At 39.1% G+C, this 72,089-nt stretch overlaps 2 protein-coding genes across 4 annotated transcripts; both read right to left on the bottom strand.

The window, feature by feature from the left end:
- Window positions 1–3,753: 3,753 nt before the first annotated feature.
- Window positions 3,754–10,228, bottom strand: LOC125329414 (bone morphogenetic protein 2-like). The gene is made up of 5 exons (XM_048311354.1): window positions 9,727–10,228; window positions 9,494–9,633; window positions 8,668–8,784; window positions 7,322–7,523; window positions 3,754–5,699 (listed from the first exon to the last, which is right to left on the bottom strand). The coding sequence occupies exons 1-5, from the start codon at window positions 10,226–10,228 to the stop codon at window positions 5,251–5,253; spliced, it is 1,410 nt and encodes a 469-aa protein (XP_048167311.1). The 3' UTR covers window positions 3,754–5,250.
- A 4,774-nt stretch (window positions 10,229–15,002) lies between these two features.
- Window positions 15,003–60,948, bottom strand: ERCC6 (ERCC excision repair 6, chromatin remodeling factor). 3 transcript variants are annotated; one of them, XM_048311396.1, is made up of 21 exons: window positions 60,814–60,948; window positions 59,597–60,030; window positions 57,029–57,149; window positions 54,622–54,730; window positions 52,233–52,959; window positions 44,752–44,877; window positions 40,856–41,014; window positions 36,807–36,942; window positions 29,528–29,698; window positions 28,913–29,089; window positions 27,460–27,576; window positions 25,980–26,075; window positions 25,006–25,224; window positions 24,173–24,283; window positions 23,608–23,727; window positions 22,504–22,598; window positions 20,577–20,722; window positions 19,800–20,492; window positions 19,017–19,218; window positions 18,611–18,689; window positions 15,003–18,186 (listed from the first exon to the last, which is right to left on the bottom strand). In XM_048311396.1, exons 2-21 carry the CDS (start codon window positions 60,025–60,027, stop codon window positions 17,758–17,760), a joined length of 4,464 nt encoding a protein of 1,487 aa, XP_048167353.1. In that variant the 5' UTR covers window positions 60,028–60,030; window positions 60,814–60,948; the 3' UTR covers window positions 15,003–17,757. The 3 variants fall into 3 exon arrangements, with proteins under 3 accessions (XP_048167353.1, XP_048167354.1, XP_048167352.1); XM_048311397.1 differs by lacking the exon at window positions 60,814–60,948 and adding an exon at window positions 60,583–60,753; XM_048311395.1 differs by lacking the exon at window positions 60,814–60,948 and having other exon boundaries at window positions 59,597–60,066.
- Window positions 60,949–72,089: the final 11,141 nt, after the last annotated feature.

The raw sequence follows: 72,089 nt of genomic DNA, 5'->3' as shown, positions 1-72,089 counted from the left end.
CTCGCTCTCTCTATCTCTCTCTCTCTATCTCTCTCCCCCCTCCACCTTTAATGGGGACTTCATATACTGGTATGCATATACTGGTATGCATATACTGGTATATATTTTCTGCTCATTTGAGAGCTGTTATTGACTGAAACTACATTACCCTTAGATAAAGGAACACGTAACATCAGAGAGGAAAATCTCTGACCAGAGCCTGGACAAGGGCTAAGCAACCAGTGGAATTGGATAGAAATTTCATAACATGGCAAAGGAAGTGCATGAGATGGAAAGAGATATTACATACCACTGAGAAGTCATTCAGTGTGCCAGGCCTGATCCCATGATCTTGTCTTGTTTATGTCTCTCCAAGTGTTATACTCATTCAATCCAGATGGCAAAAAGCTTCATGTAGGCACACACAGACCTTCACTGCTGTGCTCCATATAGTTCTCTAAGACACAGCACTGTATGTTTCCTTTCAGAGCTGGCCAGGACCCTATGAGCAGCCCATCAGTCATTCTTGCCTTCCCTCTCAATGGAAAGCAAGAAGCTACCTTGTGGCACCTCTAGTGGCACAGAAGATTAGTCTGCCAGGAGCCCTCCTCAGTATCCACCGTTCTCTGCCTGGAGCTGTACCTTCACCAAGCCGATGCCTACCATTTGAAGTGACTCAGAGCACAGGCTGGGATTATGGCAGGATGAGGCAAAACGACTCTGGTTTTTCAGGGGATTGTCTGGGGTTTTAGTGAAGATATCACATAAAGGTGTTTCTTCCCAGACAAAACAAGTCTTCTAACCAAGAGTTTTGAGTGAGGACTTCCAAGGGAAGGTCTTTCTGTTTATGGCTTTTGAGGACACATTTGCTTGGCCATGAACACTGGCTCAGCACATTCAGCAGAAAATTTGACACAGACGAAGAGTTGATTACAATATGGATAACGGTAGAAAGTCTATACAGATTTTTAAATACACACACCAGTTTTGTGCTGCTTGACAATACCATTTAACCTGATGGTTAACCAATCAAGGTTTCTGTGAGCAGATCTGAAGCAGCTACTGGGGTTTATGCCATAATGCTGATTTGTGTCACAAGGCCTGAATTTACAGCATCACCAAATTATCGTTTCAGTTAATGGTCAGTCACTTCTCAGTATCAGGTCATTTTCTCAGGCAAAACCTGCAGCTTTTGTTTTCCAGAATAAGGCAGGCCATGAATTAGGGCAGTTAGTATATGCATGAATCTAAAGCTGCACACATCCTGTGACAACAGAATATGTTAGCAGTCCCCCTTATTCTGTGAATGGCTTCTAGCCATAAACCCAATAGGAAGAAATAAAACATTAGCTGCTTTAATGCGCAATTGTCTCATTCACCAAAGGTAAGGCAAATTCACACCTACTAACTACTCTCCTTGGCAGGCGAGCTGCACTCCAGGCCACAAGGAGAGAAGTGGCCTGGGTGTGACATACTTTTGCTCAAAGCCATTGAAATGCACTCTCTCGATGTGGCAATGTTCTCAAATTAGCCCGAGCACTCCACCTCAGTTACTGGTAAGTTGCACCACCCTTTGGGATGAACCAGGAGTGAAGCTGCCTCTGAACATGAATGCATGTGCCCATGGGTGTACATAAGAGAGAAGCCACATGTATACTCGCATTTGCATGCGCAATATGAAAGGGACTGGTGATAGTTTGCAGGGTTATCTGTGGGAAAACCCTGCAACTTACCATCGGTACCCAGCCACTCCTCTTTCCCGGAGACAAGCTCCAGGACTATGAATAAATACTATCCTGCATGAGTCTTTCAAATAATTGCCCCATTTGCTACACGAAGAACAGGAACCACAATAATTACCCTTGACAGTCTGGAAACAACACCGAGCATTCCTAGCAGATTGCCTCATACCAAACTGCATTTTCAAGCCTGCAGAGTGGATAGAAGAGAGCTTTACAGCACTGCTGTGCTCCAGCTTCCTCAGGGCAGGCACATTTTAAGTTTTCTTTCCCCCCACCCCCGCACCCCCTAAAAAAAAAGAAAAAAAAAAAAAAAGAAGGAAAACCCTCTCAGATCAATTTCTGCAAGCCCATCCCTTTTGCCTTACTCGCTCCAGGACATCCCCAGCATACTCCTTCTCCTGCTTCAGTGCCAAGAAGCACCTTCATGTTCTCTATACCTTGTGAAAGGAGCACCACAGAAATCCCTTAAAACAAACATTTCTACTAACCGGAGGCCACTCTTGTTCATTTGTGCTCTTTACCGTTGGCTCTCTCCCACAACATACTCAGACCCTGCGGCCGTGTTGTCAGGACAAGGCTTAGTGCTCTCCTCACCTTGAGGAGCAGAGTGTGACTGCACATACCTCACATGCCTGGACCACTTTAGTTCCAAACTTAGACCAAACGCTTTGTTATGGGGCTGAGCATAACCCTACCGCTTCACCATGAGGTTGGATTCTCTTCTTATTTTGGAATTCTTACATATTTCAGTTAATGAATAAGAAGACAATTCACCTTTATTCTAAAGCAAAACAAAAAAAAGGCAACAACAAAAAAAAAGAGCCTACTTGTGCCTAATTGTTATTCTAATTACAAGTTGTGGTGTAGTGTAAATTTTTTCCCTTGGCATTATTATGAACCTCATTTCCTTACAAAGTCCAGGATAAACAATTCCAATATATTTTGTTTTAATTATCAGGGTTTAATGGGGCATAATGAGACTAAGTTGAGTGGTGCAGAAAAAAAATAATTTAATGTGTGCAAAACTACTGAGTGCTCCTAGCTTGCCTGTGCATATTTCACCTATTGTAGGGCAGCACTATGTTAGCTAATATTGTGTGCCCATCATTTACTTATTAATCATACTTGATTTTCTGTAGAAAATTTTCCTTTTTTTTTTTTCCTGGCATCTGAAACAAGAAGAAAGACATTAAGATATCCTAGGAAAAACATAGGGCAGCTCTCTGGGTTGAGCAGTGAAGGATGAAGCTGATATACAGCTGATGATGCTGGAAGCATTTGTCACACGTGGACAGAAGATGTGATGTTGGACACAGAACCTGCTTCTGCCAATCCACTCCAAATGCTGCTAGCAAAAACTTCCGGCTTCAGTTCTTAGGGACTCTCCCAAAAGAAGCAGATAAAACATCAGCTGAAGTCACCACTCAGAAACAACCTCGTCCAGACTCTCACTGTAGATACATCTTGCCACGCCCAAGGTATGGTTCCTACAGACTTAAGACACCACAGGTACTTCTGCAGTGAAAAGAGAAAAGTGCAAAAGAGCAGCTCGGGAAATAAACCAGTAAAAGGAGATCCTTTATGGCCCTCTATGCTTCCCAAGGTCCCTTTGCCAATGGCACTGAATCCCAGGCTGGGTGTGGCTGATGCAGCAGTGAGAACGACCCTGCTACTAGATTTACATTCCACTTTACCAGGGCGACCAAGATCAAAATGCTTTCACTTGAGGAATAACTACAGGATCCTCCCTGAAGGGAAACATGTCTATTCTGCTTATCTGTTATACTCCTTGACACAGAGTCAGAGGACTTGACACAGTACCCACTGAAGCCACTGGGAATGTCCTCTCCTCTGGAAAATTATTTGATTCATGACTCTAGGAAAGAGGTTCAAATACAACATACAAACCATACCAATGTTACCTTAAATTTATTCTAAAATTACCATTTCATATTACAGATTAATATACCTCAAGTATTTGGGTTTTAAATAAAATAAATTTATTATAGACATCAGTATTTACAGAAAGAAAAACATTACATATTTTTTTCTAAGTTTCATTGGAGTAAAAATATTCTCCATGAAGACTCTGCCCATGGGAGATGTCACATTCTGTGAGAGGTCAGCCTCCTTCAAGATTAATGGAGACAAGAAGCCTAACCAGAGTTAAGATATAACTCAATGAATTGATTGGGGAACTGCAATGGGCTGGTCACCTGCATGAAATCGTAGCGAGACTGAAAGACCTCTAGGGGCCCATTCCAAGCCTGTGTCCTGTTCTTCAAGTAAGGGAAGGGAATCAGCAAGTACGTTCCACCAAACTCGCCTCATACGCGGGACCAGGCCAGCATCTAGCACTGTGGCATAGGAATGCGAGACTCATAAGCTGAGAGCAAAATGAATCTGTTTATTGCAGAGTTAAGACAGTACTTACACACTTAGTGTGAGAATCTCTGTTCAGTCCTTTGCTCACAACCCAGTTGCAGGCCTGTAATAAATCCGTCAGCCTGACGGTTTTTTAGTTTCCTCAAGGTTTGCAGGCTTCGAAGAAAACAGGATGCCTTTCCTGTTCTCAGATAATGTGTAATTTACTTTCTTCTGTGCTTCGCAGGAATTTTCTGCAGTGTCAGGCTTGTTTCTTTCTCACATAGCATGCTCTCATGGACCTCCAAAGCTTCAGTTTTCTTCCTTCTTGCTAAACCATGAGCATTCTGACCCAACCTTAGGATCCCATTGTACAGCAAATACACAAAGGTTTCTAAATCTCTGGTGCCACACACCCCGACAGCCACAGCAGACTGCAGTGGAGGGGAATAGTATTATGGAGAGAGGCACTGGCCTCACCATACAGAGTTGCAGCCCTGAGTCAGAAGCCAAGTATGCTGGTTCCCAGACAAATACTGACCTATGTGCTCCTTCAGACTGGCTAGCAAGTCCCATGGGGACTTATGAGCAGGTCTCTGCAGTTGGTAGAGCTGCATAAAGCTCAGGGGAAGAAGTCCATTTCCTGGTAACACATGATCTGCAGGTGGTAGAGGCCTCTGAGATTAGCTCTGGGCAAACAACTACCCTGAAAGCTCAAAGTAGGACTGCACATCCCCACTGGATCATGCAGCCAAAATTCAGTAAGGTTCTGTTACTTAGATACTTGCATCCCTTCCTGGATTGAGGTAGGATGCCATGCCTGTTAAATCACTGGAAACTCTGAGCCTTGGTATACAGAAGATCTTAATTTGAACAGTCAACTTAATGTGTTTCAACTCCTTCATATAGCAAGTTCCTGATTTTAATAATTTCCTTGGTGTACAGGCACTCAAAGAGCTCTCCATGGAGGTCTTGAAGTCCACAGCTCTTCACAAGCCAGCCACCTTTCCACACAGCCATGGTGAGAGGAGAAGGATTTGCAGCACAGACGAGTTTCTGTCTCTCCTGTCCTGTAAACTGAAATGCCATCTCCTTTGGTATCTTCAGCGGCAAATGGGGAACTGAATCCAGGTGCACACCAAATGCAGAGAAAAAAAATGTCTCGCTAGTGACAGCCACACTTTGTTGCCACCATGTCTTTATAATTTTTAAGGACGACATTCTGTTTGTCATCAAAGTAGAGAAGATTGAGGGACTTCAATTCATCTGGCACACAGCAGGGTGTGCTGACATCTTGAGACAGTTTCAGTGTATAAACAATGGACTGAACTGTAGCATGGTTTGTTGCATTTAGGCTTCCCCCCAAAGGGAAGAGACAGGATCCTCTGCAATAAAATGCATTGTATCCACTTGGGTGAATAATCCATCCTGACCAGCCAATAGCATGGAAGTCTACATAGAGTTCCCTTCGGTGACACGCTGTTATTGGGCTTCTGGCAGCAGCGGCTGCGGCAGCTCGAGGTTGCCTGCTCATGCTGGCACTGCTGCTTTTGATGACACCAGCGTCATGAGAAACACGTGAAGCATCAGATTTGGCAGGGTGCATTTCTGATTCTGAAAGGAAGTTGTATGTTAATATTTCACAAACTAAGTTAATTTACTAAGTACAGTATTCTGCATGAAAGTCTAATTAATAAGTCTACATCAAGTCTTCAGAGTAGATTTTGAATGAAAGTATCAGAAGGGGTGTATGTTCAATTGCCATTTCAGCCATACTTCCGAATCTGTCAAATCTTGTGTTCTTGTGTTTCACTTTGTGTCCTGAAAAAGCCCCAGTTCAGCAGAAATAGAAGGGAAAAACACAATGATCTACCAAATATTGTGTGAATTCCACAGTCCCTCTTCAGGGATGAATCTGGTCAGAATGCTATTAACTGTCTTCATGTGGCCACTCCTACAACACACATTATTCTGGGCAGTGCTAACAGCAGGTGGAGATCACAGCCTTTTTCTCTCCAGTATTCTCCCAGGAACTCTACCCATACACTTGTAAAGCAGAGTGTGTAGTAACCTGGAAATGTGTAAAGTAACTTAAAAAAAAAAAAAAAAAAAAAAAAAAAATCAAATTTTTGATCCAAAAAAACCATCACCAGGTTTACAGAACACTGCTGAAGATTGAAGCGTACTGACAATAGGATGCTTTTTAAAATATCTTCTGAGAAGCCCTGAGGTCCATGGAGATCCATGTACACAAGCTGAAACTCACTGATATGGAGCACAGTCTGTGTAGTCACTGACCACTAAAGGTCTAGACAGTTTCTTCGTTGAGAAATTTCTCAGTCCTGACACAGTATCCCGTGCAGAGCTTGATGCTCATTAAACTGGCATCTAGGATTTCACTATTAATTTTTATTTGGGAAACAAAAATGAACAGACTGGCCTCATTTTTAATTTCCATCAATTTCACAATCTATTTCTTAATACTGATCCAAGTCCTACCTAGCTTCTTTCTTATGCAATACAACCGTTTACCAGAAAAGCCGGCAAAGCCAGAATATCGTGATTTTTGCCCCTCCTCCAAGCTTTTGCTCTTTGCATTTATCAGGCCCTAATATCCAGCCTTAGTTGATTTTACAGGAAGGCCAGTGGGAGAGTTAAGACACTGTTTTGTATTTTAAGGCACGAGGGCGTTGTCTTTGATGAAGGCAGCCTTTAGTGACAATGCTAATTAGTCGTTGAAGTTAAATAGGTGCTTAAAAACCAAGCCAAGGACAGAGAAGTTTAAATTGCTTAGTTAACAACCTCTTTCACTCTTAAAATCACACTTAATGACTCTACTTACAGATACTTTACCAGAATTTTCACGAAGTATTCCAAGTCACTGAGTTTCTTCAGCCTAAACTTAACATACAATTTTCATGCAAATTTCACCACCACAAAAATAATATGAGCCGTACTTAAAAAATAGAACTCCCACCCCCTTACAAATTAAATAAACCAGACTCCCCTTAGGATTAATGAATATTTCTGGCAAACACAGTTTTTGTGAGGGGAGGGGCAATTTAGGATGCTGGTGACCTACTAACAAGAACTATCAAATAAAAACTCGATCACTGACAAAGCTGAACTTCAAACCTGTTCAACACTGCAAGTAAATAACTGAGGTTAGGTCTACATGAGGTAGCAGGTGGTAACAGAAGATGAACAGGCAATTCATGTTCTAAAAGTGCACTTACTTGTAGCAGAGGGTACAAAGCTGTGAGACCTCTGTCTGTTACTGTTCGTGAAGAGGACAAGGAGAGCATTTCTACTCTCCTGCAAAGCACCCTGGCTCTTGGCAAATGTAACCAGGTTGTGTTCCATTCCATTGTTGGATACATGTGTCGTAGTTATCCAAAAGCCGTGGTTGGAGCTGCTGTTTCCAACCCACTTGGAAACCTGGTGAAGACAGGGAAAAGAAAAAAATATTGTTTCAATAATCTAATTACGATTAATCAACGTTTATATTAGGAGAAGGGAATAGGCAACAAGCTATGAGAGCATAAGGACATATATTATAACAGAAGTGAGATAACTGTATAGCTGAGACTCCATTGAGTTTAATATTTAAACCAGTAATTCAACACTTAAAAACACAAAATAGCATATGCATTCCCCAAAGCTACATTTACAGAAAGACAATTAATTTCAGAGAACTTACCAGTGAACACTTGAGTGTAGGAGTTAATATGAAAATAAACTCTCTCTGACTTTCAGCAGAAATTTATTTTTCATAGCTATCTTAACAGAGTAATATGAACTCTCCAGACTTTTCATACCATTAAGACTCATTTAAAAATCTAAAAAGCATGGCATTTGAAGAAACTCACAATCAAGCAAATTTACTTACCTAATTGTTATAATTGCAAACCGATAGATAAGGCCAGGCCATTCTCAAGCAGGAATATCATGACTTAAGATGGAATTCAAGCAATCATCCAAGCATGCTGTTCAGTCTGATCATAAAGCTTAGACAATGAAAAACACTGTCCCAGAGTACAGTTGTAAGCCATGTGTGGGTTCTTTTGCTATGGAAAGGCATTCACCTACTGTTACAATTTATGGGTATCTACAAAACAAATCTTGAAGCTCACAATTACAGAAGTCTATGGAGGACGTTAAATGACAGGCAATCCAACCATGATAAACTCCAGAAACAAAACGCTGAAGCATGCTGCTCTACAGAAATGTTGCCAGAATAAAAAGGAGAAACGAAACCCTACTCTTAGTACACAACCAATGCCAAATGCTTTGGCAGTCTAAGGACTGACACAAGTTGTAATCATGACATACTGATGTCTCTCCATCGACTAGGTTTGCGTTACTCAATTGTCACCATGCTTGTGCTCCTAGCAGCTCATAAACACTTCTTTAATTCAGGTAGCACCAGGTGTACTTTTAAGGGCAGAGAGAAAGCTTCTCCCTCTGTTGCTGTTCTTCAGTTTAAATTGACCACAAAATCCAGCACAATGACAATGCTGGAGTTATGAGGTGTCACCTTAAAAGATCTACAAATAAAATTAAGTCAGACTTCTCTGCTTACTGTCTGCGTGACATTGAAGACTTCCCAGCCTTCTGCGTACAGGGACAATAATCTTGATGTAATGAGACGTTTTTTCTGTGGCTTATTTTCACTCGCCAAGAGCTCATACACTTCCACCTAGATAACAGCAATACAACAAAAACAATAAGAAATTAATTCAATTGTTCTTACAGCAAAATAGGAGGATGAAGATTATGCAGGTTTCTGCTACATCAGAGCTGTAAAACTGTATCGTCATTCTAAAAGACGCAAAAAGTAGATTTTGGACTTAACAGAAAAACAGTTATTGCTACATACATCTACTTCTGTACGTTTTCAGAGACAGGATACCAGACTATAGATACTACAGAAAAATATCTTGACCATCCCTATCCTGTTTTGAACACCTGATACCATCAAAGTCTTCTGTTCCTCCACTATTTGTCTTCGGGTTTGCAAAAACCTTTGCCAGAGGACAGATACACCCAATTTCCTTACCTGCCCTGTTTTCCCATGAATCCCTGGCTGCTATTACTATTTTTCGGAGCAGCTCCAGCAGATAAATTTCAATTCGAATTTCGAAACATCTCAAGTCGCAGAAAAGTACAGTCTGATTTGGGATAGGTCTGACATTGGTATCTTTAGGGAAAGCTCACTGCCATACAACAAAGGACAGCCAAAGTGAAAACTTTGCATTACTTCTTTGCACGCTGGAGGCAAAGGAAAAGTGAGGACGACAAAACAAAAATAACAATAAAGCAGGTGGTAGGTAGTTACACTCCTCATTTTCAGTATTAGTAACAAAGATAGCACAATTAAGTGTTTAACTAATAATTTCCCCACTTACTTTGCAGAAGTGTTGCACGTCGGACCTTCTGGACACATGTGTCCTCTTGAGCTTGAAGACTCTGAACTCGGCTTTCAGCATCTGCTCTCCCTTCTCCATCGCGCTGATGTCGAAGTAGAAGTGGTGGTGGTCCACGTGAACTGGAAAAGACCCTTCCTTAGGACCACCGCCCGACCCCGCCGGGCCTGCGCCCGCATGCACCGCGCGGCTCGGCCCCGCCGCCCCGGGCCCACCTCGGTTCTCGAAGCTGCGCACCACGTCGCCCTTCAGCAGCCCCGGGGCGCGGGTGATGCCGTTGGCGTCGGCCACCTTGTAGAAGAGATCCACCATGAACTGTGGCGGCTTCTTGCGGGGCAGCACGTCGGGCGGCAGCTCCTCGATGTCGAAGACCTCCCGCAGGCGCTGCAAGGCCGCCGCCAGCACCTGGTCCCGCGGGCCGGGGCGCAGGGGCAGGGCGTTCGCCGCCCGCAGGCTCAGCAGCCCGGCCAGGCACAGCCACAGGCACGGCGGGCGGGCCGCCATGGACGGCGGCCGGGACCGCGCGGCGTGAGGGGCAGCGGCCCTTCCGCGGGCCCGGCCCGGCCCGGCTGAGCGCGGCCAGGCGAGTGCGCGGAGCGCCGGGCAGGGCGCGCAGCCCTGAGGGCCAAAGGCCCCGGGCAGGGGCGGCCGCGCCGCGCCCGGGCCATCAGCGGCGCTTAAGGGCTCAATGGGGCATCGCCGAGCGCTCGTTGGCATCGGAGCGGCCGCCGGGCCGGCTCGGGGGCTCGGGCTGCCTGGGGAAGGGCCAGGTGTCAGCGAAGAACACCGCACTTGCGAAAACCCTATTCTTTAAATCTACCGTCTTTTTTTTTTTTTTTTTCACCCGAGAAAAGCTTTGATTTGGAGATTGCTGAGCCCAGGTGCTGTTTCCTGTCGTTGCTGCAGCAGTAAAAAGTATACTGGGACCTGGGCGTGAGCTTCTGTACTTCCCTGCCTCCGGAATGCCCGGGATCCCCGGTACCCTCCCGTCTGACAGCCTGGGGAATGCTCGGGATCCCCGGTACCCTCCCGTCTGACAGCCTGGGGAATGCTCGGGATCCCCGGTACCCTCCCGTCTGACAGCCTGGGGAATGCTCGGGATCCCCGGTACCCTCCCGTCTGACAGCACGCGGAATGCCAGGCTTCAAAGTGCTCAGGGATAGAGGCAGGAATACACATTCTGAAGAGCTATTTTAAGGCTTAACTATTTCCCAGAGTCAACCAGCTTTCAATAATTTGCCTTTTTTTCTCACCCACTGGTTGATGAAGGGGATTCCACACCCCCCACCCCCCAAAAATACTAGAACAGAAAACCAACCCAAACGAACCCACCCCAGCCCTAAGGATCCTGCGTAGTAGTCCTTTTTCACAGTAGTCTTTTTTAAGGCAGTGTGGCAAGTTACAGAGGAGCAAACAGACCTTCCTGATGGTTCATGCAGCAGTGCCTGTTCTGCTTGTGCCACACTGCGCTGTGTTCTCTTTCCAGGCAGGAAAGCAATGGGAGGTAGTTCGTGGGGCAAATAAAAATGTCTACTGGTTCCTCTGCTTAGCCACACGATGTTAGACAGGAGTACTTGCACTGAGCAAGCAGGTGGACCTATAGAAGAGTAAGGGGGAGGCAAAGAGACCACAGTTCCACACGGTCCCAAATGAGCCGTTTGAAAAATAAAAAGTTTAATCTGAATTGTTCAAATAGCTCTGACACAGGAAGCACCCACCTTTTGCTGCTCTAAGGCTGAAGTTCCTTGGCACTTGGCCATGCATCTCTTCAGTCTCTGACTCCTTCCCACCGTCACTCATTCCAGCCCTCAGCTATTGTAGCCACGTTTGAAAGGAAAAAGGAGTTATTAATGCTGTATTTTGGTTCATTTTTTCGCCATGAGACAAATGTGCTGATCTAGTTTGCAGCATGAAGTGCAGGAGACTAGTGGAGGAAAAATGAGAAGCAGTGATGGGTTATCAGACCAGTGTAAAGAGCACTGTTGCTGCACATAAACCTTCAGCCAACTTTGATCCTCAACACTCTCGAGTTGTCTTCTAAGTGCTGCAGGTATCTCAGCTCATGCCTATTAACAGTGCTGGATAAAATAATACCCATTCAGCTACCTGCCTGAGAGCTTGGAAAGAGACCAGTAAGGTACAAGAAATCATCACCAGACTGTTTCTCAGTTAACCTAAAAAGCTTTGCTTCCACTCCACTGCTTCTTCACATGCTTATCCTCACAAACCCTATCCTGCCCTTGGGTCTCTTCATTTACTCCCAGTATCCTCCCTAGACATATACCTTCATTTTACTCTCATGGTGCTGCTTCCAGACATTAATGTCTGGGAACACATAGCTAGGGTTCCCAAAGAACCTTAACTCTGCCCCAGAGGCAAAGATTTATGAAAAAAATCCTCTCTGTTTAATATAAGCTGGGACCACAAACAACGAAATGCCTCTATCGTAGTGCAACTGCAGAAATTCCAGCCTACAGTTAGCCAAACGTAACCCACTGAGTGCTGTGTTCTTTTATTTTCATATTTCTGATTAGGCAAACAACATAATGAAAGCCTCTCTCCCCATTCTTTTGTAAGACTGCATGACTCACCACTTATGTAAGCCTTATGCAGGAGTTGGTCATGGTTCCTCTGATGATTCTAAGTCCTGGTTTGCAATTAGTGCAAGGCTTCAACCTCCCTGTTCTGTACAATAAAAATAGGTTCTCTCAACTTACATGTTGTGAGCAGTGTGGCTTTGGGAGCCCAGGAAAAGCTGGGAATCTGTAGGGAGCTATGATAGATAAAGTTAACTTAAAATTTTACGTGGATTCTCTAGAGCTCAGCATTGGCATTGCTTTCCCTTCTCTCTCAAAAGACTGGATAAACAGCTTGTTGGGTCTGAAGAGTTCACAATCATCTGGCTTTCAGGTATAGCTTATGGGTAAGAATGGTGGTATTTATTATATGGCCTGCCACATCATCTTTGATGCCATTGTGGTGAATATAGGATAGAGAGATTGAAAAAGCAGGGTTCTTGCATGGTATCATTAGTGGGCAGAGCAAACTTGGAGCCTTCACTGTGCATTTCAGAACTTTATCAAGTTTGGACTGAAGGGCACGTCCAGCCCTGCCGTTGCAAAAGGAAGAGCTCAGCTCAGAACACACTCTCCCTTCTCTCATTTGTGTCATATTAGCATGGACAGTAAGAGCCAGGGGATAGAGCAGGCTGGAAGTTGCTTCTTTCTCAACACAGCTGCCTGACACTTCCTATGTTTTCTGTGCTGGTTCTGTAGTTCCTGATTTAGTGACTCACAACAGATCTATTCTTTCTGGGGAAAAGATCACTTTTCTGCTCTGTGAATGAAACAACGATGCTCTGCAGTCTTCTCTGGGTTTTTCAGGCAGGGAACAAGAACATGAAGTGTTTCACTCACTTCCATAGCAGCTTAGGCGCATTTAAGAAGGAAAAGAGGAATGGCCCTTGCATGAAAGATGTCAGACTCCTCTTTACTTTTAGTAGTAGCAGAGGCAGAAAAACCACAGCCACCAGAGTAAGTTAAGAATTACTAAGGAAAGCTTCATCTTCTAAGTCTCTGCTGAAGGCGCAGGACTGTACCACATCAGCAATACTGTGTCAAGTAGGAGTGGTGACATCACCCCAGAGCCTAGAATAGCAATCCCGTGAGGGCTGGGTAGATGGAAAGAGCCACTGAGTTAGTAAGCATTTAGTATATTCAGCATTTAGCCTGAATGTTGGAACATGGACATTATAAATGGCCCTAAGTAGCAGAGAGTGTTTTTACCATGTATCTAATATATAAATACCTTTCCCAGAGGACATAAACTCCCTAGTGCAGACTTGCCAGCACATCCTGACTCCTAGACATGTGCCCTATGCAAGCCCTTCAAAAACTGGACTCTCAGCAATATTCTATGATAGTTTTGTGTAAATTAGAGTTGCTGAATTAAAGATCTAGACAATAAAATGCCATATTACCTGTTTTTCCAACCAGGAGTTCTTTGTACTATACTATCATTTCCTGAAGCATTTTTGAAGGACCAGAAAGATCTATTGCTTCCCTCTTAAGACTGTATCCATCAGATGGAGAAACCAATGCAGGAATTAGAGTGCTGCATCCAAATTACCCAGAGATGTATAGCAGGATATTCCAGACACCCCTGCTCCTAAAAGAGCAAGCAGGTAGATTACTCCACATTTTAAATCATCTCAGTGACTGTGTTACCGAACATAAAATATGAGGAAAAATCAGGAAGAAATTCAGTACTTTCTTAGCCCATACACTGGAAATAAGCCAAATTTGGATAAAGTTGCTATAGGGTCTCTTCATATTTACATTTTGCACCATCTTTATGTATCATTTGAGAAAGCACAGCCACCGGCAGCACAAGAGACATTGAATCATTCTTCCTTGCTGAATCACTGCAATACAGCTGTTCCACTGTTCCTTAACACCTCCTCCCTTCAAGAGAGAAAACTGCTTGAACTGTAATTACTGAATTTTACGTATGAATCACAGCAGTATGCAAAAATAATCCAAGTTAGATATTATCCCACCAGTTTAATTATTCATCTACCCAGTTCTTTATTTTAAGGATAAAATCATTGTAGAATGGGAGAAAAAGAAAATAAAATATCAAGTTTGTCCCTACTATTATAGCTTCTTGAAAGGCAGAGAATTCTACTAGAGGCACTAGTAGAAGACAGTAAAATTGGCCAAGTTTAGTAATCTTGGAATCAAAAGCAAAGTTGGCCTTATGACTTGAGTACCACAAGTGACTGTCATCCGAAGCTAAAACTTGCAGATGTAAAAACCCACTTCTTTACAGCTTTATTTGAGAGGATGACATTTATTATCTGCAACAGACTCAATTCTCTACATGGTGCAGCCCTTTGCGAAGAGCCTGAGCCACAGAGAGAAGTTAGGCATTTAAAAATCCCATTTTTAATCACCATTTCTAATCAATCTATCAATTCAGCATCTTACATTTCCTTTGTGGTGGGTCATTATAGTCCAGAAAAGTCAAAGGCCTACAGCCTTCAGCTGAGCCTTTTTTCTCTATTTAGTTCTATACCAGAGATATGTTGGTTGGCTACACATCTTCAGCAAAAGGGTGAACACAGGAGAGTAAGCACCTGGAATACTGTAAAAGGAGGATTGGATGGGGGGAAAAGGGAAAACATCCTAATAAACAAGAGGGGTTTTTTTACCTCCCCCTTTACAAACACGGTTTGAAACCAGAAGGAACAATTAATGATGTTTTAACTTCTGCTGTTAAAGTATCAATGCAACACGTTTTACCCAAATAGGGTACACAGTTCACACAACTGCTTACAGAGCAATCAAAATTTCTGCTATTTAGCTTTCTAAATTTTTATTCAACTGCATTTGCCTGCTCAGCTGTGTGGATGGTAGCCACATCCCACAGTTGCATGGTGCTCAGCTTTTAGCATCTTTACAGGAAAGAAATTTTCAGTAGTTCCCTGTAGTATGCTTGTTTTAATTTAAACTTTATAATCACTGTTCCAGGCTGACATGTCTTTCCTTAGTAAGATTTAATGTTTTTTCCCAGCTTGATTCCTAAATTAACATCTGTATTTTGATTTTTCTTTATCTCCTTTTTACTGAGGTAAGAAAACAAAATATAAGAACATTAGCACTCCACATGAGTGATTTTTGGAATCATGCACAAATAAAGTAGCAACTACCAACTACAGCATTAACTACTTGGAAATTGAGACAGCTAAAATACAGGATTTGTTTGACTATGCAATATTGTTAGTCAGGAATTGCTTCAGATATTCTGTGAAGATATCAAAGGAATTCACTTTACATAGAGAAAGCTAAACAAACAAAAATCAGATAATGCTTTATGGGACAAAAGTAGAAGTATTCTGAAATAGCTCTTCTACATTAAAATGTATAGTAGCTATATTATATTCTAGAAAAACGTACGTATAAATCAGCCTGTAAATCTTTAATCACATATGGTTTTGTGATTAACTACTTACAAATACTTTTTGAGTATTACATTAATACTAGTTCAGTCCTTAAACATTTTCAACAAACACAGGTACTGGAAAAAAGCTAGCTGTTAGGATGCATGGTTTGAAATTGTATGAAAAATAGAAATACAATTAAAGATAATATGAATCATTTGGTCAGTGCACAGATAATGGAGAAGGTGCTCCCTGCCCACTCTCCCCAGTGCCCAATGACTTCTAGAACACACTTTCGTTTTTCCTTTTTTAATAAGTCCATAAAAGCCAAGGATTTATAAAAAGTACATGCAAATCTATTTACATTAACAGATTGAGAAGCTGCAAACTCTCCTTAGTATACAGGAATTATGTCTTTAAAACTGGGAGTAGAAACAAAACAAGACACCAAAACTAACAGATAAGGTGACAACAGCAGCTTTGCCGACTGCTGAATTCCTGGTTTGTTGCTGGGATAAGTAGAGATGCATGAGGACATGACACCCAAACCAATTCAAATTCCCTATAGCTTTGAAGAAGACAGCAAAACTGGTTTGTTTTTACTCTTTTTCTGATCCATTTCAAGTCATATCAACAGCAATTGCAGCCCAAGTTCCTTGTTTCATCTTTCTCTTGAAAAAGGGAATGTAAGTGAATATAAATGGGATCAGAGAAAGAGATGTCAGGAGAAGTCCCATCTTCAAATGCTGTTAGGAAAACAAACATTCTTGGATTGCCTGCCCTGTCCAATTCCAGTCCCTGAAAAGCCAATTGACCAGTTACTGAAACAGTGAAGCACCACTCCTTGCAAATCTCTACAGATCCTTTATCACTGAGTAAAAACAAGGGTAAAAGCCATAAGGGTCTTGAAGTTGCCTTTTTTTTTTACAAAAAGAAAGTAATTTTATATTCTTGCTTTACCATTCATCTTTGAATATTTGTACTTCCCCTTAAAGTAAACAAGATAATTTCAGAGTGAACAAAAAAAGCTAAAAGTAGCTCAGCTTTCCATAGCTTGGGGCTAGGAAGGACATTAGGCACATTTAACTATTCCTAGTTTAAGCCATACAGTAATTTAATTGCAGTTGCTGCAACCATATGGTTTTCTCAAAATCTGTCCACATTTTCCACCTTAAAATTTCCTTGTGTAGCACACGAATACCTTGAAGACAGACTCAGTGTTGTACTTGGATTTGCTTAGAACTTCCCAACCGTCACGAAGCTTTAAGTTTTCCCTACCTATAAAGATGAATGAGGTGTAACTTCCATATATGCTCCAACTATGCCCAAAGGTGATTATGGTGAGTAAAATACACTGACACCCTTCCCCCTCTGACCAGCTAACACCCCAGTCTATGTTAAGGTATAAAATTTTAAGTGCTAGGAGGTAACTGGAAAGTTTTGGACATAAATCACAGTGAAACACATAAACATTTAATGAGATTTCAGTTGTAAGTCCAAACCTGTGACAAACATAACAGTTACTGTCACCTCAGTGTTAAGAAATACTGTAGCAAGCACTTGCCAGTGGTGTATAGGACTGTAACTGGATTGCTCATTATGGTGTTAATGGGTGTTCTGGAATTTAGTAAGTTTTCCATAACTATCAATTGTCAGTTAACTCAATATCCTGCCACACTTTCCATTTTTTGAGATTAAACCTCCATGGCAGTAGAATTATTTCCCAAGTTAGTTAAAGACGAAAACAAAATTCTCACTACTGATGAAAGTTACATAAAATTATTCTGATGCACTTGTCAGTACAAGTGAATCTCTCATGTTGACTACTATCATCTCCCCCCCTGGCCCACCCTTTTTTTTTTTTTTTTTTTTTTTTTTTTTTTTTTTTGATGGCACACTGTGTGCCCTATGACCATTCAAGTAACAAACAGGAAATCAAGGAAGCAGTTTCCTGGAATTTCACAGAAATCAAGTCTTACAACCCATGGCAACATGCATGGTTCTTATTATAATACAAGGTCAGTATATGTTCTTCATCCCATTTATATTAAGATTTCTTTTAAAGAAAAGGTGCTGATATTTTGTATTGTTTCATCTATGAGGTAGATGGCACTTTCATATAAATAGTGTAAATCAGAAAATAAGTTAGCTTTAAGCTTGCAACAAGTCCTGCACCACTGACTGTTCAAGGCATTAATTAATTCAGAAATACAAAATACTTAAAAATTTAAAAAGTCAAACAATGTTCCTCCTTTGAGTGGAGAATGGTGGTCAAGTGGACAGAGGTGCCTTTGCTGGTCAAGGGTCATCGGAATTCCGGCTTTAGCCTCCAGACCCCTTCCCCATTTGGGCTCCTATGGAAGGTGCAGATATTGCGGAGCAGTTCTCTGAAGACACAGGAGTGCTCTGCAGGCAGTTTGGACTCAAATTCCTGCAGCAGCTCCCGAGTGCTGGCCTCGCCGTCCACACGGCCCTGGAACGCCAGGAAGTTCCGTAGATCTACGAGCAGCTCATCGTATTCTGTTGAACCCTGGACTGGGGCTGGTGCTGGGTGATGATTCTCATCACCCTCATTCCTCGTCTGCTGTGGTAAAACAAGGTGGTTTCTTGCCCTCATACGAGCTAATAAAGATGAAGAGTCCAGAGCACTTGATGACGATTCTCCAGATTTTCCATTAAAGTGCTCACTGGAACTACACTTCTTTATAGTTTGCTTCTTTATTGTATCTGCATCCTGCAAATAAACATACAGACTATGAGGAAAGTTGGATTTTGAGACCCACAGAATCCATTTAACAAAATCTGTCTGTTGTTTAGACTTAAATAACAAACATGATCATGTAGAACTTGGTCATCTGAAATATACAATAAAGAGGTGATGTATTCCGGTCTTAACTTTAGAACTTGGGAAATAAAAGAAAAGCATTGCTGGTCTTGAGACAGATACCCAAACCATGGTGAAATTTGTGACTGCTGTATCTAATTAGACTTCATCAAAACAAAAAATCAAATTCACAGGTAACAAAAAATTCTAGAATAATAATCATACAACAAATGTATATGAGACATCTATAATATAAGTCAAATTTATTGCATAAATCATAACACTTCACATATACCAGCTATTTAAAACAGAAACATTATCTTGTGTTTCTTACCTTGTGCTTCTTTGCAGGTGATGCACAAGTGGAAAGTGAAGAAAGCAGCATGGAGTTTCTTTTTTGACCGAACCGACTCCTAAAAACCCATGAAAAAATTAACTCCATAAAACATCCTTCTCAAAATCACTAGGATAGTTTTTTCAAAGGCAGACTGGGTTTGTGTTTTAGGGTTCTCAAGAGCCCTCTGCTGTGCTCTCTCTTCTACTGTGCAACAATAATGCTTTCTTTGTACTTCAGAACGGACTACCTACGCTTGTAATATGCTTTCATGTCTATATTAAATATAAAACATGAACATGACTTTGATGCATGTTACTGCAAACACCAAGGCAAAAAATGTAAATCTTTAATATTCTAAGTAATTCCTCTGTTTTTGGGAAAGCAGAGTGAGAACTGAACTCACTTTACTCCTGATGGTGCACCTGAGAGACCACTTGTTCCTGTCCAGGTTGGCACACCAGAAGCAGCTCCTAAACATTGCTGACGAGAGAGTCTTAAGGCTCTCAAGGCATCCTGGGCCACTCTGCTTGCTTCTGCTTCCTCCAGCACATGATCTGCACTGGAAGCATCCATAATGGCATCATGCTTCATAACACTGTGTACCCCTAAAACCAGAAGATACAAAAGGTGAAGGAGGACATCTCTTAAGCTATGTGAAAATCACTCACTTCTTAAGTGAATGCCAAAATTGCATTTTTCCTTCTTCAGAGTGATTATATCAAGCACATCAGTACAGTAATTTCTAATGAGAGAACCCCCTTCTTTATCAGTTAAGTAATCAATCTGACAGCAAATCACTTCTGGTGTGCTGATGAGGTCATTATTCACAACAGACCTGGCAATTATGTGGGTAAATTGATAATTTCCATTGTTATGGACAGGACTGACAGAAGTGAAACACTTGTGTAAATGAAGGTTGATTACATCCTGGAAATAGCCAGGAGAACACAGCATATACTTCTATATCCAGAAGTGCAGGTCTCTCTGAACAGTTTGTGCTAAGGTAATTAGCAAATTCCTAACTGGAGCATTTGAATAATCAACATTTTAAGGTTTCACTACAGTAACAGAACAAACGTGTTTTGTATTTTAGCTCTAACCATCAGAGTAACAGATCTGCGCTTTCCCTCATTTGCATAGGTTCTAACTACCTCTGTTTAGTCAGCAGCCAAACAACAGCTGTTACCTGATTTTTTGAAAAGTTTCTGCAAGACATAGTCATCATTTTTCTTTGAGTCTTGCTCTTCTTCACTGTTCTCCCTTCTATACTGCTTTTGTTTCACTAGATGAGGAATGCGCTTTCCTTCAAATTTGGCATCTTTGTGATGCTTCTTCTTAGACTTATCTTTGTGGCTCTCATGTGACAGCATATCCACCCTGTGCTTTGTTTTTGAGATACACTTAGAATGATTATTATCAAATTGCCCATCTTCCGTTTTAGCCTCCTGCTTTTCCCAAGAGCCAGCTGCACCACAAGAAAGGGTAAGATCTGCCCTGGCATCTGCTCCATGTCCTTCACCAGCCACCACAGCAGTCACACACTTGGCATTCTCTGAAGACCCTGCATTGCATGGCATCGAGTGGGACGTGCATTTGTCATCACCTTCCAAGCATTCCTCCTGGCTTTTATTGAACGAATTTACATCAGTACCAGCTTGTGCATTATCTTTTGTGTAGCTATTTTGGTCAGAGGCTTCCAAATTTCCCTTGGTTTCCTCACTTGTGTCTATTGCTTTAGAAGAAGAATCTTTCATGTGTGTGGTGGAATAGGAATTGGAGGACTTTATCTTCTTGTGCGAGCTGCTTTCTGCAAGATGGAGATCATGTTTAGAAGTGCCATTATCAGGTGGCTTTGGGACTTGAACATCTGAACCAGTACCTGAGGGATGAATGAAATAAGTATCCATTTAGCAAAAACTTAAGACATTTTTTCTTCCAAACAAATAGAAAAAAAGACATGTACCTGCAAAAATTGCACTTGTTTCTGTCCCCTGAGATACATCTGGGCTGTTCAGAGTAAATAGTTCATAAAGGTCATTGGATTTGAAGAAGCGATTCTGCTTAGGGTCTTTCAGCACTCTGTTTGTTAAAAACTGTTTGAAGATTTGTCTAAAAAAGAAAAAAACAAGTACTTTGTACATGAAACAATGTCTAGCTATGTTTAAGTACTGAGTACAGTACTTAAACAGAAAACTATAAGCACAAACATTACCCTGCAGGACAATTAAGCAGTGGGAAGATGATGTTAGTTTCCAAAAGACCATCTAGAGTTAGTAACTTTCAAACAAGCAAGTAAATTGTTAAACACAGGGATTTATTATTTTGCAACAACCCCATAACACAACAGGTAACCACCATCCTGAGATGTCCTATGAGGCATCTCTTAACTGAGCAATAAATAACTTCACAGCTAGAACTTTCTTGTCCATTAAAATTGAAAAGCTTACATATGTTACAATAAAACAATCAGAAAGCTCCTGAAAGAAAAACAAAAGCTTGTAAAAATGACAACATTTTATGGGTTCAGTTGATTGGAGGAGTTAAAAGCAGCAGAGTAGCTCAGTCTGATGGCAATGACTGGATGACAGCCACTGAAAAGGGAAATCAGACTTGTGGCTGAGAAGAAAAGAGCCCACCTGCAGAGGACCAAAAGGAAAAATCTGTAGGAGAACAAAGTTGCAACAAGTCTTCTAGGATTGGTAAAACTGCTTCTGTGCCATGTTTGTACTACATAGTGCCTAGAGCAAAAGCTGTTTTACTCTGTACAGAAAATACATCCCTAAACAAAACTGGAAATCAGTTCTCTCAAATAGTTTTTATCATGCTGTTGGCTCTGCTGACATTAAGCAGGGAAACTATTTTTAAATCCAGTGGTCAAAAACGAAGTTTTTATTTGCAGGCAAGAAAACACAGGAAAAGAGAAAAGACAACTGCTTAAAGTTCAAGGTCCATTGCACTGTTCTGGAAAGGAATTAATTTCTGATGGCTGTCCTGACTGTTAAGAGTCCAATTTCTTGATGCAGTCAGTGTTCTTCAAATAGAAGTATGCCAGAGAGATGCAAGCCAAAAAACAGCAGATACTTTGTGTCCACGTGGCAAAACGGACTAAAAAAAGGCATTCAGTAAGTGTGGGCATTTCATTATTTAGAGCTTTTTGTTCATCTGAATTTTCCAAGAGGGCATTTCAGTTCTGAAGAGTAAAGTCTAGACAGAGGATTCCCATGTACATTCATTTGGAATTCATGTGAGTGAAGCTAACTACTGAGAAAGCTGAATGGGAAAGCAAACCGAAAAGATTTCATTGATTTTGAAATACAAAAAATTAAAAGGCTTTAGCTACATTTTGGAATAAATAACATGAATATGACCGGTAGTTATTGGGATTTAATTCTTTCACTTTGAAATGAATTGGGAATAAAATTAAATTGGGTTTGCACCGTAGTAAATAGATGTATGTACCACATACATCTTGATCTATCCCAAGGAGACTATAAAGAACTCGATGATTTCAATTTGCATTTCAGACTTGTTGAGTCTCATGTTCTGAATAAGGTGCTCACTGTTTTCTGTCCATACCTCGTACTCTCTTTTACAGTGAATTCTGTGTGCTGGACACAGCTGCTGGAACAGACTTGTAAAGTAGCCATTTAGCACATGGGTCTTGCAGCTAGAGATGGAGCAGCACAGCTGGGAGTCTAGTACGAGAAAAAGGTTCTCCATTTCTCAGAAGAAACTTTTAAAAGTTTTCCATGATGTGCCCATCATGGCCAAGGTTGGGGATTACAAGCAATGTAAAGTGTGCACAGGTATGTCACTGTTACACCACCTTGGATTTGTTACAAACATTTTCCTGAGCATGCAGCTGTACCCAAGAAATCATTCTGACTGACCTGTGGTATATCTTCTCCTCAATAGTACCTGCAGTGAGAAGCCTGTACACAGTCACCTCTTTCTTTTGGCCTATTCTCCAAGCACGTTCTCGAGCCTGCAACACAAAAGGTTTGGTCACCACACATGAGCCTCTCAAACGTGTCTGACAGAGAGCTAATGATAACACTGTTTCAAACTTAGTTTGGACATTTGACACATACTTCAAGAAGTGTTATTTCCAGACCATAGGATAACTCAGCAGGAGAGGAAAAAGATTTAGAAAGTCTCCAATTGTACCAAGAAATCTATGCAAAAATTATGAATAAATAGATTATGTTAAAATTGGAACCTTTACCTAGAATATGTACTTTATATAGACTTATTCCAGAAGGAAATTTCACACTAGAGCTTTAATACACACCTTTCCTTTGAACTTTTCTTCTTTAACTTAACTGAAATCTTTCCTACAAACATCTTGAACCAACTGCTAATATAGAGCACTCTATGTCAGACACTTGCAGATTTCAGAGCTACACAGGATTTCTACAAAAAAGTTTTTTCCTCTCAAACTTGTAAGCACCATGTAACTGCTACGTGATTTGATAAATCAGTCTTATCACACCATGAGATAGTGAACAACTTCTAAAAGCTTAGAGCAGCTCTGTAAGGTCACAGCTACATATCATTATCTAGAGAGAAAGCCAATTTGAGCAGCATCTGTTCTCTTCTCACCCTGCATTGTCACCACCAACAGTCCTCTCCTGTCTGGTCAAGAGCTTGCACAGCTGTACTTTCCCTTCAGAGACATCTGATTTATTTATTTTAGAAACACAGGCCATTTGAACTGTTTTTTTGACTGCACTGTAACTGACTACATGAATCAACAATACTGAACAGTGGTAAGGTATAACAGCATAAAGGGGATGTGGTGGGAATCACTTAAATTGGCTTTGCCACAGGAGTAATCATAATGTGGAGCTGCACCCTAAGTGACCATTGCTGGGAACAGCAACTTAGGAAAGAGCAACACAGTGCTTTAACACTATCTGAGGAGATAAATGTCATTTCATCTTCAGTTTTATTTCAACTTAGCTGGTAAATGGAATGTAATAAACCAAACTCACCTGTGTGTCTACACTGGGATTCCAGTCAGGATCATAGATAATAACGCGGTCAGCACCAACCAAGTTAACTCCAATGCCACCAACACGAGTTGTTAGAAGAAAGAGAAATATGGATTTGTCCTGTAACCCAAGTGAGAATTTACTAAAACAAGAATTACCAAAATGTGACATTAAAAAAAAAAAATTATTTCCTGGATTATTTCATCAGCATTATTTGCAAAGATGCAAAGGGAGCCAAGAGAAGGAATATATTTCCTTGCTCATCTAGTATTTCTTTTGGCAAATAAAAGTAGTCTGATCTAAATTTCATTTACTGTTATCCAATAAAATTGCTTTCCCCCCTTCTCAGATGTGGGTTTTTTTAGCAGAAAACCCAATTTAAGTGTGAAAGAAGTGATGACTTTTTTTTTCCTCTCTCTCACAAATACAGGGGTTTCATTTCACTGAACTCCCTAGTTTTGTGTCTCCAGTCTAAAGTAGTATACCTAAAATCAGAAGAAAACAGAATGGAAGAACTCAATCATACTCATTAATATGTATTCATGTGTGGCATGCAACATCTCACCTCATTGTATCTTGTTACAAGAGGCTGCCTGGAAGCTACTGCTGTGGTGCCATCCATCCTGAGGTAGGAATAGTTTCTATATCTCACAAAGACTTCAAGTATCTGCATCATCTGTGGTGATGGAAAACATTTAATGAAATCCAGATGTGAAGACTGTGCAACTGTGTGATCAACGTATAAGAATTTCTGGTACTAACTGCAGTGTCAAACAAGCGATGACAACCAAAAACTTAAAAAACCTTCTTAAATGACAGAAAACCAACTTATGCAAATGGGGAAAAAAAACCTATTTCACAGCTGAATGCAGTGGAATATTTGTGCTTGGTTTGGAAAGTCCAGGGCCATAGTCTCAAGACAATTAAACAGACTGGGGTGAAGCACCCCAAGGAAATCCACAGAAGGAAGACAAAATTGTGAGTACGCAGGGAAAACAAACAAAGGTCACTGCCTGTGCTATGGTCCTGAAGGGACTGATTCTGAGGATCAGACATGCACAGGCACTACACAGAGCATGCAAATTGACTACCAACTGTATCCTGAAACCACACAGCATGGACAGCCTGGTAGGATAGGGGTATAACTGATACAAGCTTCGACCCAGTATATTGAAACCAGGCCATTGCCACAATGCTGTGTCATTCCAGTAAAGTTTACTGAGTTTAGGAACTGGTCTCTGATTCTCCAATGACTTTAGTCATTTCAGTAACTTTTTCAATAAGATGTTAATTTTATGAGAAAGACACTACAAAAGGTGGTTCTAATTGCAAGTGTTTTTGGAACTCACACACATGTTTTAGTAATAGCTAAAACTAAAAACAATTAGCTCATCTTACCTGTCTTGACTGAGTAAAAAACAACACTCTGTGACCTTGCTTGTGCCATATTTTCAGCAAGGATTCTACCACTATCATTTTTCCAGAACGTTTCCAATATCCAAACTGATTTGGATCCTCCGCTTCAGCATCTGGCACACTCTTCAAAATTCTGGGACTATCCGCAACAAAGTCAGGGTGGTTGCAAATCTTTCTCAAAGTTGATAGTCCTAAGAGAATCTAAAGAAGTTAAGAAAAAAGTATTTTTATTTTCATGACAAATACTTTTATCTATAGGGGTTGTGGACAAGAAAAATAAAAAGCAGTAGATTATCCACTCACCATCAATGTTTTTAACGGTGTTTTGATATTAGCATTTGTTTCAGGGAAAGTTTTAGGAAAAATCAGTACAAAAGAAAATGACTGAAATTTTATGTACTTATGAGCCTATTCTGGTGACAATGTTAAGAGAATTCTGCAACAACTTCAACATTAGTAAAACCAGTCCCTCCCTAGCTGTAAGGTCAAATTTTTCTTATTCAAAAGGAAAAATTCCACCAGTTTGTTTCTTGAAATTATCATGTCCTGCTTTCTGTCAATACTGTGAAATCATCAACTGTTGTATCACAAAGTTATCACACCTGAACTGTACTCTCAGGACTAACTAAGCTTTTCCTTTGCTTTGCTTCTGCAGTTAGTTAAAAGCATGCATACAGTTACCTACAACAGGTCATCCAACAAGCCATAATTTGCTCCCAAGATCACAAACATATTGTGAAGCTCATTCCTTTCCTACTTTTACCTGGTCACGTCACTAACTCGAATATATTTCATCTAACATTTCTGAGAAAAAAAAGTAGACAACTACAAAAGCTGACCAGACATCAGTGTGTTTGCTTCCTTTTCTGCTCAAAATCCAGCTAGAAGAATGCAAAGGCCACGCCATGATTTTCTCTATCAAACCCTACCTGTCATTATCCTTATTTAATGCCCACCTGCATGTCTCCATTGAGAATCTGGTAAACTTCTTTAGAGTTGATGTAATTTTGATAGATTTGACGCTGCTCCTCTGTCAAACGGCAAAAGAGGACCTACAAAACAAACCAACCACTTAAGCCCAACCTGTGTGAATTTTAAAATTTTACCCTGTGCTACAACGAAACTTCACAGATGTCTGACATACTGAAATGCTAAGTTAAAAAATACTGTATGCAAATCATAAGAAATAATAAAAAAAAAATTAGAGAATGAACATGATAATTAAGATGAGTTTCATGAGGTTTTATGTGCTCTTTTCACAGCAGTTACATTTTCCCCCAAACTGTTTTAGTTTTTCAACTGCTGTCATTCTCTAATTTTAATGAGGTAACTGTGCAACATTAACAATCTTTCAAAGCTATGTTCATAGTAAAATCTTTGCATTGTGTGTCTGTCACATCCCTTGCAACTTGCAAATTCTTAGAAGTTTAGCAGATGTGATCTGTCCTGTCTTTAGACCTTGAGCATGAAATATGATTTCTCAGGTGCTCTGATGGGCTAAAATGGTACAAAATCACTTCCTTGCATCCTGCAAGGCACCCAAAACGATGCTCTAAATCAAACTGATATAGTGGCCTATAACTGACAAAAGCAAAAATCAAATTTGTTTAAACTATGATCCCATTCTTTAGATTAAGTAGCCCAGACTCTTTAAAGTATATGGAAATTAAAAAAATTGGTTAAAAAAGATCATTAGACTGCATATACACAGTATGACCTACTCCTTAATTATGTACCTTTCAGCACTGTCTTACAAAGACTAACATGTCTACTTCTCTTTTAGAAGGAGAAGACAGGAAAGGACTGAGGACAGAACATGAAACCCTGAAGCACTGAAGCCTGAAGAAGCAGCTAATAATTACTACAAGTGAGTATTTGTAGCAATTTCAGTTAACTAATACTTTCAACCTCCTCTACTTTGAATGAAAATGTTTCCTAAAGAAACATCCCACCTTTTAGTAAAGCAAACAAGTTTTACACCACAAGGCTAATATTCTGGAAATTTATTAGAATGTATAGGCCAGCTAGCTTGCACTATGTACAACTGCCACCAAGTATTTCTCTATTATTTGCTGCCCAAATTATTCTTTCTACAATAGGAAACAATGCTTAATTGTTTCCTGCTGTAAAAAAGAAAACAGACAGACAACTCATTTCAATGCACTTGAGACCTAAGGGACAGTATTAAATAGCCCTGACTACACTTCATCTATCCTTTGCTTTTTAGATGAGTGAACTCATACAGACCCTGCAAGGCAGCGATCATTTAATACTCCGAACACTGGTGAAAGAACATGAATCTTGAAAGCTCTGCACCTTATCTTTAGTTAAACCAGCATTTTATCTGCTACTAGCACAGATTATTTCCAAATGTTCATGCAAGACTGAGTTTTGGGGAGGGAGAGGACTCAGATCTAGTAGTGAAACTAAGCAAACCTGTTCATTTTTATCTGGAAGCGAAAGGCTCATTTTTACATCAGCCTTCATTCTTCGCAGCAAGTAGGGGTTTATGGTGTCCCGTAACACACAGGCACATTTGTACGCAGTTTTTACCTGAAAAAAGGAAGAAAAGGCACAAGTTGTATTTTGATTCTTGATATTAATTTTAGCAACTAGCAAAATTACATAATTAACAAGAGGAAAATCCTAATAAAATTAGATAGCTTATTTTACATGGATCTACAGTTACATGTTCAACACGAGTTGCAATAAAATTCATGTTAGCAACAATAAAATTGAGTAAGGCTTCCTCAGATACCCCAGATTTGTCTTTAAAAGAGATGAAAAGTAAGATATTTAATTTAGAAACCAAAGAAAGAAGTGAGTATAAATCGGTACAAAACCAAAATCCTCATGAAAAAGTAGCTAATGCATATACTGAAGATCAAAAAAGAAGCCTGCAGCAGTGGTGGTTACTGGACAATAAGTGAAGATTAGTGCTCACTTGAGACTTCAAAAAAAAAGGGTACAAGAAAATCCCCATGATCACAGAAACTAAAGGTCACTCCAGCCCTAAAGGGAGCATATGGTTCTATAATGGGTAATGGATGTGTGAGATAGGTATTAACTGTACATAATGGCTAAAAATACCTTAATTTGTCTTGAAGCAAAGCAAACAGCAGAATAAATTATTGATATTAAAAAAACAATTCAAAAGCCAACTTAGTAATTTACTAATATTTATATAAGAGAAGTACTTGAACTTGAAAAGAAAACTTTAGCAATGCATGCAAAACATTACAAACAGTAGTTAAAAGGATACAAGTTTATTAGCATTTATACAAAACTTAGTCTGCAGATTATGATGCAGACAATTTGTCATCTAATTAGAAATCAATACAACAGCCTGCCATCAATACTGAGAACCACAACTACAAAGACTAATAGAGACTTATTTAAATAATAATTTCCCAGATAATTTTTTGCTTTCAAAATTAGTTTATCTACTTACAGACTTCCAACACCTAATTGAGCTTTTTAAAATAAAAACTGTTTTCAGTTTGGATTTAAGGATTCCTCTTATTGCATAATTTGCCAAAGCTTGATAGCAAACAGGAAAGTTCTATTTAAATACATCAAAATGCAGGATCAGTAGCCTCCCACCCCAGTTTGTTTATCTTTACTTCATATCAAAGAATACTTCTAATGACTTAAACTTTAGGGCTTTTGACAAGAAAACCTTGTATACAAGCTGCACTCCTGTATAAATGAAACAGTCTCAGTTGAATGGTTTTTTTACACAACCAGCAGTAAAACGCTCACACACAACTCTTTCTTGGGTTAGTGTCTAGAACATACAGCATTAAGTACATTTAGAAGTCAGTTTAGAAACAACAGTAAGAGTTGGAAGAGTTTCCTTCAAGCAAAATGCTATTTTGGATGCATTTACCTGGACAGGAGAGGCATTGCAATATCCTCCCATGGTTATCGGGACAGAAAACTGCTCCATGAACACAGGTAGTGTTCCCAGTTTTCCTGGGAATATAAAGTCAAAAAGGGACCAGAGCTCCTTTAGGTTATTTTGCATAGGGGAGCCAGACAAGATGATTCGATGGGGTGTGCGGAACTATTAAAAAACCACAAAAGAAAGTTATTTTCATGGCTCATGGTGTATCCTGCCTCCTGCCTCAGAGGATATTCAATTTCACCACCAATAAATTCTTGTGTCAAAATATGTGACCTCACACTCATAAAAAGTACAGGTTTCTGCAATACACTGTTCATGTACTGTTAGCAGAAAATTCACACCAGCAATCTGACATTTATCCCTACTGGTAAATTACTGTGCAATTTAAAATTTCTAATTTTTTTTTCCTCCACAATACTTCTGTAAATTTACCCATGTAAATTCATTAAAAATGTTAAGTAAGTTAAATAGTCAAATACAGACCATTGTGATTTATGCTTTTATTCTTTATTAATGATCAAACATATATTTTTATGATAGGCTATTAGATACTGGAACCTCCCTCCAGAGCACTTAAATTTATTTTTTATAAAGTACCTGCTTGCATGCAAGTGTGACTGCAGCATTTGGATTTCGGATTTTGTGACCCTCATCCAGAATGACATAATGCCAATCATACGTGTGGATGTTGTCCTGCATCAGTCGAATGTACGAGTAAGACGTAATTAAAATTCCATGGCAGGAAGCGATTTCATGAATTAATTTCACCTAAAAGCAAAAGGTGCACGTTGTCAGTGAGGCAGAATTCTCAGACCTCCTGAACTACACACACAGAGATTCGCTATCCAAGGTACATAGAAAAAGTATTCTAAAAGCAGATCTATAATTTACTTTGCAAAGAAAGTAAGTATAGGCAAGATTTTGATTATATGATTCTTAGCTCCTCTGTCAAAGAATGAAGCACTTGAATACTGTGTTATAGCAAATCAGAATTTGAATGAAAGCCTGGTCAGAAGGAAACAGTGGTTTTTATTTTTAATTTTTTACAGGCAATGTCTGAAAAAACAAACATTGGATTTGTTTCAGGTAACTGGTCTCTTCAAGTTCTCCTATATTCACTTCACAAACCCAGCTTTGCGTACTGCAAGCAAGATTAAGAATGTTAGAGGAAAATTAAACAAATGCAATACTGAAAAACAAACACAAAAATCTATTTGTTTAATCCTAAATTCTGTGTAAACATTCTCATTAATAGGATTAATATAGTTGCTATCAGTCTTCAAATTTTGTGCTTCTCTTGTAAGCTTTAACCTTTCCCCAAGTTTTAACTAGCCTTTATAGCTGCAAGTTATGTAGGGCAGGAACAGTCTATGTCACTTTTGACAGTGTTCAGGACTCATCTTTATTGCATTGATCCTCCACATATAAATCTAGAAGACTCAAACAGCAGATGATGAGACAGGAAAACAAGAAAGTACAATCACCACCACATTTGCTAAAGGAAAGACAAACCCCTTATTACCAGAAGTATCTTTAAGAAAAAAAACCACCCACAAAAAAACAATTAGAAAAACCAAACAAAAGGGAAAAACCCGTGTCAAAAACTCAGATGGTGTCAATATCCATGATCTTTTATTGTAAAATTACTTGCTCACACGTACCTGAAGATTCAAAAAACTCTTTTAACTGTTCAAGAATATCTGCTTTCTGATTATCATCAACACATTATTTAATGCTGATATCATGAGTCTCAAAAGAATAAGTAATCTTTAGAATAATTTGTATTTCAGACAAAGTAGGATTTCTCTGCAGGTGTGGACATCTAAAGCTTAGTTCTACCTGGTATATTATCCACAGTCTGCAACTTTTCTTGAGTCTCAGCAATGGTCTATCATAGAATATTGTAGACACCTCTACCCAAACACTTAAGACAAATCATCTCGGGTGATTTAAAATTAAAAGCTTGTAAAATATGTAACCTCTCCTAATTTTTGCAATTAAAAGGGTATGTCTGCAATTAGCCTGACTTACAGAATGCTACACTCTTGTCATTAAAAGATGTTTTGTGAAAGTGCTGCTGTTATTATGGAGGCTCAAGAGACCAATCCCTCCTAGAGGGCAAACAGTGGACTGGTAGAAAACAACAGCCATAAATCACGTTGTCAGGTAGCAGGGAGAACAGAAGTGAAACACAGGCACATGAAGGCCATTCACTGTAAACACACCACAGCAGAATCCTAGTCAGGATTTACTGAACCTGTAATTAATTAAAGTTTCCTTCAAGCTAAATTTTTAATAAACAAGGATTTGTGCTGACAATGAAGAAATACAACAACACAATTCTATCAACTCACACTACAACACTTACTAAGTCTCATTTTACTGCATTGAGTACTTTTTCAAGGTTGCCTTCACTTTAGGTGCAGTTCTTGGAATAATTTAAAATATTTTAAAACATGCTAACAGATCTAATATTGGATACAAACTCTTGAGGGAGTGGTATTTCATAATTTATCCTATTTTATAATGTATTCTTTAGTCTAGAGTTCTTGTTTCGTTAGATTAAGGCACATCTAACTTAATTTTATTTTTTCTCTGGAAATACACTTCAGTGAAATATTTCAGGTCATGCACTGTTAACACTAAATTAAAAACAGTCTGCTTGAGAGAGGCAAATCCTACTAATGCCAAAAGATTGGCACAGATAGATACACAGCAGTTACCTAATTTTGAAATTCTGCACTCTGGCCTTTATCTGATTGATGCTAATGAATAGAGGAACATGTGAGTAAATTGAGTAATTATGAACTTGCATTTTTGTTCAGCACAGTACTTCAGGCCTTTACAATTCAGGGACAGTATTTTCTCCCAGCCTTGGGTGATAAGATGATGGGTGTTGCCTTGTCTTCACTGGACCACGTAAGATGTACAAAGACTGGATGATTTCTGGCAAGCACCATTTCTTAAGGCTAAAAGATTTATGATTTATTCTAAGGACATACTCCAAGCAAATACTTTTTTCCTGTTGGTACCTCACTGTACCTATAAGTTTGCTTCTGAAGGTACAAAACCAGGACCACTGTTTGGACTGATGCTTAATAAGGTCTATCTTTTTTGGGATAAAGCAGTCTTTAAAAAAATATTTAAGAGGACCTCAATTCTGAACTCTTATATATTATGTATTAAACATGGTCATTTTCTTGGACAGAAGTGTGTACGTTAAGACTAAACTTAAAGAAATAGACTAGTGATAACTACAAAATTCACTAAACATTCAGATACCTTTGAGGCAAGCGTGAAGTCAGAGATAGTATCTAGTCACTTATACAACCATATATCATCTATGAATCAAAAGTGCATTCTTCAGCAGGCTTATCACTATCTCATAACCAACCATTAGGCCTGGGGATTCATAAATTCAACATATAAAACCTCTTTATTATTTCCCTGCCCCAACAAAAAAATATAAATGGCACCATGAAGAGGCTTCAAAAGAACACATTATAATGTTTAATAATGTAAAAGTTGCAATAAAAAGAGCTAAAGCACTTAGTACATATTTAACAAGAATGCTACTTCTTGGAGTACAATACTAATTTTATCTGAGTTTGGTCCTTAACTCAGAAATAGAGCCTTTGGCTAAAATACAGGTTCCATATGAAATCATGCCAGTAACTGTAACCTCCAAAATTTATTTTCTTCACATGTAGATTATGTACTCTACTGTGAGGCTAGAAAGTCTAAAATTTTCCATGTGTAAAGTCATCTTCAAGTAGATGGTTTCACAGCTGCAAGCATCATGAACTGACAACTACTTTTTAGGGCTGAATTGTGTGTCCTGCATTTGACCAGAATAAGGGAATGCAAAGTTACACATTTACAAATGGTATGTGACTAACAGCAGAAAGAATTGTTAACCTCGGTGATACCTGTTTCAAAGATTAAGAAATTAAAAGTTCAGCCTTGAACTTAAAAAATACAGCCTCCTGCCATATGTGAGATGTTGAACAAGATAACCAAAGTTCATGTTGCCTCTTACATTCTATGATTTACAAATGCTCATGTGCCAACAGAAGTTTTAAAACACCAGGACAAGCTCTTTGCTTGTCAGAAGCAAAGAAGGCTTTTTTCCCAACACTATCAAAGTTTTTTCTCCTTACCTTCTGTTCTATACCATAAATAGAACAGCACTTGTGATACACTACATTAGATTTAGTTCTTTGTTTTCTCTCATGCTTAGAGGTCTCAGAGCACTCAGTGTTTACAGATCAGATTTGAGTGTAAACCACAGTAGGAGCTTAACAGCGTAAGACTGCACTGCAGGACACATTTAGCCACAAATGCCATACCTTGCTCAAACTGAAAGCTGACTTCACAGGGGAAGACTATCACTTAGATGTGGTTCCACCTACTGCTCAAACTTAAGCACATTTATCATCATAGAAGAGCTAAATAATCTGTAATCAAAATTAATAATAATAATAATAATAATAATAATAAAAAGAGCAAGTTTTACATTTCATCTGAATGCTTTAAACAAGCTCAAAACTTGCTACTGTGTCTTCCTTTCATCATCTAAAGTAGCAATCTGCCTTCCTTTGTAGATAGCTGAAGGCCTTTAAATTAGTCATAGTCCAAGGGGTGAAACTGGAAATTTACACTTCCCTCTTTTACTGTCAGAATTTTCTATCATTGTTATTTTAGAAAAGGAATAACACAGTCTCTCTTTGGAAGCTTCACATATGCTAAAAACCACACGAATATTATAGCAGCGAGATGTCTCAGTGACTAAGCTGAAATGGGCTGACAAGGTTTGCAGCCAATCTGTTGCTCACAATTCAGGATGCTATTTCATACTATTATTGTGAAAATCCTGTAACTGCTTGCAAAGAAAACCAAAATGGACTGGTAAAAAGGTAAAAATCAGTGAGCTTTTCACTTACCGCATTGGTCAAAGTCCATTTGTAACAATAAAGAAGTGTCACTAACTGAACAGATGTGGGAAGTGTTGCCTAGAATCAATTTATGATGAAACAATCAGAACAGATGTCTTCCCCACTCTTCACTGTCAAGTGAAATACTTCTGTGGGCAACTCTGAAGAACTGGGAAACAGGCTCTTGCATCAATGCTTGTGTATCTTAGAAGGTACACCAGAAAATGCCTATTCATAAAGGCATATAATTTCACCGATGTTGAAAGATTTAGTATTTCCTAAGATATCAGGATTCCTGACAATGTTTTGGTAAAAATTATGTACATCCATCTCACCTAAAATATCAACTTAAATTTTATCAAGTGAAACTTCAGCTGTTGTCTGTTTCTGCTATGAAATACTGTCTTGCCTTATGGGACATCTATCATTGCTTAACCCTTTTTCTCCAAAATTCTAATTCAATAGTTTTACAATTATTCTTTGCTCCTTAGAAATCACCTGCTCCTCTTTCATAGACCTGTAGAGACTCTTTCACAGACCTGCAGAGAACAAGCTGCATGCTGTGTTTTACCACAACCTCCTGGCCAACCACTACATGATAAGGTGGTCCTCAAAATCCATTAGTATCTTCACTGTCTGATGTCCAGTTAGTCTGGAGAACAATTATGTTCCTCCACTGGTTCAGAAAATTGTAACCCCTTCAGAGGCTGAAATGACCTTTCTCACTCCAAAGCTGGTAACAAAGTTCAGCTCCCCAATCCTCTCCTGGAGCTGTCCAGCACAAAAATCTTCTCATTTACTTTGTGATAAACTGTGATAAACTAATAGAACAGGTGAATCCTGGTTAATTCCCAACAGGCCTCTGCAACACTGAGTCCACAGGTGAACAGGGAGCTGGCTTTTAGCCATGTAAATTTAATCTCAAAAAATTTATGCAGTCTAACCACTACTTTGATATTCTTTAACTTACTTATTCTTTTATGTATTATGCCAGAGCATAAGGGCTGGATGGTCCCTGGATGAGTATTACAAAGTTAAGATATGTAAAAGTGGTCTTCTGTAATGCCATAGGTTATCAGCAGATGGAATTGCTGTTAAGATCAGATCAGCACTAAAGTATTCATAAAGAATGTATATTGAAAATAAATCCTAGGCAGGAGTAAATCACCCATCCTGTATTTTATGATATATTTTCAGTGTACAAGTGTTACTTATGCTAATTTGTGGCAAACTTTTATTGCAGGTAAAAGGGGAACTAGAATGGGAAAGTTGGGTTAGCTTGCTCTTCTCTGATTAAGAGGCATCTAGGAAAAAAATGTGCATGAGGTTAAGACCTTATCAGCAGTGACACTTGTTTAAAGCATTTTTGCAGCTCTTAGAAGATGAGGCATTAGGTTCAGTTCTCTAAATCTGCTTGAAAGTGCTAACATCTTTAAGTTGTTGAATATGCATTTGAAGGATAACAATGAAATCTTGAAAACCTGACTATTCCTGCAGATGGAAAAATTTGAGTCAGTCTGTCAAGTCCATTAATTAACCAACAGCCCAAAATAAGCACGCATGATTTAATTTAGGAAGACATGCAACCATGTTATTGAGGTCAACAGACTTTTAGGGCTTGAAAACACACCAAGTTAATTGAACAACAGGAAGCTATTAGCACATTAGAGTGTGCTACTCCTTTTTTGCCATGTACTGTAACTACATCAATTACTTCAGAATACGTTTAATCAAGTGCAATTAAGCACCATATAATCTTAATGTTATTACAAGAAATTCAATAAATATTTAAAGAGAAATTTTAAAATGCTTTGCTGAATCCTAAAAATCCATTTAAGCATCTGAAATATAAGGCTAGGGGAAAATAAAAATCTAAGTTTTCCTTGTTTTGTTCCTGCAAGGTACCAAAGTTTGAAACTTCAGACAAGTCAGACTTTCCAGCTTAAGAAACAGACAAAGAACATGCATATGAAGAGACTGACACAGAAAACTGAAACACAGAAAGGGCTCTGCTTGAAACAATGAAAACTAATGAAGTAACTCTGTCATTAAAGAAAATGAGACTAAGCGACATCAACTGACAGCAACCAACTGCAGAGAAATTGCCCATGCACGCAAACCACATTTGTGGTGATCTGTTTACCCACTGCTTTTCTGATCCCATATTGTTCCCCCACTTTCCCCTGCCCCTAGTCCTGGCCACTCCCTCGGGCTCTCCCTACTGGTTCCTGTACCCCAACTCTGCCCATGTACCAGCCCTGAGCCCCTGAGAAAACCCCCCTGCGCCCGGATCACGAGGTCTCTCTGCCTCTGGGGGTGCTGGGACAAGATGTAACCATTAAAGGTCCCTGATGGAGAGCCCCTTCTTGCCTCTTTCACCATCACTGGTTGCAAGGCTGATGGCTGCTGGAGCAAGAGCGCAGAGCCGTCGGAAAAGGACTACGGGAGGGTGAAATGCTCGCTCTGCCCTAAGCAGCCCTGCTGAGCTCCCAGGGAAAGCTGCAGCTTGCTAAACCAGACCTAGCACTACAACACACATTAAATATCACATCAATGACATAGTGATGCACAGAAATGCAAGAAGAGAATTCACAAGTGCTACAAGCATTTAACTGGTGTACAAGCAGTCCCATCACAAACTCCTAGCATGGACTAGAGCACAAGGAAAGCTCAAGCAAGAAACCTGTTACTATGCTTAATTTGTTCAGGCAATACAAGTCTTTATCATAACATACGTGCATTCCATGTCATCCCCCTTTTAGTCCAGTTTACTACGAAATCTACACAAGACAATGAACATTTTGTTCTTTTAAGACATTCAGAGAAAGGGCACAAGCTCTTTCCTACACAGAAGCATTAAGCAACAGGGCATTTTTTTTTTTGCTAGTAACAAGAAAAAAAAAAGAAGCCTCTGGAATTACAAAATGGATGTCAATCATTACCTTACTCTTTGTATAAGAACCAGTTTCATGGAGCACAGCGACTCTAAATGGAGGCCACCAAGTGTGGAATTCTTTTACCCACTGATGCAACACAGTAGCTGGACAAACAATCACTGTTGGACCCAATCCCTGGTACCTAAAATAGAGTATTCAATAAAAAAACCCTTAATGTGAAATAAATAATCTGTATTAAGTGGCTCATTAAAATACACACATATTAAAATGACATATTTAACAGCTGAAGTGGAATATGAGAGCTATGGAAATTAATTGGCAATTTGTTTTCCTGGAAGTCTGTTTTTTAAAGGAAGATGAAGAGGGTACTGCTAAAAGATTCTACTCATTGACCAGTTAATGGATGCATCTATCAAGATAAACAGGAATAGAAAAGCTCCAAACAATATGGCATAAGGGAACTTCCTCCTGTGATATTACAAATCACGTTTTAGTGACTGCTGTTTCTACAGGCAAAAAGAAATCATTAACAAGCAATTATTTTATTACTTCTATTATACAGAATGTGTAGCTAGAGTCTCACAAATGGACTTATACACAGGTGTTCTGCTTCATGTTGGTAATATACTCTACTCTCATCACCATAGTTTATACATAAGAGAAGGATTCTAAAGTGGCAGACTATATTATCCATGGAAGTTGAGATCTGAGCTTGGCTCAAACTGTCTCATAAGTTTCTTATTCATAATTATATTATTGTTTCTGAGAATTACTAAAGAAGTCTGAAACAAAGTCTTTCTGTATATTAAGTTGAGAGTTGCTCTTAAGGTTATGAAGGGAAAAATCTTTTGCACACTAGCCAAATAAAAAATACCGCTGCCACAAATACATATCAACAATCATGTAAGAAATACATTAACTAGTGGTTACTAGCAGTTACTTTTCAAATATATTTGCTCTTTAAAAAAATGGAACAAAATGACTTTGCAAACAAAGGCAATAGCTTCAGTTTTCATACACTGACCTGTGCCTGTCTATGTACTATCCAAGTGGTAATATATAAACAATGCAGAAGTTCACAGTATACATTCAAGATCACATACTGATAGCAATAAAAGATTTCTCACACACCAGCAACACCCCACTTTAAAAAAACAACAAACCCCTTAATGCCTTCAGAAACTGCTGACATGAAGAAATAATATTCTTTATTAAAAGCTTATACATATACAACAACCTGGATGTTGCTTATTATAAAATACTAGAACACAACCTTACATGGTCTAATTAAAAAACTCCCAGCAATCCAAAGGGAAATAAGAACTTGGAGAGTAGCTTCAACTATGCTACAAATCCAAATAACCCTGCTACTGCTCTTAAAAATATCTACAGCAAGAAAGCCAGCCTTCCCAGAACATACTAGTTTCTCACTCCTCGTGGGTAGTAACAAAACACCACTGTTTATTCCCCTGGTCTGTATCACACAAGCTCACATGCAGGGTTTATCCAGATTTTTTTCCCCCCTCAGCTTACACAAAGAGTTTACACCTCCTTGAATCAATTTTCAGAAAATCCACTCTCCCTCCACTTGGCTGTGTGAAAACTCTTCTGTGTCTAGTCTGACTCTAACCACTTTGCACTAGCCAACATTTTATTATTCTCTTGAGACCTTTTATTTATTTATATAAAAGAGTCATCTAGTTTCTTCCAGTCTGAGCTGTTTCACAAAACTAAACAAATCATATACTTCTGCTTGCCACACTTAGGAGGCATCCTTCATTCTTCTAATCACTGCAACACTGCAAGACTCGCTCTGCTGCCCATTCAATTTATATTTGCTTTCCTTGAACAAAGGTGGCACTAAAAAATTCAAAACTAAAGTCTTACTAGTGTCTTGTACAAAGACAATGCTGTCCTATTCTTACTCCAAATATATTGCCATATTGTATTCTGTCCTTTTTTCACAGACACATTGTACTGATAGCTTATGGTCAATATCACGTATGATCAATATATCCAAATCTCTTTCTTCTGTTGCTTCTAGTTTATAAAGCCCAAACTCACAAGCATCCTTTATTTGTTGTTATTTAATTGGATGCAATTAGAATTGCACATAAGATCTATTCCTGCAACTTGCTACCAAGAAAAAGGAAGCTGTATTTATACTGTATTTATAATCTTTAAATACACAAAAAATTAGTGGAGGAAAACATGTTTCATTATAACCAAATATTGCCAAGGACTGGCAAATCATGTTTTCAAGCTGAAACAATAACTAAATCCTAGCAAAAATAAGAGACCAGGGCAGCAAGAGCCATATATGTTTTCTGGGGCAATGGATTTTTATTTACCTAAGCACCATGGAAATTAATCTCTGCCACTCAAAGTAGAGATTGAGCTGTTTATGTTTATGTCTCAGTATCCTGAAGAGCACAGATGGGTAAATAATCGGTGTATAAACTTTCTGTCAGTTTCTCATCTGATGTCTCAAATAAATGAAGCCAAGCCTGTAGTGAAAAGGTTTTTGTTACACACCAAGGTAACGAGGCCCAAGCTAGTCTGGAAGACACACAGAGTGGGCAACACAACTTTGTCCACTCTTAGTGCTGGCTTTGCAGCAGGGGCTGCCCAGAAAGCCTCCTGCCTATCAGACCGCACTCTTTCAAGTAGAAACAAGTTAACCAGTACTACTGGCTACCAGGATTACTGCCTTCTCAGTCCAGGGGAGGATAACACTTGACTAGGAAAGATCAAGTAGTTTAGACTGTCTGCCTTACAGCACACAAGCAAAATCAGAGCAAACTTCACCAATATATTAAACCTTGTTTCCTCCCATGGAATCACTACCATGATGGACTCAATGACATGCACCAGCCAAAACAAGAAATTCAACACATTATCTTCCATGCAAAAAGAACACTGCAACTTAGGTGGGCAAATTGATTTTGGCCTTTTCAAAGTTTTACTGTAGTTTCACACTATTTAAAAGCGTCAAGAGACGTCCCTGAAGGATTTCCATCAACTCACTGGCCTCCCAAGTGGGGTAGGGAATATAAAATAATCTGGACAGTAGCATCCTTAACCAGGCAGCCATATTAAAGTAAATCAACTGGCCTGAGTGATGAAGGACCTGTGGGGTTTTTTTATATTAAGGCTTTATTAAGAAGCAACTGGAGAAAAAACAGGAATATTTTCTCTTTAAAGCATTATTTTACAATCCATGTACAAGCTGAACATAATTTAAACATACCTCTATATAGAGGTAATTATTTTTGTTTGGGACAGTACTATGATAGTTGCTAAGTTTCATGTAGCTATTTACATCAGGTATACAGGCCAACAGAAGTAAAAAAATCAAGTACTATTCATGCGTGCATTTGCAAATCCGAGGACACAAACAAGTGTCTTGCCAGTAATTTCACCTATGAAAAAGAAATTTTAAAGCATTGTTCAGTAACAAAAAACCATAAAATATCTTGTAAGAAAGGCCAGTCACAGTAGCGTATGTTTTGAAAAGCAACAACAGAAAACCAAAAACTGATGGAAATTCTGCTGTATAACTTATTGGTTTTACTCTTACTACTAATTTTTGGCATGGATAATTCCCTGCCCATCAGAAACTCTAACTTTCACTGCAAATCAGCTTGCTACTTCCTGTAAAATATTTACCTGGTGGCTTGCCAGAACAAATATTTTAATGTAAAATTTAATAAATGGAACTAAAGGTATTACATCTAATTTAAAATTCCATATTGTGTAAACTACTGATATTAATGTAATTGAGTTTGTAAACAATCCATTTGTGGAAGGTAACCTTAGACACTGTATTGACCCAAAATATCTAGCGTGGCTCATCTGCAAAATGAAGCATCAATGCCTGGAATTCATTAAAAGTGTTACATGTTTAATTTTTCCTGCCCTACAGCTCCATTGTCTCGTAAAATTTTTCCTTTGATGTCCCCCACTAAAAGAATTAAAGGAATATTGTAATTGAAATGTCATTAATAATTCACAGGACCCTCCTCCACCAGTAATACATCTGATGAAATATTAATTGAGCTCCACAGACTGACAGTCTGCACAGAAGCACTTGCCTGTAATTTGAACCACGAGTCCTCATATTGCTGTAGCTCAGACCTGCCAAGAAGGCAATTATCTGAATGGTCTTGCCCAATCCCATCTCATCTCCCAGAATTCCTCCTGCCTGCTGGCAGTGCAATTCCCAAAGCCACCTAACACCTGTCTGCTGGTACCTAAAACAAGGAAAAAGAAGACGGCAAATGTTTGATAATACAGATCATAACAGAAAGTACTCATGAATTAATCATTTGGCAAGGTTCTTATACCAGTTACAGTAACATGCTGGATGTGTGTTTTACATGAGTGCTGTATTTACTAGGTCATACATTTTTGATGCATTCAGACATTACATGTGACTTTCGTTCTTTATGCAACACTAAAACATTTCTAATTAAACTGATAGTCATGGTAATTAGAGGGTATTTTATTTCATATATATTTTAAGTGCTAAAAGCAACTTGGAAAGTTACTCTTATGAAGCATTATCTTTTCAGAAAAGACAACATACAACGGTCTAGTAAATAATATTATTTGGAACATATACCTTGAACTGAAGGAAAAGACTGACTTGTAATGGGTACTGACTTCATACTCCACTACAAAAACTGATCAGATCTACCAAACCATGCTTTTTTTATACATAAATTTATTTAATAACATTTAGTCTCTTTCAATGAAGAAAAAAATCAAGGCTAAGCAATAGAAACTACAGCAGTGCATGGGATACAGCAGACCATTATGTGAGAGCATCAGAGAAGTTTCTACTCCCAGTCCTTCACTGGAAATTGTACAAGCAACAATGTAAAACACATTCCACTTAAAAGAAGTGGACTAGAAAGCAAGCTTTATGATGGCAAGCTAAAAAGGTGAAGATACGATGCTGGACTAAGAATCACTTTAGGACATACCTTTTTATAACAATATGAAATAGTGAGCCTAGTAAGAATAACACACCATGTGTGGGGGTTAAATTGAAAACAAAAGAAATAAATGAAAAAACATATCTTTAAATCCCATTAAAAAAAAAAAAAAAAGATGCAAATGTTTCAGCACCTCAGTGCCCTGTAACTTACAGGGAAAAAAAAGGTTACTGATAATTTTCTTGATGGTACACATTTCTGGAGTGCAGAGCACAGCAAAGAACAAAACACTTTAATTTTAAATAAGGGTTGTTCATTTTAGGTGATTTCTTGTGTGCATTTCAAAATCCTGTTTCCATCCTTGAACAAATAATATTTAGGACTACTGACAGCTAACAACACTAGTGTCTACAAAGTACTATTAAAAATCAATTTGTGTGAGTTTGGTATGGATTTAGAGAATGCTAAATGGAGACAAACAAATGGCTTGAGTAGTTAAAAAAAGATGATCGAAGAACACATCTAATGTTCCGACATCACACTATCTGCTGGTGTCTCAAAAGCATTATGCCATGAAGCCCTTAAGAAACCCTTTTATTAGAAATTAATTCACCTTAAAATGCAGCAATCTATAGAACAACTATGAAATAACTTGCAAGATTAGCTATAATTGGATTAAGATGCTATCATTGCTACATTTTATGAAGACAAAACATTTTCTGACAAACATTAAAGAATTGAAGATAAGCCTAATTCCAGTCATAAGCTGCTCCCCCAGACTAATGTTCAGCATGTCTCTTCAGAAGACAACCATTCAATAACCTCCTGATATAAATTTGTATTATTTTTTAGGATTACATACAGAGCTTTAAAATTAGATGAATTTATAAGCATATTTCTCCCTCTCCTTCCTTCTCCTGAGAAAGCTTCCCCGTGGATAACTAAGCTTGTGAAAAATTCTGCTCTGTGGTTATTTAAAAACATGAAAGATGCAGGTGCTTTCTTTGTATAATCATATAAACATGCAATAATTGTAACTATGCAAAAGTTAAAGGAACACATCCTCCTCCATTTTCTGTGGTTATATGGAAAGATAATTAATTTTTTTCAACCTTACACTTTTGTTGCACCAATTTTTTTTAATTCCAAAAATATTCTGGAAGTAAATAAAAGTGCTGCTGGTCTTCCAAAATAGTTATATTGGCCTGTTTTTCACATGAGCAATCATGCTGTGATGCATCCCTCAAAATTCACCACAGTAGCTACCAGAGTTCAGCTGCATTGTTGCAGAGACAAAACTGTGTTTCAGATTTATCAGGGAAATCACACACTGGAAGCAAATAATGATGAAGCCTGTTTCCTTTTTCATACAGAGAACATTCTCTCAGGCTTAGTGCAGGCAGGATAAGGCAATGTTTGCAGCTCTGCTTGGTTTTGTTCCACAGCAGTATCAATGCTATTCCTGCTCAACGTTCATCAAAGCAGACAAGTGTGCAGGGAAGAAACTGATTGTCCACTTTAACAGGCTTACCAAAGAACAGACCTGGGGGTCTCCTACTTCCAGCATGAGCTAACTTCTTTGGACTTTAACTATGCAGGAAGATCACTTAAAGTACATGCTATACGTATCCATGGGTCAATATACTTCCATGTTTTGTACTAAACTTGCTCAGAACTCAACAGTTTTTTATGACTATTGACTATGGGCTTTCCTACATCGGAGATTTCAGCATTTAAGCTACAAGTCAGACAAATCATTCAACTCAATTGATCTTTCTAACCACTTAAGAAGTTTTGCCAACTGACTCATGCTTGCAGGGATACCCTTCATTAGTGAGGCTTGCATCTTCAAGATTAATTTTTAGTGACTACTCTATTTCATTTCCCTTCGGGTTGCTCAGACCACACATCCGTCCTCAAGATGAATACTTGTGCAGTACCATCGCATAAACAACTGGAGACCACATATTGGCTCTGTATGGTCCCAGCAACCAAGTCATTAATTCAATCCCATTTCAGAGCTAGTGCTTTCCTTCTGAGGACTACAGGACAACAGTAATAATTTCTTTGAGGTCAAGACTAAGTGGTTCTCTTGGAAGGGATACCACGCACACCCATTATAAACCAGGGCTTTCTACTACAGTAAGATTCTAAGAGTTTGCTTTGAAAGAGAAGATGTTTTTCCTGCTGTGTGAGATGTTGCCAACAAAACTGAATTCAAGCCCATTATGCATGAAATTTAAGGGAGAGATTATGGATGAAGTTAACTGGTCAGCTGCTAGCTTGTTTGGGCTGTCGTTTATCATTAGCCTTTTTGAGATGAACTTGAAAGCATCACAGGGCACTGTGTTTTAAAAAACTGAAACAGAAAACAGTTATGTCCAAATCTGTAATTAAGCATTAAATAACTAAAGAATGAATTGTAGTGTGCTTTCCATCTACCAGAGGAATTAAGAATTCACTCTCTATATTTTAAAATTTTACCTGGCAAAATGTTCATACGAATTACAAGTAGTTACTTTGAAAATACTTTGAGTAGTTACTTAAAGAAAAAGTTGTTCATATTTTTTACTGGCAGAAAATTTCACTCCACCCAATTAGAGAAACATGGTATTTCTTGTTTTTTTCTTTTATCACATCTTGCCAACATCTTATGTTTCAAAGTAAAGTTGTTCTACCACTCCACACCTTTATTAGGAGCAAGCATGTATCAATAAAAGAAAGCATTTATAAAAATAGACAAGGAGAGCTTCTCAATTCATAGTTCAGCTAATACACATTTACAATATTCATATCAGCCAGTTATCATCTGTATTTTCATGTAATTGCATTTTGTGCTCACAGTAAGTTAATTACATTGAAGTTTGATCCTGAAATCTTTTTTAAAGGAAGAATCCTACTGAAACAATTGAAGTAAAAGTTGAGGCATCGTTCGTTCACTGAAGTCAAAGTTACAGCAAAGGGCATCTGGAACTCACCATGACTATTACTACTAATATTATTAACAGCATACAGCAGCATAATATAAAAATAATGTACACAATACATACTTAAAAAGCTTTTTGAAGAGAAATCCTGGTACTTTGAAACCCTCTTCAAATTCAACGTCGCTTTCTTCAGAAAGTTCCTCAGCTGTTTCATGTTCTTTGTCCTTCAAACGTTCTTTTTGCCACTTCCTGGAGTGACACAAGGAGTCAACATTCAATTATAGCATGGAAAAGATACTCTGTGAAAATGACACTGAATTTTCTATCAGGTAAAAAATCCAACAAAAAGACATGCTCTGATGTCATGACTTAAAATAGTAATCCTTTGGAGGACAGAATTATGCAAATAAATGCTTGAAATATCCAATATATTAAAAGGTACATGTTTTATAGCTACTTATAATTTTCTATAGACAAAAATACTAATATAATGGAATCAACAGCTAACAGCACCAAAAAATCTGTCTACTTTAAACTCTTAAATCTCCCTCCCCTTCCTCCTCCCCACCCCTTGCCAAAACACTGACAAAGTTTACGTATTCCAAAACTATTTAATTTAACCAAACACTTAAATTTAACTTCCTTCCTGTAGAGAAATGCGAAGCAGTGTATAATCTTATACACAAGACTCAGTTGGAAACATCACCACCATCTTCAGGATGACATGCTCGAAATCTGTAAAGCAGTCATTACTAAGAGAATGAGCTTTATGAGGTTTTGAAATTACAGTGTGATTTGTGGTTTGCAGCCTCATCTTATTTGGACTCCAGGCAACTTAGAGAATTACCTTCCTGTCCCATCATTCCCCCGCTGCTGAAAAAGTACCAAAGGATCTTCAACATTCCAACAGAATTATGAACTTGTGTTTCAGTGGCCCAAACCCATCTGCCTCTAATGGTAAAGTGTACTCTAGCTGGGTATGTACTACTCAACCAACAGCACTTCACTGACAATTCAGATTTTGCTGGAATTCTCTCATGAAAGTGCCATTTACTGCAGGCACACTGAATGTGGTGTATAAATGGACAAAATCCCTACAGAAATTGGCATGGTTCAGAACAGATTGAAAACATCCATATGCTACTGTTCTGGATGCAGTGCAAAAGCACACCTCCACTTAATGGTCTCTGAATATCTGGCAAATTTGTTTCAAAACACTTGTGTTAGGAAAAAGAGAGCAGGGAAGAAGTTCAACACTTCACAGACAAGCAACACAATCATACACTCTCATGAAAGAAAGCTAATTATGCGAGGTTTCTAGATGGACTTTTCAGCCGTACTTTTTGAGAAAATACTTTGAGTCTGTCTTTATGAAACTAGTAACAAACTTGGTATTGTTTTATTAACTGAAAATAAACATCATCATCTCCAAATACAAGTTACAATCATTGCCAAGAATGAAAGCACTGAAGAACTAAGACAACACTATGCTGGACAGGTTTAGAGAGCCAGTCTCACTGAAGCATATTTTGATCTCTTAAGTCAAGAAGTCTTCAGAAGCAAAAAAAATAATGATGGAGAGAAAAAAGAGCATATATGGGGAAAAAATTAGATGAAAAAAGACAGTCTTCAGTTTGCTGATTAAAACTGAGGAGTTGCAAATGTTTATTATCAGATTCTTCTTATTTCACTATATGAAATCATGTATCTGGTCAAGTAATAAAACAGAACTTACTAAAAATACATGAGGTGTCAGTGTTTTCCTCTTTTACATACCTATCCTAACAGGAATGGAAATCTCTACCTTAGACTAGGAGTCTGCTAAATGTTTGACTTAGAAAAATTACACTCATGCTCTAGAGTCTAACAGGAAGATATGATACGTTCTAGAGTCACAGCATAAAAATGCATTTCTTTTTCTTCAGTACTACAATGTTACTCTACCAGGCACAGAGGGCCTTACTTTTCTGAGTTCCAGAAAAAGGAATTCAAATTGACAAATGCTGATAATCCTTGCTTCAGACTGCGTCACTGCTGGAACTGAGACATGCTAGAACTTCATTATTTCATTTGACTGGGTTATGACAGGACTCAAACCAAGGAAGGAAACTCCTACTTACCACACTAAAATCAAAACAACTACAGATTACAAAGCTTCCAAAGAGACATCTAGGTAAACAATCCATACTAAACCCAAGCAGGGCAATAATTTGTACAAGAGTTTGCTATTAATTTTGTACTCCAACGCGAATCACCGAGGTGAATCAATCCGCCAGCGCTGGAGCAGCAGCCTCCCCTGGGAAGGAGCAGACTGCCCTCTAGTGTGCACTGGGAAAACTGATCCCGAAACAACCAAGAGGAAACTGAGGTTAACTCCGAACTGTCCAGGAATTTAGGCACTTCACCTCCATATAACTGCTACATTTTCTGCAGGAAGTGTGATCGATATTGGGATTTTTCCTAAAATTATACCTAGAAAATATATACATCTAGAATTTGAACTAATAAACCCTGTACTTAATTTTCCTAAAAACCATTTCCTTTTTACATGCTGTTATCTGTTACTTCATTGAAGTACTCTATCTCTTCCAAATGTCTAGAGGTTTTTTGCCATCAATTACAAGTTAAAAAAGCAGCAGCAACTTGTTATCACAAACAACTATTCAGTTTCTGAAAGGCTGTGAACTTAATGTAACACACACCATTATCATATTCTACACTGAAACTTCCTTATTTTCTTTAGAAAAGTGTAAATACCCAAATGGCTGAAGCCATGGGAGGACAAACACTATTTCCAAGACCAGATCAGTCTGTTAATCTGGCCTTGTACCTTTCCATGGAAGTCAAACTTTGTAGGGAGAAATAGTGGTAGCTCATCTTTGACTTATATACACAGTAACTTACTGTCCATTTGGTCAATATATTCCTTACACACATCAGTTAAACATCATTAGTATGCCTAAACAATCAGAAAATAGAGGTTTTACTATATTACCAAAGTCTCTTCAAAACAGAAGCATGATCTTTGAGAAATCTGTCTTATATTGTCCATTGTCACCAACATAAATACAATGCTATCCCTAAAAGCGAAGTATGAAAGCCATATATCATACAATTAAATTTCTTCTTAATATAAGAATGTATTCAGATTCTAAGCCCATTTCCCACTTATTGCAATACCCTAGAAAGAAATTCTGCACCCAAAACAGTAATAAGCACAATTTGACTTAAAAAAAAAAAAAAATACAGTCAGGAACCAAGCTGAGTATTTAATATAGTTTGCATTTGTGAAGCACAATATGTTTTATATTTTATACAGCTAAGAATCCCTTATAGATTATTCTAATTTGCTAAATTGACGCATACAGTATTACTTTTTTGATCTAACTTTTTATGGTCTATATGGGTGGATTTAATTGGTATGTCCTAACAGATGAAATACATGCAGTTAGTACCACAAGCCTCAATAAGTAAATTAAGACTGATGTACACAATTACACATTTGAGTTTCGAATGAAAGGTGTACTCAGCGAGTGAGACAAAATATATCTTCATTTGTGTCCTGGCTTTGTCACTTTAAAGAACGGTAAGGATGCTTTAAGAAAGTATCTTTCAGGAAAGGTAGTATTTAATCCTTTTTTAATTTATAACTTTGAACTGAGAGATTCAGTAACTCAGATACATCAAAGAAAGCTAGTACATGAAAACTGATCTATGAAAACCAATTTAATTCAAATCAATTTTTTTTATTTGAATCAACTGCTTTGTATACTGACAGCCAAAACTTCCTGCACTCAACTGCCAGGATATCACTTGAGAGACATGAAAAGAAGCAGCTTTCCCAGCCTTGCCTCTGTGCACTTGACAGCAATAGAAGTCAAATACTGTACTCCACAAATGATACAGAATACATAAGAAAACATAGATATGGCACTGATCTCCCATAATGACATGTAATTCCTTCCTTGAAGCAGCAGGCAGATACATACTGATAACTGGTATGGGGAGAGTGTGTCTAAGACTGCTTAAGGTTTATTTTGACTCTGAGCTATTACCTTATACTGACACCTTACTGATGTCAATAGTGTAATATAATAACTACATATAAGCAGAAAAAATTACTTTATACTTATGCTTGGCATTTTAAGACATGCAAAGAAAAACTTTAAGTAATAGAAACAAAGTCTTGATAATCTGCAGTTTCCACATCTGCAAAACTTGAGAATAATACAAGAAAAACACACAGCAGTTTTCTTGTTGAGAAAGAAAAAAGCAAAAAAATTTTTTTTCCTACACACTTAAAATGCATTCAAAGTTACTTTTGTTTTGTGATTCTATGTAAAAGAAGTTGAAAAACAGGTCCATTTTCACCCTTTCCACAGTCTTCAAAGAAATTGACTCTGCCATGACCTGATGTGCTGGTTTTGGGTGGAGTAGAGTTAATTTTCTTCACAGTGGCTGGTATGTGGCTGTGTTTTAGATTTGTGCTGCACACAGGGCTGATAATACAGAGATGTGTTGTCACTGCTGAGCAGGGCTTACACAGAGCCAAGGCCTTTTAGTGCTGCCACACTGGTCAGGAGGCTGGGGGGAGACACAGCCAGGACAGGTGATCCCAACTGACCAAAGGGATATTCCAGAGCAGATGGCATCATGCTCAGTACATAAAGTGGGGGAACAAGGAGGAAGGGGGGAACATTTCTAGTGATGGAGTTTGTCTTCCCAAGACACCGTTATCTGAGATGGGGCTCTGCTCTCCTGGGGATGGCTGAACACCAGCCTGCCCATGGGGAGCCATGAGTTCATTCCTTGGTTTGATTTGCTTGCATGAGTGGCTTTTATCTTCCCTATTAAACTGCCTTTATCTCAGCCTATGAGTTTTCCAGCTTTTACCCTTCTAATCTCTCCTGGTGGTGGAGTGAGTGAGTGGCTGTGTGGGGCCTGGCTGCTGGCTGGGGTTAAACCACGACACCTGAGCATTCCACTGGACAAGAGAGAACAGGTTTAGATCCCACCAGCTCCAATTCTGAACACTTCTAGATGAAGATGGTCACTATTGAGTATGACAAAATAGACATTGATAACATATCTGTTGATGGGGATCAAGTCTCTGAGACATTCCAGTACCATCCTAGAGACTGATTACCTAAGCCCCTGGGTTCAGCTGGTAATAGCCAGTACAATGCACAGCTGGGAATGACAACACACTAATTTTCACTGAATATTTAAATTACCTTATAGGTGTATGACAGTATCCTGCTTATTTACCTTACTCTCCATAACCCTGATGGTTCCTTGGTACTGCTCACTATTCCAGTAAGCTATGATTCACCTTAGACATTGACCTTTCAGAACAGAAGATTTTTTTCATCTGGATGTCTACACAGCAACATGGCTGCAGTAACAGTAACTAGAGAAAGGAGAGACTCACGCAAGGGAAAAAACCTGAAATTCCTGATAGCCTAAGCTGAACTCTGCATAGCTAAATTTTACTTTTTCATGTTCCACTGACCACACCTTGCTTTGACTGACTAGGCCAACCTCTGGAAGTAGCCTTTAGAAGGACAGGGAAGAGTCAGCTACTCTCCTGCCTGACACTTCCTAAAGACAACAGCTCCTGTTCTAACAAGTCTCTTGTTCTAGAGATGCTCTGCAGTCGTGCAGTTAGCTAATTAGCATGCTTTAACAACATCAATGTAGTTTCCCCTTGACACAGACCAATCTCTTGAAGTCCCATCTCTGAAAAGTTTTAATGTTATGGAAACTCATTTTCAATCTCTAAGAGTGTAGGACTGAATTCATTGCCAAGCACAAGACTAGATGTTCAGAAGAATAAAGTAATCCTGAAGGATTTTCCTCTGCCTCTCTCACGGGTAAAATATACTATAATCTCACCCATTCATTTGCATTCAAAAGTAAAACTGACATGAAACAAGATATAAATGTAAGCAAATGACAGCATTTCTACAGCATTCTTAATATGTTTCTTAATTCACTACATTTTATTTTCTCATGGCATTTCCCATAATGAGGATTACCTGGGGGTGTCAGCATAAAAACATCAATGTGGACAGCTGCAGCTTAACAGCCACAATAACTGTAGCTATGAAATTTTTAAGAGATGTAGTGTTTTGGTAGCAATTACAGTTATTGATATTTCTAAAATTCATTTAGGCTTTTATTGTAACTTCAGTAACCAAAAGAAATGTAGTCTATGATATGACTTTGCTAAGGATAAATTGTCACAATCTTAACGTTATTAAAAAACGTTTTTGAATGAATTTAAACTGTGAGTCATATTAAAACTTTCAATCAAAATAAATTACTCTTGATGAAAACACTGAATTAAAAATGATTTAATATTGGTCTACTTTAAATGTGAAGAATACAGTTTTATTCAATCAAACAGTAAATATTTTACCGATTAAGAACAATTAATTTCTGTTAATGCATCCAATAGAAAACATACTTCTTTTTGACCCTTTAGACATTGTTCAGATTAGCCTCTTGCTGCAATTTCTATTCAAGAGCAATAAACTATGCTTTAATTTTGAAAAGCAACATCCTGGGATTGCAAACCTATTGCCTTATATCAGTTCCTGATCTGCCTTTGTAACCTGAGATATGAAAGTGAATTTGGGTTCTTCCTATGTGAGCTTTTCCACAGCTGAGGGCACTTGTGCCACCTCTTCCTCCACAGCAACTCAGGCTTTCACTACAGGAGCGATGGTGGTTATACCTCTACTTCTTGGTTCCTTCTCTGACACAGCATCATTTAAATCCATAAGATTTTATATTTCCATAGAAGAGTAAAATTTGAGCCTCCCAAGCATTAATCAAGTTCCTGTGCTAGGGTTTATCTCTACATCAGTCACCCTTCACTGACAGTCCTAATATATGTTCTTCCTTTCACTCTAGAGAAGTGTTTTCAAGTTCCATTATTTTCTAGAGGACTGTACAACTTCCTGAAGGATATTCAGTAAAGGTAACTAATTAAAAGTACACATGCCATCAACAAGCTGAAGTTTATTATATGAAACTCAACCCCTATACTAGAAAAGGGACAACAATGCCAGTGGTTAGAGAACAATTACAACAATACAACCATTTTAGTGACCGTGATCTTTTGACTGCCAGTATGTGCAGAAGTCTCATAACTTCACAAGCTTGTCCAGAAAGCATTTTAACAGCCTAACAAATTGCATGTCATTTCACTGCCCCTTCAAAATGTTTCCCAATGAGTTTTGAAAAATGGAAACACTGCTCAGTCTTATTGTTAGGAGCTCAAAAACTATGCTAGCAGGAGAGAAAACATCTCAACGGCACACTGTAGCTGCAGAGATCACCAATACAAAGGTTATACAAATTTCATAAATCACAAATTAGCACAAAGTGATACACAAATAAGGACCTATAACTACCAGAAAAATTTAACAGCCAAGTTCTTCTAATTAGGCTCCATATCTGAATCCTTCTGGAATCCTTCTAACTGCCTCATTTCCCTTACTTCAATACACTCCCTAGCAGTCTGTAATAGACATTGTCCTTTGCATTTTCAACATACTAATTTGTTAGCAATACTAATAAAAATGTCTAGGACTAACCTTAGTCTCTGTTTATAATAGTCCAAATCTCCATCATCTCTCCATCGTCTCATTTTGTGCTTCCCTGGTGTATCCTCTTCTTCTTCTTCAGAGCTTGGAACGAAGTCAGCATCATTTTCAGCTTCTTTAAAACTCTTCTTCACCAAATGTTTTCTTTTTCTTGATAAAGTCTTAAGTTCATAATCAGAATCGTTCTCAGCAAAAGAAGACGCCTGTTCTTCCTCTTCTGCTGCTTCTGGATCAAAGATCTCCTCATCAGGAACACAGTCAGACTCCCCACTATCATCCTCTTGTTCATGCCTGAATTTCTTGGTCTCAGGATACTTCTTTTCTTTTGGAATCCTGGCCTTTGAATGAATCTGAAGGGCATGCTTCTGAAGCTCTCTCAAATGTTTTTTCAAGCGTTTATCTGTTTTGGAGAGGGCTTTGCCACTTTTTTCCTTTGTAGCAGCTGCAGGAGCCACGCACTCAACATCTTTGGCTTGTGCTTTCTTCTTTGCTCCTTTGCGACGGGATAACTTCTTTCTTTCAGATGACAGCTTAGCTTGGTCTGCTAAGTACTTCTCAAAATCAGATGCTTCATTTAGTCTTAACTGTCGTGCCTTCCTCTCTGGCTTCTGAGGTATTTTAGTTCCAAATGGAGTCATCTGACCAGTTCGAATGAGCTCTGCCCACTCTGTTTCCTGAGCAGGCATAAGCATACTGCCAAGAGAAGATGGACCAGGTTCTGCAACAGAAGTCAGAACACAGAGCATGCCTTTAACACCTTCTGTATAACTAAAACACAGGAACAAGGGTGTTAGACACACTGTCAAAATGCAAAGACTTCTGATACAACACACAGCAGCAAGAACTACCATAAAATTACAGTTCCAAATGATGCACGAACTCTAATGTACCACCTATGCTGTCAATTCCACCCATGTCACCATGTTCTGTCCAAGAAACCACTGTGTTCCCACCTCCAGCAACACTGCCCATTTCAATTTTATTATTGATTTTTCAGTCCTACTCCTAAGCTTGAAATCTGACATTTTGATTACAACAGAACAGACACAAATCTTGCAAAACACAAACTGTCCTACCATATGCTTCAAAAAAACCCAACAAAAGACCAACAAACAATAAAACCAAACCAAAACACCCAACACCTGTCTTCCTAGCCCATGATACTAATATTAGGATTATGACTTCTAAAGTCAGATTGGCTGCACAGTACTCTGCCATAAAAGAGCACTTTTCAGTGCACTTACAGTTACTATACACAAACTGTAATGGGTGTTTGAAACCAAAGAGAAAGAAAAGCTCTTGAATTGAAGAAGCTGAAGGGGAATTCTGGCCTGAAATCTATTATTAGGCTCCAAAATTTCAAAATAAGTCTATTAGCATTGCCAGCACAGCTTTAAATGCCCCATTTTAAAGCACTGTATGTATCATATGTTTAATGAGTAACAACAGTGAAACCCCTCCACCTCCAGCCCCTCCTACTGGAACTGCTCCATTTCTTATGTTGGGCTCCATTCACTTCTTCGTTACATTTCAACACACTGTGTGCCTGAGTTTTGCTGCATGAACCCATTCAAAGCAGAAGGATTTAAGATGCTTTTTTACTGAGAAAAGTTAACTGAGGCTTTGACTCCTTTAAGTTTTGTTTAATCAGGAGAGCAGCATGAGCTTTGTGAGGCGGGAATCTACTCTAGCCAAACGTGCAAGAGACAAACAGCACAAAGAGTTTTTTCACCTCTGCAAACAACAATAAAAGCCAAAGGTGATGCACAGACACCAATGGGACCCAAACTTGCCCTGCAGAATACTGCAGGTTACTGACTGCGACCAAGTTTAGTTTACAGAGAGCAGAGAGAAAGAACACCTAGTTAAACACTGAGGTAACACATATCCTGCTCTGGAAGAAACCTTATGTTTAATTTAAAAAAATCACACTGCAGCCTGAAAAGAAGAAGCACTTCCCCATTCCATTTCTAGTGATACTTCCCAACAGTAAGAAAAAACAATTTTGTTAATGCTGATTGATAGCATCCAGCATATAAAATGTAATTCAATCATGATGTTAGTCATCTTTATCAAATTAGCTGTGAAAAAAATGTTAGGATTTCCAATTTATTAAGCCCAATACTCTAATGTGCCTCAGCCATCCCTACTCAGCTGAACACAGATTAACATCCAGTTTTTAAAACTTCCCACATGAATATGCCAAGATTTGCAAATCTGCAGGTGTACAGAATAAGTGTTCCTAACTCTCTCTTTGAAAGCCAACCACTGAAATTTATTTCCTTACTGGCAAAAATCTTACAGCATAGCTTCAAACAAACAAACAAAAAAGGCATTACATAAAAGTAGAACAGAACTTTCAGCCTTCTTCTATACACACCTTCATCTTCCTCATATTCAATCTCATTTGCTTCATCAGCAAACTCTGTTAAACCCAGTATTCCTTGGAGACGTTTTTGTTTTGCTTTTATCTTCTTCAGCTGTTGCTCCTTCAACAATTAGATAAGTAATTTAAATTTTAATCCAGTTTATAAACTTGATAACCTTTTAAACAACACTTAAATCAATGTATTTGCAGTATTTTCAACCAGAATCTCATACTCAAATGTTACAGTATCACACTTGAAACAAAAAGAAGTGCAAAAGAAGTGTCACCACAATATCTGTATGGCTCCAACCCACAGGAGACACAAGATTTTGGGTGTATGATTATCTCACCGTATGTGTATAGTAAGATCAGACTGTTTACACACACAAAATTCATGTGCATACTGCATTTTTATGTACATTTCTTAAGGTCATTTTATGAATGTGTTGATTCCAGGAAGCCCATCAAAGCAGATTGCTAAGATGTACAGAGAACACCAACAGATTTGTTCATGATTGCGAGACTGGGTTCATGATTACTAAGCCACAAATAACAGCTCTAAGATTTACTAAGATTTCTTTATCATCCCAGATGTTTTGGAATGTTTTGTTACAATGAAACTGAAATTGTAAGTGAGTCCAACATCCTGACAGGTGTTGGCATACGGTTAAGGGCTAATTTAACAGCAAAAAATAAGTGCAATGACTTCAAAAGATCAATGTTACAGATGATGTGAGAAGTTTACTACTGCTAAGAAAAGAGTTCTTAGCTAATAATTCTTCTGTTACATCTTTTATCTGACTGTAATATCCTCAACAGTGCATCTACTTGTGATGTTATGATTCCTAGGTGTTGCTAATTTTCATTTGTGAAACAAAACATTCCAACCAGTAAAACAAAGACTCAGACAATGTAACCTTCCACATTTGTAACTCTATGCTTTGGAAGTATTTCCTTACCTAGAGAGGCACATGCTTCAGTAAAAATCAAGTCCATTACAAAATGAGCAATTTTTTTTTTCTTTTGATGAAGGACAGTTCACTATCTTGCCCATGCCTTCACATAGCACTTTTCAAAACACAAAGAGCAACTGTATTCATGTATGGTACAATATAGTATCTCTTGTGTATGCATGTATCCTTGCTACCAGAGTACTTTACATCATAAAACATGCCCTGTATGTCAGCTCTAAGGAAACAGTTGTCTTGTACCAGTCATCAGTTTCCCATTTGTCTCAATAACAGAAGAATTCAGTCATCTTTAGCAATTTTCTTTAAATACTACAAAAGGAAGAGTACTAAAAAGCACTTTCCATGCAACAAGTAGCTCAAGACCAGATTTAAATACACTGCCTGCCTGCAAAACACTCTTCAAGTTATTAGAACCACTGGCCTATAGTTTTCAAAAGGAGATTTTTTTTCTTTTACTTCAAAGATGGTTAACAACAAACTTGCAAGGAGGTCTGAACTTCCCCTGCAACTAACATGTAAATTTCTTCAAGCAATATGAAAACATGCAGAATAGTAATCATTCTTTAATGGTAACTCTGGTTTAATGTATTCCTTCCTACTACTTCCAGCTATGTTTTTCTAGTCCTTTGCCACTGCTCAGTACTGTCCCCACCACTCTCTTAATAGGCTAACTTATGAGCACAGTGTTACTCAAGCTGCTGAAATTATCAAGGTTAAAAAACTACAAGTGAATGAGTCAGTGGCAAGACTGGGCTGTCTGAGGGCAAAGGACAGTAAGTTTCACAGTCAGGTTTATAATTAGAGGAAGTATTAGGGTGAACTTTCAGCAGACAGTGAGCTGATCAAAAGTGCTGCATTCCTGAGTAGCAGAAATTTCTCTTTGCTGAAATCTCCTCCTACTCACAGCTGTAGAGGTCCATTGCCTACACTACCCTGGTGCCAGCTAGATTGATTGCTCTACAGCTCCCTTAACTCATTACTATGGCAGAAAAAAGCTGCAGCAGTTTCTGACAGAACAATGAGTTAAAGAGGCTCACAGAAGGAAACTGTGTATTGGCAAGATACAGATAATGAAAGAGGATTAAGGAAAAGAACACAGGGAAGGAAGACCATGAGAGCTGAGATTTAGTTAAACTACTGAATCATGCCCTAACAAGGCTTTGTTAATTCTTCAAATACTACTTGGAGGGTTTCAATTAAATTCATGCAAATCAATCTTCTGAGCAGGTCCTAAAACTTTAGTTTTACATCTTGTTCCAAACCTTAGAATAAAAAAAAAATCACCACTTAAAATTCTTTAAATTAGCATGAAACCATTTCAAAGGAAAGGAACAGCAATTCTAGACTGACTCTGAACAATATAATTAAGAATTATATCACAAAAGCCAAACCTTAAGACAAAGCACAAACTAAGTATTATAAAGAGGAAATTACTGTAATTCAATTACCTTGTTATATTTTTGCCGTTTTACTGAATCTAGTTTTCTGTTAATATTTTTGTTGTCAGCAGCTTGAGGTGAAAGTTCCTCAATAATTTTATTTATGTGTCTCAGAGATGTTGTACATGATCTGAAAAAACAGTAAGATTGCAATAAACTGGTAAATTCCAGAAAGAAAAATAGCACATTCACAATTCAGACAATTTAGAAATTCCAGGAGATTTAAGGTAAGACTTAAAAAGCTCTAAAGCGTATTATATTTAAACAACATTGGAAATACTAAACACTTTAAAAAGTTGTACGTTATAAAATATTTAACTAAATTTTGCTAATACTAAAATTCCAGAAGAAAGAAAACTGAACAACCACTGTAATATTTAGTATTCAAAACTTACAAGTCTGATGATGCCAAACAAGAGCAGTTGTTTTCATTATTCAAGGTAAACAAAACATGAAACAAAAATATAAATGGGAAATCCCATGATTTCATTTGCTAAAATGTTTCTAATGGTTTGATGCCAATATATAAGGAAACCTGTATTTTTTACCTTTTACACAAAAAGTAGATTACAAGACAAAAATGGAACTTCATGAGACAGACTAGCTCAAAGAATTAAAAGCACATCAACATTAAACTTCCCTTACTCACACACTACCATTTTTCATGTTTCCATTTACAATATGAAATTCAAGAACCACTAGCTACAACCTAATATCATGTTTCTGCTGTTGAATACATTTGCAAGGAAGGAACTGCCTGACCATCAGAAGCAACAACCTTAGGTTTGTTAATTCACATATCAAAATATTTCATAAGGATGTACAAATTAGAATCACAAAGCATTACGAAAAAAGTCAAAGAGAACTGCTCACAACACCTGCAAAGCAGCCATTATTCCCCCCAATTGCAAGGAGAAGCACTAAGGAAGTCTCCTCAGCTGTCGGGGAGGAAATTGTTGGGCCACACTTACCTCCAGCTCTAATGTGGATTCTACCACTGTTATCCTTCCTAGGAGACATATTCTACCTGCTCCCCAGCAATCACTGCCATCTTCTCCACTCGCTTTCAACATTTTTGAACCACCCCATCCCATTTCTCACTCTCCAGTCATGCTGCTTTGCAGTACACCTGCATCCTCCTGCACATCTCCTAATTTTGGCCCTTGCTTCCTTGGCCCTCTTGACAGTATCTTCTTCCACAAAACTTTAATTAACAGGACTTCGGGATTTGAAGAGGATTTAACTTCAAACATTTTTATTCTCCTCCTTCTGCTTAAATTTGTGCGTATATTATAGAATGATGCAGCTTCTACTATGAACTCTGTGCCAACTACTCAAAAAACACTTATTGCCTGATTTTTTCTCTAGTCATGCATTCACTGTGCTACAGGATTTTAACCAATTCTATCACCCTCTACCCATGTCTAAGTTTTGTTAGTCCCTCTGCTCAAAGTCAGCTATACCTGTTAATTTTCTCAAAAATCAACTTTCAGATTGTCACATTACATCTTATGCAAACAACGTTCTGGAAACCTGCATAAACTATTTGCATTCTCTCTTGTAAATCTTATTTTACGACTTGAAATGAAAGGTGAAAATAGAGGGGTAAGAAAAATCATAGGATGCTTCTGGAAGAAAAATGGGAAAACATAAACTAATTAACAGTGCTGTGCACCACATAATCTAATTGTAATGGTTATGCTGCTCCATTCTTCCTCTCAATACCATCTTACTCATTATGTTCTTCTGCTCCATAACACCTGAAATTAAATTTCAGTGTTGCATACTTATTTAATTTCACATCTCCACACCCAAACTGGAAAACTAATGAAGTGCATAACATTAAGCATAAGAAAGCTGTGCGAGCTCACACAGGTAACTGAGGCCTACAGCACTCCCAAGCACTGAAAAAACACCATTAATGCAATACAGTGAAACATACCCAGGTAGAATAATTTACCTGCAATAGTCCACACATTAACTCTACAATGAGACTAGAAGCAGAAAGGGAGATAAAATTTAAAAGATTAGCAGCTCCTATTCCTCAAAGTCTTCTACTATCAATAGTATTGATGTTACTTAAGCATTTGATTCTTTCAAGGTGCCATTAAGTACTTCCTACAAACACTTGTGACAAGGGTGTTATGGTTGCAGGACATTCACGAGATGGAGTCATCCAAGTTACAGAAGGAACATAACCCGAAGCACATAACTCCATCAAACATACAGAATTGAGGAAGTGACACTTTTTCTGACTAACTTTGAATAACAGTATAATGCCATTCTCCACTGCCCAGAAAACAGATGCATCTTGGTGAGGTAGGAGACACAGCAGAAAAAGGAGATGCACTCTGTCACCTTGATGCATGACTAGAATAGTCAAACAAGAGCAATGAAGCACTGTCTGAGGTGAAAAATATTTTCTTCATTTTTAAAAGCTGAGTGACTCCAAAGAGTACATATGATCTAGTGCTTTCAAAACCTCTTTTCCTCTTTCAGATTTTAAAAACATGAGATACCAAGTCTCACTATATCATCAGTAGCAGAAAGGAACAGTAAGAAAAAAAAACAATTTACCTTAAATCCTCCAGTACTGACTCATATTCTTTTGATGCATTAGCTATTTTTGCTGCTTTAGTTGCTTCATTAATTGCATTATCTACTTGCTGAAGAACTCCTTGCTCCAACACATCCTGGTCATAGACATCAACTCCTAAATCTTTGAGCTCAGCAGCATGTGCACTACATGAGACAGACTGAATCTGCTGCCTGTTGATCTGTAAAAGGGGATGTCCTCTTCTGGGCATCTCCAAAGGAACAGCCATGGACGTGGAAGCCTGGCTGTCAGAGTTGGGAATTCCAATACTATTACCCGCTCCATTGTCACAAATGCCATTTTCCTGCCCAATTCCCAATTCCTCATCATTATGCAGGCAATTATTGCTTGAAGTAGTGGCAGACTCTTGTTCTTGGATACTGTCTGGCAGATGACTCTTGTCTGTTGGCATCCTCTGCTCAAAGGCAACAAAGAAGAAGCACATTATCATAAGAACATTCACACATAGAAAGCTCCTCATGAAGACTGTGACCCCCCCCCAAAAAGTAAGCAAACCAATAAGCATGTTGATGATAAATTCTTGTTTCAAAACACCTGATAGTCTACTTCTCCATGAGTCCTCCCTGCAGAAGCATCTCCACACCAACTTCCACAATCAAAAGAGTAGCCAAAACCTCTCAGAGACAACTATGTTTAACCCTCCAATGTCTTTCCGACGCTGATATAAAGACAAATAAGACAACATGTAAAAATTACTCTCCTTGCCACATAGTGAACTCAGTCTTGTGTGTCAATGCTCATGGTCCAGAAGACTGTGACATAACAAAAAACACACGCAACTTAACATATCCAAAACCCAAAAATACAACTTTTTGAAACAAGTTAAGGCTTGCCATTGAAAGCACTAATGAGTGTAGTTAGCCGTAAGCTTTAGTTTGACGATTCAGCTTTAAAGTGGAGAATAAAGCACCTTAGTTCTCAGAAAATTAATGCTGGACTAACTTACTAAGGCAAGCCTGGAGCTGGTATGGTTCAGCAACCTCTCCTAGCATGGCAGCCTCAGCAGCTCAACATGGATCTCAGTCCCAGCTCACAGTTTTCTCCCATCCGCTCGGAACACGCCCGCACCTGCTCGGTCCTGCACTCAGGCCCGGCCCCCGCCCCCTGCGAGGCACCGCGGGGCCCTTTGCTCCGCCTGCACCAAGCGGTGCCCGGGCAGAGCGGGCGCTTCACCCACCTCTGTGTGCGAGCGGGCGCTGCGCTGGCACGGGGCCGCTGCGCTGGCACGGGGCCGCCGGCCCGAGGTTGTCTCCGCCGCGGCGGGCGGCAAGGCCCGGCTGGGAACGGCACGCGCGGGGCTCCGGGAGGCGCCGGCTCCCGGCGGGCAGGGCCCGAGCCGCGGCCCCGCAGCGCAGCGGGAGCGGCAGCGCCGGGCAGCGCCGGGCAGCGCCGGGCCGGGCCGCACTGCTCCGACCGGCACGGCTCCGGCACGGCTCCGGCACTGCGCCTGCGCGGCACCGCGCCGTCACTTCCGCAGCGGCGGGGCTGCCCGGCCCGCCCGGCCCGGCGCTCTGCTGCGGGGCTACCGCCGCTCCCGCCGCCCTTCTGCCCATCCTGCCCATCCTGCCCATCCTGCCCATCCTGCCGTCTCCTCGCTTCAGCCGTGGAACTCCCGCATCCAGCTCCCCCACCTATGGGCAGCAGAACTGAATTTAGTGCCTGGCAGACTTGGGCCAACTGTGAGAGCATAAATGTATAGCAGAATACATAGATATTAATGAATAATTCCCAGAAATGTTGATGGCTCTTTACCGGCTTTATTCCGAACTACAATTTCAGGTCCTTGAATGAAGATGTTCCGTTTTTCCATTAACTTGTTCCTGCCTTGTAATGTCTACAAGCCTCAGGAAAACACAGAATGGGTTCTCTAATATTTCTAAGGCCAAGACCCAAAAGGTCATCAGAGGTCATCAGGCAAATAAAGCAGTGCTATGTTGATAAACTCGTTTGTTTCCTTTGCTCTGAAATACACTATTACTGCAAATATCATATTTAGTGACTACAATGAGGAAGCTTTTTAAAATCTTCATTGCCATATTCTAAGAAGGAATGATGTTTTGTAACTGCAGAAGCAATTTAAATGCGAAGCGCAAAGTCTTTCAGTGGACTGAGAAAGGCAGCAACCAGGGGGCATTTAAGGACAGAGCAACACCAAGCTGTTGTCAAAACTAAACTATGGTGTGGAGGGGTAGGCTCTGTTTTCCAGAAACTGGTTAATGAGGGTCAAAAGATAAGTTGTCCCGGAAGCAGAAATAAAGAGCTTTGTATTATTTGCTGGGAGAGAAGTCTACAAATGACAGGCTGCTTCTTTCCTAAGCTCAGGCGGAAATTGAAGATTTTCCTACATTTCCTACAGACTTCTATGAGTTAAGAGATCACTAATGTGAGAGATGGTCACTATTAAGATTGGAAGAAGACGTTAAATATTATTGCTTCAAAGCAGGTACTTGCAAAACAAAACAGTTACACTGTATCCTGACTGTGACTCCAAAGATCCCAGGTAGAGCTTGCTGATAAAGATCCATACTGTGCTCTGTATATAAGGGCATACATGGGACTGAAGATGGTCTTTCTGGGAGTGTTCGAAACCATAATATAAGAATGTGGGAGTTCCCTTTGGAGACTTATCAATGACATCTGTCTGTGAAGCACCACAGAGCAGGTTCTACAAATAGTCTGGGCAAACTGGGCCAGGCTCACAGCTCGTGTGAATGGAGGCTGTTTGACTGAAGTCTGCTGAACCAGATCCTCCAGCAGCCGAAAATCCATATGGCTCCATTAAAGTCATAGCAGGGAAAGATCCCTAAGGCCTTTAAAGCTTGTTCAGTGGTGGTCTGTCCTTGATACATTTGCAGCATTATGCCTTTAACTCTTCAACCTCAACACACAGTTTTACTTAAGCAAGAGTGATCTATTGTTTCTCTCTGTTCTCAGCCTCACCTGTTGCTTGGAATGGTGCATTACAAAGCCTGTAAAAGTACAAAATCTGTATTATAAAACAGAATGTCTTCAAAATTATATTTTCAGTGCAGTCATTTTCACACAGAAAATTAACTTCTAATGAACCAAAAAATTCAGTTCTGGTTTCAGCTATATATGCATATGGCCTCTGATATTTTCATGTAGCATGTATGCATGCATGTTTATCTTTTACTTAAGCATTTAATTGCATTTACGTTAATTTTGTTTTCCTTTATTTTTCTACATGTAGATAGCTGGTTGCTGCAGTGCAGCTACTCTGCTAAACCATTGGCAGTGTGGTTTCGTGGGCAAGACAAGTTCTGGTTGTTTGATCAGTTTCTTTTAATGTTGCAACACAGCCACAGTCTTCACCCCCCTTGCGTGCAAGCAATAGTGATAACAATTCTTACTGGATCTGGTTCTGGCAAGTTTTGATATGCAGATATTACGCTCTTTTACTTGAACCAGCAAGATTGAAAATTTAAACTGTGTGTCTTCCCTTACTATCAGCCTTGTGGGGTTTCTGGGAAGGATCCTGGCAACCCATGTGAAGCAGCAGCTTAGAGCTCAGCTGTTGGATCTGGAAGGATGAGAAAAAACTCAGACTCCCAAGGAAGCTCAAGCAGAATAACAACTTGGAAAGGAAGCAATTTGTTTCTGTGACTCTGAATTGGGTAATGAAAAATTAGGTTCTGTAAATTATGGTCAGTGATTAGGGGGAAAGAGGCAGCAATTTAATTTTTAGTCCATCATTTTTTCAGTTTCCTGCTCTAAAGTTATGCCTCTAACTATGATAAACACATCCTGATTATGCACCCAGTTATCACCAGTAATAACCTAGCGTGTCTAAGTGCTGGTTCTTAGTGGGAGATAATCCTCTCAAGCCCTTTGGTTGTGCTGTTAAGGGTGTGACCTGCTGGCAGTTGGCCAAATCTTCATTCTTGCTTTTCAAGTAGGCCTTTCCTCCACAGATTTTAGTATGTATTTTTCCGGACTGGAGGCTAAGGAAGGACTTTGTGACAGAACATATTTATGGATTTTGTTCTGAGGAAATGCTGTATGTGAACTATGACTTATCACAATGGAGCAACCACACAGAAAGGCTTGGACTGACTGTCTAAGAAAAAACAAATCCAAACCACTACATTTTCAGACTTAAGTGACCATGGGATTTGAGCATCTTCGAGCTTTCATCACACCACTGTTTACATGCATTAATGTGACCTGAGATGGCTGAGCCTCAGGCATGTAACTGCTACTTTTCTTTATGGAGCAGTCCCAGTGGATGCAGTGCTTTGCTAAATATTTAAAGATGCTCCTTTGTCCCAAAGTGCTTAGGCCTAAGATTTTCATTTATTCATAGAGCTTAAGGCCAGACAGGACCATTAGATCATTCTTTCTGACCTCCTGTGTGACACTAAAAATACTCGGTAACTTCTACATCAGGCCTGGGTCTTGGAGGTGGGGTGGCACAGATGGCTTAGCAGGACATTGCATTTTGATTTAAATACACTGAACAGTAGAAAATCCACTACATGACTTGGTAGGTTGTTCCAGGGGCTGATCCTTCTTGCTATCTTTCACATAGCCTGAAACACACTACCTTTAAAAGAAATGCCATGTGCTTAAAAGAGAGGCTGATCTGTTAAACACAGAGGGAGAAAAGACTTCAATGGAATCTTAGAATAAGCCTCAAACACAACTTTGTAAAATCTTGAGGCTGAATTTCAGAAGAATAAACTTTCCCTTACCTGCTTAGAGGTGTGAAATGGGATGGACACCAGAGGTTTCACCTAAAATTGTCCTAATCAGTTATGTGCTTCCCTGTGCTATAGCTGTTCCTAGAAATGCTGCTTTTGTGGCTGAGCTGATCAGCTGGCTGCACTTGTCCTGTCTGAGGCCAGCTTAGAAGCCAAAAATCCCAACACTATTCTAGAGGGGTCAGTTAGTCAGGTATGGAGTGTCCTAGTGCCCACAGGCAGCACTGTTCTGCTAAAAAACAGATGGCAGTGGCAGATTTTAATGCATATTCGTTAAGCTTCTCTATTTTTCAATCCTTTCCTGATGAAGTATCAACTGTGGGTCTGAGCCAACACCCTAGGCGATTTCTGTGCTGGTGGTGAAAATGCTATACACTGAGGCACACTGATACTTTTAAAACAAAATGCCAAAACTGTGAAGTTGTGATGAGAATAGAGAATGATTTAAGGGCTGCATTACTTCTCAGGAGGGCACAGAATTGCCGGCAGCATTGGCAGAAATGGGAATCCCATCCACAGTAATAAAGCATCTGTATCTCTTTGTACCAACGAGTTGAGTGGCAAGTATCTCTCAGAGCCATGCCAGTGTAATAAAGCTAATATATCAACCTAAGAGAGAAGCTAAGCTCTTTGAAAATAATTGTGTAGTTGGCAAGCAATAACTGTTACTCTTTATATTGCAGAGAAATAAAATTGTTTTTTTTTTCTTCCCTCACTCTCCCTCCTGTAGCGCATTTAAGAAATTAAATGCAGAAGTCTACTCCTAATGCACTACTAGGTTGAGAAACTAATGACTGCAAATGGGAACAAATTCCAGGAGTGAAGGTTTCTCCTGCTGCTTTTCTGTGGCTAGATTGCTCACCTTTTGTAATTCCAACAAATATTGCTAGACAACAGCTCACATGTAAGGAAGTTCTTGAGAATATCAATTTTATAGGAAAGCTCCATGCTTGTGGTTATTTGGGCTGTATTTTTCTCCAAAGGAATTAAAAAGTGACTTTCTAGGTGAATCTGCTGCAGCTTGTTAGAGGCCTTTTTCTGAGCTTGCAGCCAGATCATTGCTTCACGTGTGTCTTTGCTATGTATCTTTTACAGGTGTGCGTGCACAATGTTTTTTAAGGCCCTGTATAAAAAGAAGAAGAAAATTATAGAAGTCTTAAGAACTGAGGAAGCATGTAATAGGATGTTGGCATCAATCTCCTGCAGGCAAAGAGGGAAGACAAGCCTGGCTGTTTATTGTCTTTTCAACCCAGCCTTTCACATTTTGTGTACTTCAGTTGTTCACTGAAAAGCTTAGGACAAGGCTCTGGCTCTTGCATCCCAGAACCAGATCTTCTACGGCTGTCTTACCTAGGCAGCCAGAACCTGCTGCTTTCCACCTGCTGTCGACCTCTGTAGGTCTCCTTGCAAGGACTACTAGCACCTATGATGAGTCCTAAAGCTCGCTGGCAGAGTCCTGCTCAGGCCGTGTCGATGGTGCCAGGAAGAGAAGCATAATAAATATTTGAGTACTCGGAAGTCTTTCACCTCCTCAAAAACTGGGCTGTCAGATACCCGGTGGTGGCCACCTGCCAGCTTTAACACTAGAGGGAGGCATCGCCTAAAAGAAATCACAAATGCTTCCAAAATAGAATAATTTAAAACGATTTATATGTCTTGGAAGGGAAAAAAATGCTGATTTCTTTTTAAAGCCTCTGCTTTTATTGGAATACATTAAGGGAGGCCTCACTTGTTGCTGAGAACGCTCTTGGCCAGAGTGAAATCCAACCCTCCTGATGAGGTGGGCAGATTCAGCCTGTGCTGCTCTTCTTTGTCTTAGCTGGGTTCTCCTGGGACAACGCTTTGCTCCAGGCCTGGAGGTGGTGCAGCCTCTATAAATAGCCTGCTGCTGAATTGTTGTGTGAGCAGATTTTGGAGGGTGTGCTGAAGGATAAAGAATTGTGTTGTTTTAGTTCACTTCAGACTGACACTCTCAAACCGATTTCGCTGTCTGGCCTGTTTGTATTCAGGGCAGAGGTCAGGAGGATGAAATGTCAGCGCTTCACTGTGTATTCATTACTCCCTAATTTCAAGCCTCTAAGCAAAGTAATAGGGATTGACTTAATGGTGGTGGCTATGTAGGAATGGCTGTTGTCCCTGAAGAGGTTTTCCCTCTCCCTCTTTACTCCATTAGCTTGTCCTATTGCAGCATGGATCCTGTACCATAAAAATGGGAGGTAGTGCACAGCTCCCTCCTTCATGGTAGGACTTCAATGTCTGTAAACTGCATTTTTCTATGTTGCACAAAAAGACCATAGAAGAATGGGAATAGTTATTTGTGGGCTCCACAGCAGCTGGCAGTAACTCAGAGTTGTATAAAGTGTATATTGTACTGAGCAGAGAGTTGAGAAGGAAAGAGTGGTAAGAGAAAGGGCCCATGAGCTCTGGATATCCCCCCCGAATCTTTCAGTGGAGATGCTTATTTCTTCTCCTAGAATTTTATCTGCCTTGACTCAGTTGGTGAGCCCAGCTACACCTAACAGGGGAAGGTGGAAAAAGTGGTCTGAGGTAGTCTTTTCAAGTCAGGTAGGAAGGAATGAAACACTGCTGAAGGGGCAGGAGAGGCAGAGCTGGGATGTGCAGATGGGGACAGAAACAGATGTGAGAAGATGTGTAGATGGGGACCAGAGAGGAAAGAACAGATGTGAAGAATGAGGGAAAGCCTATTATGAAATCTGGGGACCAGAATTAATTGCTGAGCAGGACACTGCAGAGGTGTATGGTGGCTGCTTTGAGTGAACTTAAATCTTTGCATTTTGAGGTGTAGCACACATGCTGATGAGTTCAGGTGCTCAAAGATCACTAAGATGGAGGTCTTGAGAGACAGGTCTGTTGTCAGAGAGTGCAAACTACAGACTCTTCAAATGGATGACAGGAATTTAAAAGAATAATAAAATGTGCAAATTGCAGCTATAAAGACTGTGTTTAGAGTTACTTAAGCTGTTCCATGAATTTATCCTTTAACAAGTTCCAGGCAGTGCCTCTTGTCCTTTTGGCAACACTTAGAGTGTCCTGAGTCTCTGCTGGAGTAGGACTTGGTCCACTGTTCCTATTGCATCATGCTGCTCCATGCCCTAGACTGCTTCTAATAAAGGAACTTTCACTGTGTCTGTCTGCAGTTTCATTCTGCTGAATCCCTTGGATACCTCATCATCTGTGTTTCTCACCAAAGGCCTTGAGATATGTTTTGTTAAACAGCTAAAAGAAAATTGCGTTGGGAAAGCTGCTGATGTAGTTCCTTTTGCCTTTCAGAACATAATCCAGCAGATTTGTAGTTATTATAGCAGATCCCTGTTTAGAGCAAGGAAGATTTCTCAAGGTGCTGTTTAAAACTTCCTGGTTTGTGCTGCAGATTGTTAATCAGTCCATGACAGCATAAATAAAATTAGAGGGTTTAATTAAAACTAATGAATGAGTGAATGGAGAATACACAGCGTGTTTCACTTGTAGTGCACTGGTGCTGTGAATAATTAAAATGTCATAGAGTAGGAGATGTCTTAGTAAAATTGTTAGAGCTGCAAAAATAGATGCCCCTGGACTTTGGTAGTTTGGGAAGGTTTTGCTCTTTAAATTGGTTGAAATACGTTTATATAAGTTAGGGGAAAATAAAAAAATATATACAACTCTGATTTTTATTAGGATGGAGTCAAAGTTGGAGGCTTGGTGCCAAACAAACCCTACTGCATTTTGGATAGGTTTGCATGTCTCTGAAGATCTAACTGTGTTCATACCATATTAATCCTACAACCATATCACCCAGGGGATTAGTTTCCTCTTTTGACTCATCTGTGACTCTATTCTTGCAAAGTAAACTTATTATTACAGGCTATTATATTGTTGTTACTTGTTAATGTTCCATCTACTCAAATCACAAACATTCTTTTGATTTAAACCCAAATCTGAACCACAAGCTGAACTGGATTTGCCTCTGGCTCAGATTTGGTTTATATGACGTGGTCAAGTACCAGGCCAAGAAAATAATATTAACTGGACTGTTTTAAGTAGATCCAGGGGGCATGAGGTGAGAATTAGAAAGATGAAACGAAGAAGCTGATCAGACTGTTGTAAAGCTTGGGATTACATACTAGACCCTGAATGTAAATTCTCAGAATAATATGAAAGCATCTTTCACCTTCCTGCTTTACAGTGGCATGCTGTTGCCTGTGGTGCAATGTGCTTTTTACCACCCCTCTGTGACTTATTCTGAGGCTGGTGTTCTCCTTCTCATCTCTGGACCTTTCCCCAGATCTATTCTGCTGACCCTATGATATCTTCTGAGGCAAGGAACCTGTTGGAACATGAAATAGGATCTGGATAAATGTTGTGGCTGCTGACATCGCTGATGAAAGAGTAATGCCCCTGCAGCCTGCTTTCTGTGTCAGAATGACCCAAGGTGAGCATCAGTGAGGGACCTTACTCAGTGTAGGGGTTTAACTACGTGTGTTGGGAGCTTTAAAAAGTACCATACCTCCATCAGATGCCTCTGGAGGCCATGACCTGATGGTAAGCAGTACTGGATGCAAGTTAGAGTGGGGTGAAATGGTGAAACTCATCCATGAAGTGTTGTCGCTGTTGCTATCCTAGCTCTGTATAACGAAATTTCTTATGATGACTGAATAAATACTGAGAATTTCCACAGTGCAAGCTTCCAAGTGGCACTATGGAGTGTTCCATGACCGGACTGGGTATACAGAGCGTCACTGCTAACAATATATACAATGTATTCCCTCTCAAAGCCTGGCTGCCGGTTTAGCAGAAGATCAGACCAGATTATGACAATGGTCCCCCTGAGCCTTAAACATTTATAAAGGAAGAAGCAGACTTTGTCAGGAACTCAAATGATTTCTTAATGTTATATGAAATATCATTTAAAAGTAGGGTATAACTCTAACCTGTTCACCATTGGCTTAATGCTTTGGCATTAAGAGTCATGTGAAAAAAGGAGTCTCAAAAACGCATTTCTTTCAGAAGAAAAGATTTTGAAGAATATGGTGGTTTTTCACTTAAAGTTTTCTTTTCCCATGTATGTTTTTGGGCTGTTTTGGTCCAAAATTCAAATATTTTGGAAGCAGAACACTGAGAGATTGACTAAGAAAGAACTTAATTCTCCCTGCATATCACTTTGAATGTGTTTGAGTTGAGGGAAGTTATACTAAAGAAAATGTGGGCCTTTTAATTATGCTCTAAATCCCAAATTTCTATATATTTTCAAAACAGACTAGATTTTATGGCTCAGACTATAGCATTAAGAGCCTTGGTTACTTGGTTTAAAAAAATAAAAATTAATAACCAACAATTAGAGTTAATTAGGTATGCTCAATTCCGCTCATAAATTGTACTGATTTTTGTGAGTTCTTCAACTTTAATAGTTACATTATAACTCACTGCAAATTAACTATAATCACAAGTGCAATTTAGGAAATATCCTCCCACTAGTTACTTTGAGATTCTGTTCCAATTGAAGTGTTTGGTACTCTTTTTCAATCAACCAGGGTTTGGATCCTGCTCCTGGTGACATCACTGTAAATCTGGGGTGAGGTTTTTATTAAGTTAATGGCATTACTCCAGATTTACATAGATCTTGCCAAAAGCAGAATAGAGTGCATCTACTAAAGCATTCCCTTATCTTCAAAGGGAATTGGTTTCATCTGTAATAAAATATCTCAGGGCAGCCTAGGCTAAGCCTAGTTATTTGGCTTCACTGAGCTGCTTTGTGTGAATGAACTTTTTTAGATTTGAGCCTAAAAGGTTGAAATCCATAAGCAACCTTCCCTAGACTACACTAGAACAGATCCAGGCTCTGCAGAGCCTCTGCTAAGATGCTTTTCATTATGACAATATGAAGTTAAGGTTGCAAAAGTTTGTTGGGTTTTTCATAAGAACACATGTAAAAACTTGTATTTCTTAAATTCCAGAGGCTGACAAGTATGATTAGAATGTAGCTAGAAACAGGCAGACACGAGGCGTTTGGGGCCCTGTCCATACTGGTCTGGTTTTGCAAGGGATAGTTTTAATTAGCTATATTCTCTTGCTGTATATATCAAACAGTCCTTTTTTCCAAATATGGATCAATCAGTTACATTCTTGGTTTATTTTCTTAGTTAATTTTCAAGTGCTCAAGAGGCAGAACTTCAGATCAAGATTCCTTAGTGAATAGTTCTACATTTTTAACTTAGTTTTGTTGAGTTTAGTGCTTGCTACAGTGTAAGGCATATAGTGTATACTTTTAGAATGTAGGAGCTCTGGCTTGTATTTTGCCACGTGGTTAGGCAGCAATATCTTTGTATAGGTGTCTACAAAAGCTATTGCTATGCTTTCCTTTAGGGCACAGTAGGAACTGGGAACCAATAAATCCTGCATTAAAATACATGTCCTTGCTCAGTCTTGTCAGCATGTTGGCACACTTCTTCCCCATTCCTATATCTTGCTGCAAGAATAAGATGAAGTAGATCAAGGATTGGTTCACAGAGCCCAAGATTTTTCCTGGTGGAAGCTTTGCATCCATTCCCTGTGTGGGAATGTTGTCATGGTGCAACTTTTCCCTCACGGTCAGGTAGGATGTGCGATACTCATGGAAATGTCTGTCTTACTGAGTATCAGTATCAGTGTAGGGAACATCATCCTCCCAGAACTTCTGGGTGAGGGTAGATGGCTGCACCATGCAATGCACTGTCAGGCTGGACAAAAGATGCCTGGGGGTAGGCTGCTGACACAATATGACCTTGTCAGTGTTCAGTATACTTCCAAGATGACCAGGCTGAGCTAGCAGATCTAGGAACTCATAGCTCCTGCATCAGAAGGAAGCTTGCAAGAATTTTTTCATCATGTACATGAACAACTATGGAGTGAAGAGAATTCCTTTGATCGTGTGGGATCCACCTCTCACTGCTAGGGAAACCTCTGTGTTCTCTGAATGCTTTGGATAACAATAGGCTGTTTTACAGTCCTCTCTGTAGAGTTGCTGGGGACAACATTCATTTATAACTGGAAGTACTATGACAATGTTAAACCTCAAAATTTAGACTATCGAAGAACTTAATGACTATCGAAGAACTTAATGAGCTAAATTTATTACAGTTAAGTCAGCCTAAAGAAACATCAGAAGGCCTGTAGAATGGGTTACATCCAACCATGATATACCCAGACCTGGGAGAATAACATGTGAGGAATAATCTTGGATTCTTGTATCTGAATAAAGAACAGTAAGGAAAGTAAAACACTGGGGCAGAGGTCTAGAGGAGTTCAGATATCTCCATCCTTAGTATGTAACTGGAATTGCTCTTGTTGCACCTTGTGTATTGCTGCTCATAATATTCACCTGATTTTAGACTGTTTATGCCAGCAGGCCATGGGGTCATGCAGCTGTGAATCAATTCCAATAACTAAAGTAGGATCAATACCTAATTCTATGAAGAAATCCTCTTAAAAAGGGCAGAAGACCAAAGCTGGAATTAATAGAGTCTTCCAGTGTACACCTCCAATTGCACGTCAGAGAGTTGTCAGCATCCCTGATAAAATTTACACTGCCTCAAAAACACAAACCTCAGCAAGTACAGAAAGTGAAAGCAGTTTTGGAATGATCTGTGATAGAGTGATTCCCTCCACAATAGGCCTAAGCTAAACCAAACTGATGCTTTTTATACAAATGATTATAAATAGAAGCCAAAATCTTGTCAGACCAATAGTGCAAACT

The sequence above is a fragment of the Corvus hawaiiensis genome, chromosome 8 (genome assembly GCF_020740725.1).
Source record: "Corvus hawaiiensis isolate bCorHaw1 chromosome 8, bCorHaw1.pri.cur, whole genome shotgun sequence".
Classification (NCBI taxonomy): Eukaryota; Metazoa; Chordata; class Aves; order Passeriformes; family Corvidae; genus Corvus; species Corvus hawaiiensis.
The sequence above is the reverse complement of the archived record's forward strand: the minus strand, read 5'-3'. Positions and strand labels throughout refer to the sequence as shown.

What these genes read in the sequence shown, in the direction of transcription:
- ERCC6 (XM_048311395.1), bottom strand. Translation starts at nt 60,066, where the DNA reads ATGATAATGTGCTTCTTCTTTGTTGCCTTTGAGCAGAGGATGCCAACA. An exon ending in TTCTCAATGGAGACATGCAG is followed by an intron (nt 25,225 to 25,979) that starts GTGGGCATTAAA and finishes TAACTTCTTTAG; the next exon opens with ATTCTCTTAGGACTATCAAC. An exon ending in GAGGAGAAGATATACCACAG is followed by an intron (nt 20,723 to 22,503) that starts GTCAGTCAGAAT and finishes TTTCTTTTTTAG; the next exon opens with ACAAATCTTCAAACAGTTTT.
- LOC125329414 (XM_048311354.1), bottom strand. Translation starts at nt 10,228, where the DNA reads ATGCCAACGAGCGCTCGGCGATGCCCCATTGAGCCCTTAAGCGCCGCT. An exon ending in GCGCAGCTTCGAGAACCGAG is followed by an intron (nt 9,634 to 9,726) that starts GTGGGCCCGGGG and finishes GGTCTTTTCCAG; the next exon opens with TTCACGTGGACCACCACCAC. An exon ending in ACGTGCAACACTTCTGCAAA is followed by an intron (nt 8,785 to 9,493) that starts GTAAGTGGGGAA and finishes GCTGTTATCTAG; the next exon opens with GTGGAAGTGTATGAGCTCTT.